This window comes from Chenopodium quinoa, unplaced genomic scaffold, assembly GCF_001683475.1.
Source record: "Chenopodium quinoa cultivar QQ74 unplaced genomic scaffold, ASM168347v1, whole genome shotgun sequence".
Taxonomy (NCBI): Eukaryota; Viridiplantae; Streptophyta; class Magnoliopsida; order Caryophyllales; family Amaranthaceae; genus Chenopodium; species Chenopodium quinoa.
In genome coordinates this window covers 3,463,914-3,536,002 of record NW_018744878.1, presented here as the reverse complement: position 1 = coordinate 3,536,002, position 72,089 = coordinate 3,463,914, and the positions used below count along the sequence as shown (strand labels likewise).

At 33.3% G+C, this 72,089-nt stretch overlaps 7 protein-coding genes across 7 annotated transcripts in view; 3 read left to right on the top strand and 4 right to left on the bottom strand.

Moving 5' to 3' along the window:
* Window positions 1–22,869: 22,869 nt before the first annotated feature.
* Window positions 22,870–29,452, bottom strand: LOC110705575 (indole-3-glycerol phosphate synthase, chloroplastic-like). The gene is made up of 11 exons (XM_021883464.1): window positions 29,303–29,452; window positions 27,682–27,837; window positions 27,244–27,516; window positions 26,949–27,125; window positions 25,081–25,155; window positions 24,945–24,989; window positions 24,680–24,844; window positions 24,040–24,118; window positions 23,827–23,909; window positions 23,610–23,678; window positions 22,870–23,179 (listed from the first exon to the last, which is right to left on the bottom strand). The coding sequence occupies exons 2-11, from the start codon at window positions 27,826–27,828 to the stop codon at window positions 23,096–23,098; spliced, it is 1,197 nt and encodes a 398-aa protein (XP_021739156.1). The 5' UTR covers window positions 27,829–27,837; window positions 29,303–29,452; the 3' UTR covers window positions 22,870–23,095.
* Window positions 29,453–42,274: 12,822 nt separating this feature from the next.
* On the top strand, window positions 42,275–43,032 carry LOC110705315. Its single transcript, XM_021883150.1, has 2 exons — window positions 42,275–42,700; window positions 42,792–43,032. Exons 1-2 carry the CDS (start codon window positions 42,307–42,309, stop codon window positions 42,971–42,973), a joined length of 576 nt encoding a protein of 191 aa, XP_021738842.1. The 5' UTR covers window positions 42,275–42,306; the 3' UTR covers window positions 42,974–43,032.
* A 635-nt stretch (window positions 43,033–43,667) lies between these two features.
* On the bottom strand, window positions 43,668–44,887 carry LOC110705853 (protein MAIN-LIKE 1-like). Its single transcript, XM_021883786.1, has 2 exons — window positions 43,763–44,887; window positions 43,668–43,721 (listed from the first exon to the last, which is right to left on the bottom strand). The coding sequence occupies exons 1-2, from the start codon at window positions 44,885–44,887 to the stop codon at window positions 43,668–43,670; spliced, it is 1,179 nt and encodes a 392-aa protein (XP_021739478.1).
* A 6-nt stretch (window positions 44,888–44,893) lies between these two features.
* Window positions 44,894–46,430, bottom strand: LOC110705852 (zinc finger protein AEBP2-like). Its single transcript, XM_021883785.1, has 2 exons — window positions 46,329–46,430; window positions 44,894–45,238 (listed from the first exon to the last, which is right to left on the bottom strand). Exons 1-2 carry the CDS (start codon window positions 46,428–46,430, stop codon window positions 44,894–44,896), a joined length of 447 nt encoding a protein of 148 aa, XP_021739477.1.
* A 7,443-nt stretch (window positions 46,431–53,873) lies between these two features.
* On the top strand, window positions 53,874–59,499 carry LOC110705573 (carotenoid cleavage dioxygenase 8 homolog B, chloroplastic-like). Its single transcript, XM_021883462.1, has 7 exons — window positions 53,874–54,466; window positions 55,224–55,512; window positions 55,920–56,377; window positions 57,045–57,238; window positions 57,595–57,784; window positions 58,373–58,475; window positions 58,854–59,499. The coding sequence occupies exons 1-7, from the start codon at window positions 54,122–54,124 to the stop codon at window positions 58,997–58,999; spliced, it is 1,725 nt and encodes a 574-aa protein (XP_021739154.1). The 5' UTR covers window positions 53,874–54,121; the 3' UTR covers window positions 59,000–59,499.
* Window positions 59,500–60,009: 510 nt separating this feature from the next.
* LOC110705572 (probable transcriptional regulatory protein At2g25830) lies at window positions 60,010–67,965 on the bottom strand. The gene is made up of 7 exons (XM_021883461.1): window positions 67,434–67,965; window positions 67,168–67,337; window positions 66,447–66,508; window positions 65,436–65,592; window positions 65,049–65,326; window positions 64,710–64,830; window positions 60,010–60,506 (listed from the first exon to the last, which is right to left on the bottom strand). The coding sequence occupies exons 1-7, from the start codon at window positions 67,528–67,530 to the stop codon at window positions 60,414–60,416; spliced, it is 978 nt and encodes a 325-aa protein (XP_021739153.1). The 5' UTR covers window positions 67,531–67,965; the 3' UTR covers window positions 60,010–60,413.
* Window positions 67,966–70,204: 2,239 nt separating this feature from the next.
* Window positions 70,205–72,089, top strand: part of LOC110705851 — a 20,345-nt gene continuing 18,460 nt past the window's right edge. Inside the window, exons 1-2 of the mRNA XM_021883784.1 lie at window positions 70,205–70,728; window positions 70,907–72,089. The exon at window positions 70,907–72,089 is cut by the window's right edge and continues 2,874 nt beyond it. Of these exons, the coding sequence (XP_021739476.1) occupies window positions 71,572–72,089 (518 nt within the window). The 5' untranslated portion in view covers window positions 70,205–70,728; window positions 70,907–71,571. The remainder of the gene's footprint in view (window positions 70,729–70,906) is intronic.

The window sequence follows — 72,089 nt, the reverse complement described above, 5'->3', positions numbered from 1 at the left end:
TCAATATTGGGTTGAGAACTACGAGTAATAAGCAAACCATAATAACAGGAATTTGGGGTTTTGGTTAACTTAACATATTAAAGAGCATTGTGTATGTATCAATGTATGTCATACATATTATTTGTAAATTGTAACACCTGAATCATACATCCAATTGTTAGTTAGGCGGTAATTATAGATAGATCATCGTGTCCATGAGTTTAATTAGTAAGTTTTTCATCGAATTAGTCTAGCTCATGATTGTCTTTATAATATGTTTATTCTATATTTTCAATCTAAGTACGTAGGTGTGTTTCTTCATATTAATTATTAGTTATTTTATCTTGTAATAATGAAAATTCGTACGTGCTATATGTAACATGGAGATTTGAAACGTGGAGGTAAAGTTATATAGTTACATCCCCACGGAATTGATATGGCTAGGATGTATAAAAAGATACATGTTTCTTATTATGATGTATCAATATCACCATTTATTATTGTCAAACGTCAACCAAACATGTAGAGTGAGATCGAATACAAAGCAATTAGAAGAATATATGTACGTGTTAAATTAAAATTAAAACGGATCCTTTAAATATATTTCACATTAAAATACAAGTATATATTTTGCATATTTAATCATAGTAAAAGAAGAAACAACCCTTTTGGGTTTATAGGAGAATAGTTTCATGATATGTGGTGTATATATTATATTCAATTAAACCTAGGGAAAATCATTATAAGAATGGAGATATTTATGAATATAAAAGTAACCAAAAATGTCAAAATTATGGAAACAAATCATGCAACTATGCACCTCGTGACGTATATATGACCTCGATAGGCCAATATCCAACTACTACGGAGTAGTATTTTTTATATAATTTGTTTTTTTCAACATTATATAGGTTTTTACGTGGAAAAATATATACCACTTTTATTTTTAAATAGTATGAATTTTCTATTAAATGAAGCATACAATAATAATTTTGTCTACACCTACGTTACAAAGCAAGTTGATGCTCTAGAAATGTCATATCAAATAACAACAGATATATCAAATCTCGTGGTCCTATCTTCAATATTATCAACTTTTAGCAATACAAACATAAATAATTGAAAAGAGAACTTTATAGAATGTTGTATAATGCTTCATACATTTTCTATGATTTATGTGTATTTTATCAAAATTTCAACATATAGTTCCAAAATTTTGTTTAAAGTTCCCTATCTCTTCAAACTTATTAGTCATGTCAAAAATCTATCAAAGGATTCAATACCCTATTTCTCTTTCTAACCCAAATCTATTCAATCTTGTCATACTTGTTTTATATTTAAATTGTGGGGTTCATGAGTTCATCTTTAACAAAATTAAGGAACTTTTAATCAGATGCCTTACAAAGATTTTTATTTTTTTATTTTTATATGTATAATAAATCGTCCTCCACTCTTTAAAGTAGTTAGCTCTTCAATCTATTATGATTTATTTGATTAAAATATCTACTAGTATATTGATTTGAATTTTTTTTTTGACTAATTTTGTAAGATGACTGTGTGTCTTTTTTTTTTTTTTTTTTTTTTTTTTTGGGTTGTTGGAAACACAGTAGTAAGTAGTTAATCAAATGACTATATATTGATAGTTTAACCTAAAAGAGTCATATATATGAGTTTCATTTTCGTAGGTTGAATTTTTATTTTTTATTTTTTATTGTAACTGAACTGAAGGAATTAATCCCGACTTACTTAAACCCGAACAAGGAGGAAGAGAGTTGGAGTAACTCCTCTACCTTATAAAGTGGAACCACCTCTCCTCTTTCTCCAATGTGCGACACTCACAAGTGGGTTATAATAATGGGTGAAGAGAGTTTGGTCCACAAACAAGGCTTTGGAGCTTCCATACTAAAACCAATTGACAATAGTAGGAGTAACTCCTCTACCTTATAAAGTGGAACCACCTCTCCTTTTTCTCCAATGTGGGACACTCACAAGTGGGTTATAATGGGTTTCAACAATAAGAAAAATCCCATGCATGCACTCTTTTAAAATGATATTAATTAATAATAGTCAAATAATTATACAATGTATGTCAAGTATTTTGTTATACATATAATCATAGAATTTCTACTGAACATTTGTTCTACTATAGGTGTGTTTAGTTCAACTTATTTTCATTTACTTCTGGATAATAAGTTTTGATAAGTTCAATTCAGAAATAAGTTATGATAAGAGTTATACAAGTTCAAATTACAACTAAAATAAAAGTTATAATTAGGTCTAATTTAATAAGTTTAAATAAGTGAAAATCAGGTGAATAGAACAATCCCTAACAATTGATGTGATAACAGTAATTGAATTGAATAATGAAAGTTGTTTTGTTTGTTTTTTTTTATACTTAAAAATAAAAAATAAAAGAGTTTTATATTATTCAAAATTGAAAAAACTTCAGTTACATAAAAAGGGATGGACCAGGTTGTCATTATTGATAGTTGAATAACGACAAATAAGTTCTTCTTGAGGGTGACACTAAAATTATATACTACCTTCAATTTCTTTTGTTGCAAGTTTGGAATATTTTATATCTCATAAATAATATCCTAAAATTGCAACTAAAAAAAATCGAAGGTAGTATTACTTCCTCTGTTTTGTTTTAGTTCATGCTTGCCAACACATATTTTTAGCGCTTAATAACTTCAATTATCAACATTGTAAAATTATAAAAAAAAAAATGAATATTAATCAAATATACATAGATGATTCAAACAAGATCTCACATGTCTATATTTTACTGTTTCTAAAAATCATAAAAGCGAGTCCAATGAATAATGTAAAAGTCAAATGACGTCAATTAAAAAAAACGGAGGAAGTAGTACATAATAAAATGATTCAGGTGTTAGTTTCTTAGATTATTCACTCCAATTGTTAAATAATATTTTTTTTAAATAACTAGTGTTAATGGAGAGAGACCTATAAGTTAATTGTTAATTAAGGCTAACTACATGAAAATAAACAATTTTAGTGATTTTTTATGGTGTAAACCTTTTTATTTTAGTTGCTAATGGTGTGTTAATTATGCTTCACTATGCATAATATAAAAGGATAATTTTCCCAAATTAGTAAACACAAACAATCATCAACCAATCAACCATCTATAGGTGTGACCAGTCAAGCCCAAAAAGGAAGGTGGTGGGAAAAAAAAAAGGGCTAAAAGAAAAAGTAAACGGCCGTGCAATTATTGTGCTAACAATTGGTCATGAAATTTGATTAATTAAATGATTAAGAAAATCTATTAAAAAAAAGGGGGGTTGATTCCAAAGAGGAAACAATGGGCTAGAATCTTAGTTATACAATGATAGAAAAGTCACATTCACATATAATTTGCTTATTAAATTTAGAAAAGGTGATAATTTTATACTTGTTTATTTTGAAGGATTTTATGATGTCACAAGATACAATGCATATTGCTAATTGTCTCCTAACAAAAAGAAAGGAAAATGAGACTTGTAAAGTTGAAAATGAAAGTGTTGGTTCCCCCACATTAAAGTTAATTTAAGAGGAAACTTGGTCAATTAATCAACTGATTATTATGATGTAGGTTGGTTCCTTTATTTTAATCCTCCTTTTCTTTTGTAGATAATGTAGAATATAATCATACTAAAGTTGGAAAGTGGAAACAATGATTCCTATATTTCTAGGAGTTCTATGGTGATGGTAGACATGGTAAAAATTTGACAGGACCTAATAGTTTACTAAAATATATTGACACAAAAATAATGTTGTAATTAATGGTAAGTAGGTATGATTTAGTGCAATCTTGCTTTGCATTATATTGTATTAGTTGAAATGGGTATAGATATGACTTCAGTGGATAGGAAGTGAGGGAGCCATGCATTAAAGGTCTCAATTATGGACTCGACTCTATTGTCAAGATAAATACGGCCCTGGGCCGCATCCATCACTTAAATAAGAGTACTTTATAAGTCTAAGAAAATTACATCCTAAAATTATATGACAAAATAAGAAGTATTCTATTAATTAGTCTATAAAAGTACTTATAAATAACTCTTTTCTTTAATTAATGTGAGATACTTAGGGCTTGTTCTCTTACGTTGAAATTCAGTTTAGTTTAGTTCAGTTCAGTTCACCTCAATTCAGTTTAGTTCAGTTCAGCTCCTAATTTCCTTCTCTTATAAAATATTCAGTTCAGCTCAGTTCATCTCAGCTCAATTCAGTTCAGCTGAGTTCAGTCAATGAAAATAGGCCCTTATATGTAATGTGTTGTTTAAAAAGGCTATACCTCAGATCAACATTGTCGAGTACTCAAAATCTAGCGTGGTATTAGGTTGTAGTTTGAGGGTACAGTATTGAATGTCCACTTGGGTGTAGACTTGGCTTTATACTGGCCTAAGCTACTAGGTAAGTATGGATCGGATGTCGAATTTGTACAACTAATGGGAAGTGAACCATCAAATTCACTTGAATATTTTCCTAGCCTATTAGGTAAAAATCGTAATGAATGCTACTCCGTAACTTAAGACCTTTTTTAAGAAGATACTTCATGCTCCGTAATAATTTAGTTGGTAATTAATTTTGGGAAATAGGAAATTATTCTTTGATAAAATATAATGAATAATTCTCTCTGTATTTCTCATTCAACATAAACGGCCACATACAAGTATATATAGAATAGGAAACTTGGAGGGCAAGACCAAATAACCTAAAAGATATGCACAATATATTCTAAGATATATATCCCAAATATTCACAATATTATCTTTCCTAATACCCCCCTCAAGTTGGAGAGTACGGATCCCGGACGCCCAACTTGCGCAATAAAAACTGGAATTTAGCTTTTCCCAAAGCTTTTGTAAAAATGTCGGCCAAATGAACTGTCGTAGGAACATACGAGGGTATTATCGTCCCATCTGTAATCGCATCACGAACAAAGTGACAATCTGATTCAATATGCTTTGTTCGTTCATGAAACACTGGATTCTGCGCAATATATAACGCAGACTGACTATCACAATAAAGATGCATCCCATTCTCATGTCGAACACCTAAATCACCAAGTAATCGCTTCAACCACTTTAATTCACAAGTCGTTGCATTCATACAACGATATTCGGCTTCCGATGAAGAAAGGGCCACAGTAGGCTGCTTCTTGGTTTTCCATGACACTGGAGACAAACCAAGAAGCACAAACCAACCACTCAAGGACCATCTAGAGAGAGGACAACCTGCCCAATCTAAATCACACCAACCTTCCAACTGTAAACCATTATCAGATCTCAATAAAATGCCCTGTCCCGGACTCTTCTTCAAATATCTAACAACTCGCAGAGCTGCTTCCCAATGGTCAATCCTGGGTTTTTGCATAGACTGTGATAAAATGTGTACATAATATGCTAACGTCTCGTAACAGACAAATAAATCAGACGACCTATGAGGCGACGTACTTCTCAATATCATGAAAATACTCTCCCTGAGATAAAGCTAACTTGTGATTTTGTTCCATAGGGAACTCTGCAGGTTTAGCATCAAGCAAACCAGCTTCAGTAATAATATCCATTGCATACTTCCTCTGACAAATAAAAATTCCCTGTTTATTCCGGGCTATCTCTAGCCCCAGAAAATATTTCAACACTCCAAGATTTTTCATCTTGAAACAATCTCCCAGATACGATTTAAAATTGAGCATAGCATTTTTATCATTGCCTACAACAATTTAATCATCAACATATACTAACACATTAAGCTGCATTCTATATATACACCAAAAATAATTTGCGTATTGTGTTAGGGATGGTGGGAACAATACATTAGTTGAGTCTTGAGTGTAATAACCTCATGTTTTGGATATTAATTTGGAATGTTAGGGTCTCTTCTGATATACAGAACTGAGCTAAACTGAACTGAATATTTTAAGAGGGAAGGAAATTAGAACTGAACTGAACTGAAAATAAGCTGAAGAGAACAAACCCTTAGTCTACAAAAGTACAAAAATCATGTTAAGGCTTTATCCGAAGTAGGATATAACTAATTACACCGATTAATTCTGAATACATGTTTTCTTTGTTATGTAGTACGTCTTTGATAGCTTAGTGGCTCAAATTACTGTATCAATATGTATAGTCAATTGAAACAAAAATAACATACTTCGTATGATATAGTTATATATGGAATAATAAGTTTAAAACGTGAACTATACAAAATAAATCAAATCAAATTCATTATCATTTATACAAGTATAATGTTTATACGATGAGCTTTTTTTCTGAAAAAAGGGGAAGAAAAAAAAAACTAATTTAGTGTTAGGTTTGTATGCATGTTATTTGATATCCAAATATTAATTATAAAAAGTTGGTATTTTTATTGAGATAGATATATAGTTGTATAATAAATTGAAAAAAGACAAATAAATGTATAAATATTAGGGAAATGTATAATATTTTTTTTGTTTTCTTCGAGAGGGAAATGTATAATATTTTTTTTGTTTTTTTTTTTTTTACGAGAGGGAAATGTATAATAAATTAGTGGTCCATCAAATAAAAAAAATTAAAAAAATAAAAAATAAAAAATAATAATAATAAAAAAAAACCTCCCACTTTGTAACATACTCAGACCCTCGTTATTCATGAAAATAAATCCTTCTAAAATTGGTCCCCAAATTAGAGTCCCAAGTAATTCTAAAAAAAAAACATTGTATCTTTAGAAAAAGTTTGAGGAAATATGCATCATGGAACATGTAACAAAATAGTTATGAAAATGATAGAACATGAACTGTATTTAAAACAATGGTCTTAAAAGACAAATTTTGGAGGTGTATACTTTTATGAGGACATAATTTTAGCAATATTGAGATAATTAAATTAACATCTTATAAAAGATGCTTATGATTGCCTCGGAGAAAAGTTTGATCAAATTAGAAGCTCCATAATATAATAAGTTTGATCATACTCTGTATGCTGTATCTCCTCTTATTTATCGCTGTTTCTACTTAATTTCAATTTTGCTCCATCGCCAACTTACAATTGTACCTCTTGTAGCCAATTTTATAAATAAATGCTTAGAACTAGTATAATTAATTACTTTGTAATAATTTAAACTGCTCATAAATAGTTCACATGAGGCTTCAATCTATCAATTAAGGAGGTCCAATCTCTATATTGAAATAAATTTTACATTATTATTCTCTCCCTTTACTAATGTTACGGTACCTTTTTTACTTGTCCCATTATTGTTTTAGTATCCCAATTTACTGACCTTGTTCTTTTAATTTAATGAAAGTTTTTCTCAATCCCCTACTTTCTTTTAATTTTTTGGTAGGGTCTTAGACTTTCACCCTCTGTGATCACTTGCTTAATTAAACCTTAGCACATTGAGTGAATAAGAGCACGAGAAACTTACATACACTTATAAGTCATTACGTTCATAACTCATAAGGGATCCAATAAATTATCTGATCAATGGAAAACCTAGGCCTTCTTTTTTATCAATGGAAAACCTAGGCTTATTAATTAAGCTTTAACATTTCTATCACTTTTCTTTGTACATACTTTGATACAAGTCTCAAAGTGGCACAACTGAAAGTCTGAAAGTTTGTGTCTTTTTTATTCCCTAATGGATGCAAGCAAGTAAAGCAATCACTGGCTTAATTTATTATTAAAGGAAAAATGAAAATAAAAAATTCAACCTTTGCACTTTCTTCTAAAAAATATTCAACCTTCATTCCTCAAAAATTCAACCTTTATACCCCTTCATCTAAAAGTCCATTACCTGTTGATGACTGATTTTTTAAGTTAGAGGTCACATGTCAGCTATTAATAAGTTATTTATTTTTTTAATTATTAAAAATAATAATAATAAAAAAAAACAAAACAAAACAAAAAAATCAGAAAACCCAGCCCACCCCATCCCCACCACTCATCGAAAAACCCACCCTCTTCCTCTAAACTATCCAGCATCCCCAAAAAATTTCGGCATGGCAGCCACCTCTTCCCCTCCCCCATCTGACTAGCCCCACCCCATTATATCTTACTTAAAATTTCCGGCAACCTCCATGTTTTTTTTTTTCAATTTTCTCCATCCTCCATTAAATCCGGCCACCATTCCTCACCATCTCCCTTTGTTTCCGACCATCCTCTCCTTACCCTCCTTTTCCAGCCACCCTGCTTTTTTTACCACAACCCAGCTCGCACCACCGCCCAACTCCGTTTCCACCCTCCATTTCAGCAGCTCAACCCCCAAAATCGCACAATTATCACCACCCCCTCCATAACCACCACCTCAACACCACCACATACACCACCACATAATTAAACTAATTTAACTTGTTTATCAGGTTAAAGTAAAATGGATCGGTTGGAGGAGGTGGGGGTATAAAGGTTGGATTTTTGTGAAATAAAATAAAGGTTAGATTTTTAGGAGAAAAAAATGTAAAGGTTTGATTTTTAATTCCATTTTTCCATTTTTAAAAGCACCAATTTGATGATCATTCAATCTGAAAAGATCTTATTCCTCAAAAAAAAAAAAAAAAAAAAAAAAAAAAAAAAAATAATCTGAAAAGATCTTAGCAATATATATATATTTTTTTTTATAGAATTTTTAATTTTGGTTTAATTCTATATACCATACATGAACATTGCATCCAATTCAACTAGATATTTTTCTCTATACAACAATAATAATAACACTACCTATTAATCATTCATGCATGTCAATTTTCGGTGAATTGAATAACATGACCAAATGATACAAGTTCATTCACTGCTATTGTACTAGAGTAAACTAATCTCCTACAAGGCCACCATTATGGCTCAAATATTGTATGTTATATTAACATTATTAACAACAATTTCAGTGATAAAAAAATTTATGTAAGACCTCAATGAGATCTACTTTTATGTCCAAATAAATCCATCTTTTAAAATTGAAATACAAGTAATAGTACTGAATTAACTCTTATGTGAGATGCACATAAATGAACTGATCTGATGAATATAATTAAAAAAAAAAAAATTACTCCGTATTACGGAGTATCACTTTCATTCCAAAAAAATTTATATATTCATTATTCAAGATTGGTAAACGTGCAGGGTAGGCTTGCTAATGCATAGAATGACCATAAATAAAAAATAATTAAATTTTAGTAAAAAGTACTCGTATTTAAAACGCTCTGATACTTGTATTATAAAATCTATAATATAAGGCAAAAACTAATGACCGAACCCATAAGGGTGATGAATAAGATAACTAAAAGTAGAAATATTCAATTGAGAAGTACATTATTAATTAATTATACTGATTGGTGTATGATTTTACAAGCATTCCCAAATTAATAGATAGTGCAATTTTCATCTGATGTCCCGAGGGCGTTGGCTAACAATGCAAGATCCTTAATATAATATTTTACACAATGAAATTTGTTTTTTTTTTTTTTACTATAATGCAATCCATGTATAATAGTCCATTAGCCTTATATAGTGTTTAACTCTCTGTTCTTTTTATCAATGTGGGATTCTTACATGTGTTTTTGGTGGGATATACTTCAACAAAATTATCTTAGTTCCACTTCAATACGGTTTGTGTTGAGCCCATAAACTAACCCACACGTGAAAGAAGGTATTGTCCCACATTCCCACATTAAGCGAGTGTAAAAGTTAGAGTGAGTATAGCAAAATGTGTATTTCACATTGATAAATCAGAAAATTGTGTCCACTTTATAACTCTAAGAGATTACTCAGCTCCTTCCATTGTCATATAATTTTGAGGTGGAACCACTTTTAAATCTATAAAGTATTAAAGTGGATAACCGTGACGGTGTAGCTCATACTCGTTTATCATTTTGGTTATATTAAAAGATCCATTTAGTTCTTATTAGTCAGGGAGAATTGAGATTTTTTTTTCGTTATTTGCGGCTCGTCATGAATATTGCGAACTGAATTGTGTTACGTTGTCGATTTGGTAATAAATGTGGGGGGTCTATTATGGATATTGCTTGTAATAATATTTATATTTTAATCTAAGGCAATAAATTTGATAAATAACTTGTTAGAAAGGTTACCTAACAAGGTGTTAGTCCAATACTTAACATCTAAATACAGTATATGATTAAATTTATTTCGTGGGCCCAACTTTCTTAAGTAGCCTTTAGAGATACATGTCGACGATCTTCTCTGCCACTTATTCTAATTTATTCTTTCTAATTACTTTACAAAAAAACTAATCATTTTTCATCTTGATTTAGAGTACCAGTTACTATAAGTACCAAATCTATATATGTCCCCATATTTCTAGAAATCTTGGTTCTTCCATATTATATTCAGTCTTTAACTTTAAATTTTTTATTAGAAACAATTATTTGTATAATGAGATATATACCAATTGAGTTTAATTCAAGTTATATTCAAATGATAGAATGTACATTCAAGTTTAGGATCTAATCAAATCTTATTCAAGCCATAATGAATCAGTTTTGACATAATTTGTAGATATAAATAATCATCTCCTTAAAGATTTTAAGTTATTTGAAATTGAATAGTCGAATTTGGGTAAGTTTTGTGAAGTCTAGTAAGTTGAAATATTGTTAATTTGTTACAAGGAGGTCTTAATTAATGTGAATGCGCAGTATTTGTCAATTGTGAGCTAGAAATAATAATGGCTAATAAAGTCAAAACGAAAAAAGAGCAAAATAAGTGGATGGAGCTAATTAAGTTTAGTAAATTCGGAGTAGTGGACTGTGAACCTTTATACTGAAAATGACTGTCGGCGTGTTAACTATGAGCCACGTGTCCACTTGTATCTATTACTCCATAGAACAAATCTTACAAGTTACAAAACTATAATCTATTGCTCAAATGAAATTTCTGTATGAAGGCGATGGTACATCCGGAATTTAAATAAAAAGCGGAATGAATATATAGTTATTTTGTAAACAACGTATAAGTGTTTTATAAAAAATATTCAGTTTTATATTATTTTTGTATATCTATTAACAATCATAACATTAATATATATATATTTTTTTTTGAATAGTCCATAATATTAATATAGAACATGATAAAATTATGTAATCGACATTATCTATATTCACCCACCTTAATCTAAAGACAAAATTTAAAGAACATTTCCCTATAAACAATGAATATTATGTCACAAATAAAAATTTATTACACAATAATACGGAGATAAAGAATATTATTTTATAGTGTGTTCTCTATAAAATAATGTCATGTACATTGTTAATAATAGATTTGTGTTCTTCTTTTTTTATCTCTTATGTTCTTTTATCACGTTCATTACATTTTAACAATATGTTCTTTTCATTTTAGATATATGTTTTTTACGATTCTATATCATGTTCTTTCACTAACTAAATGGTTTTTACATTTCTATACAATGTTATTTCCGTTTTTTTTTTCTTTTTTTGAACGGATGTACCATGCGCATCGTACATCCGCCTCCATGAATCACTAATTGTTGCTCAAAAGTTAGAATCCGTAAAAACAATGGGATATAACTATATAAGAGGCCTAAGTGAATGTAATTAAGAAATTATGTGATTGATCTGAAGCGTTCAAAAGTTCTAAAACGAACATAAACAAATCGCAAATGTGAAGAACTTGTATAAACGAGTGTAGTAAATTACAGTATTATGTCAAGGTTATAGGATTGCGGAAAAAACCAAATCAATAGAAGGTGAATATATGTGGAATTTGTTTGATTGATAAAAATATGAATTTGTTTTGTCAAAAAAAAAAAAAAAAAAAAAAGAATTTGCACTATTAGGAAGTTGTTTTAGTACTTCGTACGGAATATATCTTAAGCTTCTAAGAAGAGCAAGCTTTTTTTTTTTTTTTTTAGAGAATAAGAAAGCTATTTTAACTTTTTAAGTGGAAATGCTGTAGTAATATCTCGCAAAAAAATAAATATTACCTCCGGTCCAAATTACTCGCAACTTTAGGGTATTATTTGTGAGATATAAAATATTTCAAAGTTGCGAGTAATTTGGACCGGAGGTAATATAAGGAATATATTTATATTGAAATGTCAAAAAAGAGTGAAAAAAAAGGGACAGAGAGATAAATGGAAGTTGGAAAACGAATTTAATTTTTACCCAAAACAAACTCAGTTAAAATACAGGTAAAATAATCTAACATAACACTTTACAGATAACCAAATTCAAAAGAGGCCAAGACCCACTCCAACCCTCGGTTCCACTCTTGCTGTCTTGCATGGTGTGGGCCGTGGGGGGATGTAGTCATGTAGGTATGAGTGTATGACATATACGTAGCATCAACTTTCAAGCAACTCTCGCATCTAGGCTAGGGCAACCTAGGATGGCTTTAAATCTTTAATACTATGATTAACCATATAATTTTATACAATTTTTTTTTCTCCTTTGAAACACCTTTTAATAAATATTGTATTAGAAATAGACTTCTAATAAAGAGACGGAGGAAGAACATGTGATTTTTTTTTTTTTTTTTTTTTTTTACTATTCATAGACTAATTTTGACCGTCACTTTTTAGTAACATATTAAAAACAAATTTTATCATAAAACATATTTTTAAATGTTTACTAATATTTAATCATATCAAATATTTAATTGTGTCAAGTTTGATTTTTTAATTATTCATATACTAACTAACACATTGATAAATGTCAAGTTTAATTGTGTCAATTATTTAGAAACCAAGAGAATATATTAACAAGTGTATCAATTAAACTATTGTGTTTGATATGAAATGTAGAGATTGAGCTGAGAAAAAGTAGGTACTACCTCCGTTACAAGTTATGTGTAACGATTTGATATAAAGCAGACAGGAAAAATGTCTCATGGTTGCACATAACCTGTAGCTAAACCTGGGCACGGGCCAGGTTGGCCCGCGTGCCGCCCGGCACGGCCCGCCGTTCGGCGCAGCCCGGCACGGCCCGAATTGCAGCACGGCATGGCACGAAGTTCAACTCCCGTGCCACGGGCCGTGCCACGGACAGGGTTGAGAATTCCCAGGCACGACCCGGCACGAGCACGGGCATGGCCCGTCGTGCCGGCCCGGAGGCACGGCCCGCGGGCCAACGGTAATGTTACCGTTTATTCTAGCTCCTTAATAAGCCAAAAAAACGGCTAAAAAACGGCTAGTTTTTTGCCAATTTGCTCCCCAAAAATTCTATAAATACTCACCTCCATTTCATTCCCAAATCACAAAATCACAATCTCTTCTTCTTATCTCTTATATTCTCTAAATCTCTAATAATCCTTATTTTCTTAAATTCTCTAATTATTCTCTTAAATTCTCTAATTATTTTCCTAATATCGGAAAAAATTAAAAAGTTCGTAATCGTAATTAGTGGAGCGTTGAAGCACGGTTGTAAGATCTAAACTAATCTTAAATTTATTATTGTTTTATTGTTATTATTAGAATAATCTTGTTTAATTATTATTGTTGTTAATTGTTATTGTTGTTGTTACAATTGTTGTTATTAATTATTATTATTGTTACAATTGTTGTTATTATTTATTTTTGTAGTTATTGTTATTGTTATAGTTGTTGTTATTAATTAATATTATTGATATTTTTATTGTTAAAATTGTTGTTATTAATTATTATTATTATAGTTAACCACTTTTTATTAAAAAATTAATTGTTAATTATGGCATCGAACAACCCATCATCTAGGTCTAGGGGAAAGGCCGACTTATCCGTAGTAGTAGTTCTAGGGAACCACCAAATACAATGAGCCCCCAAATTACGAGTCAAACCAATGACCCCATTTACTTCCCCCCGGGCTATCAGCCATATAATACGTCGGGATTTCCAGCACCACCACTAAACCAATTTCCACTACCACCATACCAATTTCCACCTAATTATATCGGTGATCAACAAAACTATTGTTCTAGCCAAGGTAGCCAAGAAAGTACCCGAATTCCCTTCGGTTCTACCCCTTCTACTGCCACTCCCACTAGTCCCACTACTAACCATCACACACATCATGAATGGTTAATCGAAACTGAGATGCTACTTTTGAAAAACCGAAGGAGTGAGGTATGGCGTTATTTTGTCCTAAGTAAAGATGGTGAACAATGGGCAAAATGTAAAACATGTAATAGTGTATTCACGGCAGTTACCAAAAACGGGACGGGACACTTATCTAGACACATGAAAGCTTGTGCAAAACCAGCTAGTGATCCAACCCAGCCCAAAATTTCCCAATTCCATCCATACGGCTTTACATACAACTATGAGAGGGATAGGGATGAAGTAGGAAAAATGATAGTACACGCCGAACAACCTTTTCTTTTCTCGGAAAGTGACGCATTCAACACCTACATTAACAAAGCACTACAACCCCAACATAAAAGAATCTCTAGGAAAACCGTTCGTTCCGCCACAATGAAAAATTTCCTAGAGTACAAAGTCCGGTTACAAGCCGAATTGAGTAACCTTAACTGTAGAATATCTTTAACAGCCGATTCTTGGGATAGTGGTTATAAATATCACTATTTATGTGTGACTTGCCATTGGGTAGATGATCAATGGATGTTACAAAAAAGAATAATACATTTCAAAATGCTGGAATACCCACACACCGGCATTAACATTGCTCACCATTTAATGCAAGCAATAGACGAATACAACCTTCGAGATAAAATGATGTCTATGACTTTTGATAATGTAACCTCTATGACATACACAGCTAATCTTATCAAACAAAACTTAACCGATGTACTATTAGACAGTGAAGCTCTTCATACTAGATGTGTTTGCCATGTACTTAACTTATGTGTACAGGATGGAGTTCGGGCAATTGGCCCATACTACAGCAAAATAAGAGATGCTATTATGTCTATTAATAGCTCTAACATGAGATACCAAGAATGGAAGAGTTTTCTAAAACAACAAAATATAAGGGTAATAAAAATTAGAACCGATTGCCCAACTAGGTGGAATTCCACCTATGACATGTTAACAAAGGCAATTGAGTACAAGGGCCCGTTAACATTATTTTGCAACCAAAAATTTCCACAAAATGCTTTGTATGATGATGATTGGAATAACTGTGAAAGATATATGCAATTTTTACAGTTATTATATAACATGACGTATTGTTTTTCTACTGTTTACAATCCTTGTGCTCAAAACTTTCTTTCTAATGCATGCTTACTCGCCCAACTTTTCGCTGATCATCGCCATCAAAGTGATTATGATCAGTATCTTCCAGCAATGGAAAAAAAGTGGCGTAAATATTATAGTGAGATTCCTTTGATTTATATTTTTGCTTCCATATTAGATCCTAGGCAAAAGTATGAAAACACATTTATGTTAGTTGATATTTACTTTCAATGCATGTTTCTTGACGATGATGTAGAAAACTATAAGACTAATGTGAAGGATCAGTTTTTTGCTTTATATAGAGTCTATGAAGCCAAATATGGCACCGTTCCTCGCTCAGGGCCATCCCAACCATCCAAAAACGTAAGTAAGAAGGCCAAACATTTATTTTCACAAGCTACTAACTTGATTTCAAGGTTTTCAGGTGATTCATCAATCAGGAGAACGCAAAGCGACGTCTCGGAGTTGCAGATGTACCTGAGTTACGACTTCACCAAAGGCATGGACGACGATGAGATAAACAGCCTCGACCTCCTTGCATGGTGGAAACAACAAAGCTCGAAGCATCCAACTTTGGCGGCAATGGCACGAGACATTCTTGCTATCCAAGTTTCCTCCGTCGCCTCCGAACGAGCTTTCAGCGCATCCGGAAGGGTTTTAGACGATAGAAGAACAAGTCTAAAACCCGAAACACTAGAAATGTGTGTGTGTTTCAAAGATTGGTTGGATGCGGAAAATCGCTCACAAGACCGTTCTTACGACCACAACGACAACGAAGAAGGAACCTCCGCTTCCGGTTCGGGTTCGGCTAGTTCCCAATCTATGCAACTAGCCGATGACCTTGAAGGCGAAGGCGAAGACGAAGACGAAGACGAAGACGAGCAAGAAGAAGGAGAAGAAGAATAGACAATTATTGTATATTGTACGATTTTAAAAATATCAATTTTATCATTTTCCAATTTTTGTTTAATACCATCATTGTATGATTTTTATCATTGTTATCATTGTACAATTTTCTCAACTCAAGTAATAATAATATAAAGTACGCATTATTCACATCCAAAGTCCAATTTGCCTTTTTTCCCCGTTTTGTTACAATTTGTAAATTCATATTAAAAAAAAATAAAATTATACCAATTACTAATAAATCATAAACATTAAATTTTAAAGTAATAGTATAAAGTAAATATATAAATATAAATATTGAATATACAAATTATAAAACATAAATATTCAACTTATAATTATAAAATTCATAACTTAATAACTTATAACTTATAAGTTATAACCTTATAAAACTTATAATTATAATTTTATAACTTATATACATTATAAACTTATTAATTTATAATGTTGTCATATAAAAAAACAAAAAAAAAAAAAAAAAAAAATGAAAACTGCACTAGCCCGCTGCCAGCCCGTAGGCCGGCACGTGGCCGGCACGGCACGAGCCCGCCAGGCACGAGGGTCGTGCCGTGCCGTGGGCTGGCCTGTGAAAATGGTCGGCACGGCACGGCACGAAATCCTGGGCCCGCCGGCACGACGGGCACGGCACCAACCAGCCCGTGGCCCGCCAGGCCCGGCCCGGCACGGTGCCCAGGTTTACCTGTAGCGGAGGTAGTATATAGTGCAAGGTGTCACTCTCAAGACAGATACAAAACCAGCTGGCGCAGGTCCTGAATCTAAATTCTAAAGTGAAAACAATGTTGGATGTCGTTGAATCATTAATTCATAAATGACCCATACTATACTATAGTATTAATTACTACTTAATAATTATGATTAAAAATCTTAAGTCACATCAACGTAATATCCGTCACCCGTACCTTTAATTTTGATATTGACCCGAGTCTTACGACCGTACAGTATGGGCCAACCAACAATAACAGCCACACATTTGCGGCGTCAGTAGTCTTCCAAGAGACCACTACCTTGTCGATTTTAGGTGCGAGTATTTGAAGTATGATGATGCGACTCTATATATTGTCCGAAAACTTTAAACAACTAACATGTTTGATATATATTAAGCGTGTTTAGTGAACCTATTAAGATTGTGTTTGGAATGATTAGGCTACGAAATAGGTGTTATGTACGATTAGATATGAGTGAAAATAATCATGTCTGGATCGATGCGGATAAAACGTGTTAGATATTTAGCGAACTTTATTTATTAATATTGTATTGTCGTATTTAACTTGGATTTTGTTCATATGATCATTTCACATAAAATTTAACCTATTTGGAGCTAATCAAAATTTAATAGCCATGAATTGAAATTTATCGACGTTATAATTAAATACACTCAATATTATACTTCGTATATAGTAATTTCTCAGTTTTTCATGTAGACCTTATTTTAGCTTTAGGGCTACATTTTTCGCATAACTTACTATGACTTATTTTGTGATTTATTTTTATTATGAAATATTAAGAGTTAGTATGAGTGTGTGCCCATAAGAAAGTCACTATGCATTTCAAAACTTTTTTTTAAGGATACAAGAACAAAGAAAGAGTTATGTATCAATAAATGAATAAGGAAAAAGCTATCATATAGCTAAATGTTAGAAACTGTAATAATTTATGGTAAGATATACTTCGTATATATTTGTAATTATACAAAACTTCCTCCTCCAATTCAATGTAATGCTTCCATTTTATATCCGTTAAAGTTTATTGCTAAGGTAACAAGAAAAGTACTCATATAAGCTAAGGGCATATTCTCTTCAGCTTAATTTCGATCAGTTCAATTTAGTTCAGTTCAGCTCAGCTTCAATCAGTTCAGTTCATTCAGTTTAGTTCCTAATTTCCTATTCTCTTAAAATATTCATTTCAACTTAATTCAATTCAGTTCAACTCAATTCAGTAAATTAGAACAGACCCGGAGTATATAAAAGTATATAAACTTTATTATCGTTTCTTGAAATAAATCAATAATGGAAAAAAAAAGCCAAGTAAACACACACAAAAAAAAAAAAAAATCAAAATACTAAATGATTGATATGACTCCAAAAGGATTGGTAAAGAATTGGTCAGTCATAATCTATCCAAAAGGATATCTCTTTTGTAGAAAATAACTAGGGTGTAGAAAAAATGGGAGAGAAGAGCATAGACTAGACGGCATGTAATTCATGCACATACATTTTCTAGTTGGTAGTTGGACGACAATGACACACGTAACGTTCATTCTTAATGGTATGGTTTTGGACCTTATAATTTTATATCATGTAACTTCGGATTCCCTAAAAGAGAATTGTAATCTACAAAGTCGGTTTTAAATAAAATCTGTGATCTTGATATCTATCACAAGTTAAACCTTCTGTCAAATTAATCACAACACTAAAACATACTTACCATCGACAATATAGTACAACGCGAGAAGGACACGTCTACCACGAGTCAATTTTGCATCAAAAAGGTCCCGTCAAAAAAAAAAAATTTGCATCAAAAAGGTGACATTATTATTGAAAGAAACACTCTTAGATATTTACCTCCAAAGTGAACTCAAAAATTAATGAGTAAATGAATGACATGAAATGGTTCAAAACTTGTGCAAATAACTGTCAAGTACAAAATACAGAGGGGCTTAAAATAGACCCCTTTAATCTTGCTACCCCCTCATAAAACACAAGTTACGACAACCTGTCTTGTATGCGGTCAGCAACATCGTGTGACCACTTAAAGTAACCCGTATAACATTGATTAAGTAACCCTTATAATACTGACCGAATAACCCCTATAACACTAAACGAGTAACTGTATAACAATGAGTCAATGACGAAGTAACCCTTTAACACTGACCAAGTAACCCCTATTATACTAACAAAGTAACCTTTATAGTGGCTGACCACACGGTGTGGCCAGATACATATAAGACTTTGTGTTTTTCAAATACTCTCATATTCTGTATTCATATTGTGGTCGACGCATGCAGTATACAAAGAAACTTAGAGATTATTATGTATTTCCTTAATTTATAATCCAATTACGGCAGGTAAGCTTCATTATCCCTAACTAGTATAGTCATACTATTTTTTGGAGAATGTTTACACTACGTATAATTATTCTAGGACAAGCTAAGCAAAGTCTTAGGGCTTATTCTCATACGATTACTTTCAGTTCAGTTCAATTCAGTTCACTTCAGCTCTAATAAGTCCAATTCAGTTCAGCTGAGTTCAGTCAATGAGAATAGACCCTTAGATTAGATGACTTTGCAAAGTCTAGGTCATTTCGACATCACAACCTTGTAATTACTTATTGGATGACCACCTCATACAAAATTTTAGTAGCACAACTATATTATATGATCAAAATATCCAATTACATTAAACATTGCCAAAGGAATCACAATCATATCACCTTTTGACTTAAGAATAGGAAAATTCTTCTGATTCTAACAATTACTCTTAAACTCTATGATTTAACAACTTGAACAAAGAATTTTTTTTTCCCCTAGCTAGTAAGGTCTTAATCTACTTTTGCAAGTTCCGAGTATGCAATTATATAATTCTTCGGCATTATAATTGTTATCACGACTTTATTATATATAAATTGTGTACATATAAATATGAAATAAATCAATCTAATAATTTTCATTTGATTTTAATGGACCGTGTGGAATAACTGTATATTGATATAAAATTTTGATGGGTGCCAGTTTGCATGAAAAGCCAGTAATAATAATAAGAGAATAAAAACAAAAACAATCTTTGAAATTTGAAACCATGCATTGTGTAGTACGAACTAAGGAAAATAAATAAGGTGAGATCAATAATTGGTGAGATAGCTAGATATATAGGATTCAAAAATTAATTTTGGATAGAATTACTGTATATCTTATTATGAATAGTCAAAATATATATATATATACTACACACTATTAATTGTAAAGAAGAAAAATCACTTATTTGAGAATTATCAATAAGAGCCAAAGAAAATAATTAAGGAATGAAACATAAAAAAGCCAAGTACATTCTTGTCTACATATTTACTACGTATAACTTATAGTTTTGACAAAAATAAAATAAAGAAAAATGTAGTCACAATGGTTTTGTATAATTGAACTATTTTGCGTTTTAAAAATTATTTAAATTAGATATGTTCTTTTCACCTAATTTTATTTTACTGTGCAATTAAAAAAAACTTTTTCTCCAACATCCGAACTTTGCACATGTGACTATTAATCTATTACAGAGTACTTTAAAACACTACCGAAAATAGCATATTGTTTAGGTAAGAAAAATTTCTGAAATAGTACCAAGTACTTCTACTTCGAATTTCTAGTACCTTACAAATATGGAAATATATGTGTTACATTATTTATATACTCATCTTTCATTCTCTCCCCATGAAACTTCCTACCAATTTGTACAATTTCCAGAGAATTCAGTTTCTGAATTTCACCAAATTCCCACATGTTTATCAAGATTTCCAGAATCATATACTATAAATTTTATTTGTCAGTTATAGCTTATAGCTTTGTTACATTTTGCTCAATTTACTTTTACCCAAAAAAAAAAAAAAAAAACAGTATAAAATGGTAAATTTTGTGACAGTTTGATGGTAAGTAAGTGGTGATCTGATCAGAGTTATAAAGGTACAATACAAAAACATTTGTCATACTACGTATGACATTATTTATGGTCAGGTGTTAAGGACAAATGTATACGGATTCACCCTGCTCTTTTCTTTTTTCTATCCATTCTTTTTAAACAATGGACCCAGTAAAAAACACTTGCCAAGTCCCATGATTGAGGGTAAGAATAATTTTTTGTGTTTAGAGAGCCGTAAAGACGAATGATGAAAATCGATTTCAAAATTCCTAGGAATGCTCTAATTACCCGAGGGCCTGAATTATCCCTATATACATCAAACAGCTATTTTCACACCTCCCAAAGATCAAACCATTAGCCAGTAGAATACCGGAAGCTAATAACCATAGCTAGTTTTGTGGAATAGAAGTCGTACTCTCAAAATCACAATAATTTCGTACTATCTTCTCAATAATGTTTTTTTCCAACATAATGCAGGGCAAATGACCCTTACTACTTCATCCTAGGCCACACTAAATAATAAACTCTATAATTCAAAATATTTACTATATGGTCAGATATACAAAATGTGGTTCTTACTTCTTAACCTTCATTCATATTCATATGTAAGACCAAAGACAACCCAATTGAACCATATGACAATGACTCGATATGTCCCTCCAACATAAGGCTTGAATTCGGGTGTACCTATGATTTTTTTGTCTTAGTCAGTCGAGCAAAGAGCTGTTTGATAAGGAGAGTTGTTGGTTGTACCTTTTTTTTTTTTTTTTTTTTTTTGTGTGTGTGTGTGTTACATAAGTTATTGGGGATGATTTTTCAAAATTGGGGAGTATAAGCTTGCTATTGATACGGAGTAGCACCGGCGCAATATTGTCGTTATGGTAATAAATTTGTATTTGATTCTATAATATATTGGTCGGTAAAGCAATTATAATTTCAGTTATGTACTTTTTTATAAAAATCTATTACCACGTATTACCAATTTAGATGGTATTGTGAGAACATTTTTTTTCAAAGAAAATTTTGTTGACAATAGATGTTTACATACATGAGACAACCCTTACAAAGTTACACATAAATTAAAATGAGTTGATAAAATACATAGTTTGTAGGTTTCAACCAAAAAAATTGGACTCTCAAAAGTAGTTCTTTGCTTAGCAACTTTAATTCCTAAGATTTCCAGGGTTGCAAAATTTATATCTATATCTATCTATCTATACTTAGTATTTAAAAACACAAACCACAACTTTTTCAAATAACACGTGACATCATAAGTCACTCATTACCCCATATGCCACATGTCACCTCCCTTAATATTTATATTTAACTCTTTATGCATTCTACAACTTGCAAATTCAATTAAGAAAGTGAGGTGTTTCATTTCCACCATAATAAAATAAAGTTCAATTAATTAGTACACAACTACACATTACATCTACTAAAAAAAAATATATAAAAAAATAAAAAAAAACTACGCATTACATGAATTATAATAAAAATTGTCTTTTCATCTCATAGACTTTAAATACGTAGTATATTCTTTATGTATATATATATCTAACTAAATTCCTTCATCTTCTTTCACAGTTTTATCCCCACTCTTTTTTTGTTTTCCTTTTAAGTTACAGAAATAAAGCATACCTACATATGAAAATAATTAACCCAAGTAACAACCAATGCATTGAACGGGCTAAAAAGCTAGTTGAATATAAACCGACTTAATCTAATTACTAACATTATATCATTGCTTAACTAAGCTTTTATCCCTATATGTTCGAGGGTGTCCATCCTACACCCGATGTTATCGTGTGGAAGGGGAAAATACGAGTGTAAAATATTACACTCGGGTGTACAACTGATTATACATACTTGCTTTACTAAATTAGATTCAGCACCCTAATTAATGGGCTTGCCTTTTTACACTCTAGTCTCACAAAGCATCTCCAGACTCCAGTCCTATATATTATGGCAAAGTATTTGGATCCGCGCCATTTGCCCAAGAGTTATTCTGTCCCATTTTAAACCCACACACTCAACTATTGCAAACGACGCTTTAATCTAAGATGCCAGTTTGGTAGCACTTTTATCATGCGCGGATGCACCTAGTGAAGCTTCTTATATTGCTCTGCTTATACCCTCGGCTCCAATCTGGTTTTGTTTGCCTTGACACAATCTGAGAAGAAAAGGCATGACAAAAAAATATGATGCAGACCGAAGACAGTTTTGGCAATGCATCAGTCTGTTCCTTTTAAACATGTGAAACTGATATAGAACTGCACACATACAAATTGTTATGTTTGTGATGTCCAAGTTACAACAAGAGTGCCTGGCACCTATTCGCGACAAAAGACAGCACCAGCTTAGTAACAAAAAGTTTGCATTACTATGAATTTACAGAACCTACACCTTTGCTTTATGTCCAAAATTGGTGCTCCATAATTTGTGGCTCATACAGATATATCTTTACCAAAAAGATTAGCGATCCCCAGTGCAGGATCTGGTTGTTTCACAAGGGATTCGCCAACCAAAACCTGCATATAAATTAATTTCATCAATTTTGAGTATATAAATACACAATCATGCATCACATATGCAAGTAGTTCTAGAAATGTGAGGTGTAGTGACAAGTTTCTACTTAGTAGCCAAGGATTTCCATTTTGTGCTCCAAATTTTACTAGAATCTGCTAATTGTCCAAGTATTATGGTCACCTGGAGCCACTTACAAATTATGATGAATTAGGCATTTAGACACTTCATTTAGTTCAAAATTATGTAAAATTTTCAAAAAATAACAGAGTTGGCCACTAGGACATGTACCCGTGGCGGACATGCATGGGTACCCGATGAGTAACATAACTCATCCATGTATAAGAATTTGCGTTCATGCAAACCAATAACAGCTAACAGAATGATGCTCGCGTTAATAGAACTCCAAAGTTAATGATAATTTGTGAAACTCACCGCTTCAACTCCAGCCTCTTGTACATAAGCAATATCAGCAGGAGTGAAAAGTCCAGACTCACCAACCACCTGATAATCAAGAAAATGCTTAGAATGATGGAAGAAAAAGGCTTTGATTTGATAAAATGATTGCCCTTGTAACAAATGAAAACTTTACATTTCACACCCCAAAGGAAAGGGAATTCAAGTCCATAGAATAGATAGAAAATAAACTCACAATAATGCCCTTTTCACGAATAATTTCTGTACGTCTTGCATCGAGAAGATTCCTTGTATTACTAATATCAACAGTAAATGTCTCTGTAGATGAGCAATGTAATGTTAACCTCTTGATAACTCGTGTCAAATCCAAACAAAGAATTGATTAAACAAAAAAAACTGTTCATGCAGCCATATAGGTCTGTATTCTGAGAGGTCTAAAAAATCTTACCAAGATTCCTATTGTTGATTCCCAGCAATTTAATCCCATCTATTCCCAGCACACGATCCATTTCCCTTTCATTATGCACCTGATACGAAAAACATATTTAATCCCGAGTGATACCTAATAGTCCAAATACTAGCAATTAAGAACATCCTATTCCTATCACAATATAATCAAATAAATAAGTTATTTCCTTTTCCTTCAGATTTAACTCCTACATAGCATAAATCAATCTGCATTGTGCTACTTGAACAGCTTAACCTGACTTGTCATCTAGGGTTCTATTGTAGGCAATTTGTAGCTCAATAACAAAAAAAAAAAACAAAAAACAAAAAAAAAAAATCTCCATACTCCAGAAGAAAATTAGTACCAATGACCTAAGAAAATACTAATCCTGATGAAAACAGTACTTCAATCTGATTGATTCATTCTTGGACTAGTAAACAAATTAAAGAATCTATAGAGGTACCACATGTATGAATCAAGTTGCATAAGTTTTTACGGAGTTGCAAAAATTATCATGATCAGTATTTTAATATTCAGCCAACTATATAGGATAGCTTAAACTATCATTTAACACATGAATAGTGTAATGCGCAATTAATTCAACCACCAAAAAAAAGGTATAAAAAAAACGTAAATTTACCTCAACTAGTGCTGCTAGTCCCAATATCTTGCATATCTTGATCATGTACTTAATATCTAGATCTGTCAGAACAGCAGCAATCAAGAGAACTGCATCTGCTCCTTTAGTCCTGGCATAGAATAATTGCCAAGCTTCCACTATGAATTCTTTGCACAACAAAGGACACTGCATTACAGAAATTCCATTACACCAATTTATTGCAGACTTTTTAAATAAAAGATAACTTCATATCAAGAAAGAAACAGACAATCCCAAAAGCTCAGACCTTGATTCCAGCATTGCGTATAGCCGCCAGATTCTCATAGCTTCCCTATATTCATGAGTTCATGAAAAAAGGTGTTGGCATCATTATGGTGCATAACAAGGTAAATATTGGAAAAATAATTGAGTCGTGATATTACCTGAAAAAACTTCTCATCTGTCAGAACACTCAGACATGCAGCTCCACCTTTCTCATAAGCTTTTGCTATTTCAACCTATATAAAAGAAAGTAACGCTTTGAACCTAACAATCTGTATTTGTATATATAAGCGATTATGTCACTCACAAGCTACTTGGAAAATCATTTAGGGCTTTAGGCAATGCAATGAATTATCATAGCTTGAGCATCATAAATGTCAGAAAGGAAGGTGATGATGGTTTTTGATTAATAAACTGAATTACAGCACTTTTGTATAATAGTTCCATTATCGAGAGGTACATTCTCTCCCAATCTAGAATTCTAAAGCTAACCCAACACATTCAACAATATTCAACATTTATCTCTGTCTAATTAGCTCTTTTTATTGAGCATTTCTCTAACAAACTAACTTCTCCTTCAAGCTACTCCTAAACTCAACATTAGAAGTTGGAATTAATCATTAACCAAAGTATGTGCTTAAACTAATAAAAACATTGATATAAAGACCTCTAAAAAAATAACAGGTACCTATATTAGAGGTAACCATTCTCTAAAAAACAGCATTCAACACTTTAACATGCAACAGAGACAATATTAACCTTTTCATTTTGTATAAAAATTCAATTGTCTCTATTAATCAAAGCCTTAATCCCATAAGTGGGGTCAGCTACATGAACCAAAAGTGATTATTCCGTGCATTTATCGACAAAAATCTTCCTCCTCCATCTCTTACGATCCAATGCCTCATCCTCATGCAAATCCATATACTTCATATCCTTCCTAACTCCTTCCAACCAAGTCATTTTTGGTCTCCCTCTCCCTCATTTAACCCCTCCATGGTCCCACTCTTCCACTCTTTGTACCGGTGTACCCTCGGGTCTCCATCTTACATGCCCAAACCAACGCAAGTGATTTTCTCTTAGTTGTCTCTATGGCACATTATATAAGGTTTCACTACAATGATGATAATATTGCATTATATACATGCTTTTTATATTCATTTAATCCAACTCAATTTAAGATAATATCATGCCTACACAATAAAAACTTTTATGAAATAAATTCCAAGGTAATAATTTGTAGTTGTTATAGTGGTGTATGGCATTATGGCCTCCTTTATTTTCAGATTAAGGCCTTGTTTGGAAAATGGCTGTTGGCGGTTGACTGTTGGCTGGTTCACTTGGCTTGTTTGACTAGCTGGAATGTTTGACTGTTTACAATGACTTTTGAAATTGGTTGTTTAAGCTGAGTGTTTATAAAAGTGTTTGGTAAATTAATTGTTGGTTGTTGGCTGTTTATTAGATAATTTGTGGGCCAACAAGCCAAAAGCCAACAAAAAAGCTACTCAAAGCAGCTTTTTCATTTTGGCTTAAAAGCCAGCTTTTTCGCTGACTAAAAAGCCAATTATCAAACACATTTTTTGGCTGTTTGACCACCTAAAAAAGCCAAAAGCTAACCAAAAAGCCATTAAAAAGCCAATTACCAAACATTGCCTAAATCTTCTGTTACTATTTAGTAGGGCCCTAGGCATATACCTTAACTTCGTAAGGATTTAAATGACCTTATGCAGGTCCTCCCGATTGACTTTTACAGTCTACTTGCTATCGCCAAAACAAATAAACAAGAAAAGCAGAATCCAACCTTCTAAAATCTAAACTAATATTGCACATCACTGCTCACTAGCTGCTCTAGCTGAATCAGAAATCACCCAGCAGATAGGCAGAATAAAAAACATTTATACAAATTGTGAAGACAACAATCATCATGTAAAATAATAATCCTCACAAAAAGACATTACGACAGCAAAAGTGGATGACTAAAAACGAATTCAGGATTCAATACTATATTAGGGAAACTAGGAAAAAGTACCGGATCAAAGTCTTCTCTCAGAACACCTCTACTTGGTGAAGCTTTTTTTACTTCGGCGATCAAACCAGGCAATCCCGTTCTCTGTTGAGCTGCTCTCAGAGCACCAATGAAATCCCTCGTTGGAGGAGCAGCACCAAGAGCCTTCTTCAAAGAAACAAGGGGCTTTTTCTCTTTCCACTATGGAGAATTGAAAAAAAAAAAAAAAAAAAAAGCTAGTAAAGAGTAAAGGTAAGATAGCAGCAGAAAAGGGGGAACTGGGGAAGGGTGTCAATAATTTAGGACTATCCTAGTTTACCTGTGCGAGTTCAACGTCCTTGTGCCATACAATTTCTTCCAAAATATTTCGTGGCGTATTGCCTTCACTTTGTATCCGAAACTCAAAAGGGCCTACATAGTGCATAGGGGGCCCTGTTGGCGGTCGTCTCCTGATTGTTATTCCTTGGGTAGCAGCTACTTCCTCTTTTAACCTTCCCACCTCCCATTCTTTCAATTTAAGGGCATTGTCTTGGGAATCACTCACAGGTGGCGGAGGTGGCGGAACTGTAGCAGATGCTTCCCTGGAGTCAAGCTACAAAAACAAACTCATTACAACTTTGGTTGCTTGTAGCATAAAAACTTGTAGCACGGTAAACACGTGAGATACTCTAAGCTCAAACTTATGCAAAGAATTCTAAAATCAACCATGAAGGCCACAATATAATTAGGTCCATTTCTAAGATATGCAAAAGGGTACCTGTTGAGCTCGAATCAAACAAACATCACGTTTACTAAAATTTGTTGATATATATGGAGAAGATCTTCTGGCAGAGATTCGAGGTAATACAACTCCAGGCTTGGTTGATACAGGCACTGACCGCATCAGTGCTATAACACCCTCCATTAGTTAGCACTGCGATGTTTTCATAGTCAGTTAATCTTTATAACATTGAGTAAACCAATGTATAGATAAATAAAACACTGGATTTACATGCCTAAGGTGCACAAAAAGGAACACTACTGCTTTAATGTTTGTAGCCTGTTTTTACCAAAAAAAAAAAAAAAAAAAAAAAAAAAAAAAAAAAAAAAAAAAAAAAAAACACTACATTTAAAAATTGCACCTCATGGCTATGCAAAGCCTAGGAATACACAAGTCAAGTGGGTGTGGGGTTCCATCCTACAACCATATGTCAATTGGAAGAGTAGCCCACACCTCACGTCCACGCAAGACCCATGAATACACAAGTCAAGTGGGGTTCCCTCCTAAATCCATATGTCAATAAGAAGAATAGCCTACAAACTTTGTATCTTAGTCACTTCCCTACCAAGCTTCTAATGTGGGACAACATACACACATGGGCAACAACCTCCGCTTCACAATTCACAATTCACATGTTTGTTCCATGCTCGGCACAACTCCTCCTTAATTAGACACCTTTACTCTCAAGTCACAAAGTCAGTAGCACCACTCCACATGAACTCTAACTTCGAGTCACATTAATCAACCATGATGCCCCACGATTGCATTTGTTCTTATAGCCTAGCTCTGATACAATTTGATGAGGAGAGGCCACCAATACGGCAATACCCAACATGGTTCCGTCCTAAAACCATATGCCCATACGAGGAGTAACCCACAAACCATACATGCCAGTACCTTCTACCTATCTTCAGATGTGGGAAATTTTTCTCCACACAAATGGGATATATGTCATATATCCTAACATCCACAAGCTCTCGCCTCTAGGAACCCAGTTGTCTTAATACATCTTCAGTCTTTTTACCTAATGCCTACTAATCTGGAAAATAGCAAGCACTTATAATATCCACTCTGAAATTTTCCCAACACAAAACCAAGAAGCAAGAGAAATCCAACCCATGTATTATAAACCTTAGAAACCGCAACACCCGAACTAAATTTCACTTATTCAACCCATTTTATGACCTTAATTATAGTATACAAAACAACATGAGAATTTAATTATTTTCACATTTTAAAATTATTAAAATAATAATAATAACTGCATAAGCATATTTCTAAGACATCAACATACACTAAACCAAGCATGATCAACCATAACATTCTCGAGAAATTTAAGTACAAGTAAACAAAAATCAAAATTTGGGAAAAGGAAAAACTTGCATGTTCTTAAATTGCCAATGATTTTCAATTAAAATTGTCAAAATCACTGCTTAATTCTGAATTACCATAATTAAAATCTTTCAATTTTTCAAGATAAGATATTAGATTACCCATTGAAATAGCGAAGGTAAATCATAAGCATAATTTGTCGACAGTTACAGAAAATAATAATAATAACAATAACAATAACCTAATGTAATTGAAAATGAAGAATCTAAAAATTATGAGGACCAACCTGAGTGGAAGTGGCCGTTTGGTTGGAGGTTGAGATTCTGAAAATAAAAAGCTCCTCCAGAAATTGATTTTGCGATTCTATTTTGTAAATATGATATGATATGAAATGCTTGTATGCTCTAGCTTCCTTTCACCCTTACAAAAAAAAAAAAAAAAAAAAAAAAAAAAAAAAAAAAATTAAAAAAAAAAAATAATAATATGCTTCCTCCTCCGTTCTTTATTGCTTGACCCGTTTTTACTTTTACACTATTCATCACCCTTTCTTTGACCGTTTTTTGTGAATAATATGTTAGGAAAAATATATTCATGTATGATCTTTTTGGATTCGTCAGGAGAATTTAAGTTATTGATCGTTAAAGTTTTGCATTGGCAAACGTGATAAAAGAAACAGGTCAAGTAAAAAAGAACAAAGGAAGTATTATTTTAGTAAAAAAAATTTTTTTTTAATGCTCTAAATTTATAATCAAGCAAAAATAATATCAATCAACCAATCAATATCAATCATCAATACTATATACTAAAAGACACACCAGCAATAACACGTGTCATCTCCTGGTTTGTCCTTAGTTATTTTTTTATTTTGTTAAAAAAATATTTTAATTAAGGAAACAAATCATTTACAAAAATCACATAATTTTTTTTTGTACATATTCCCTACTGACATGTAATAATTAATATATTTAAAATAAAAGATTTATTCACAAATCTTTCTAAAAAATATTGGGCAATATATACCAAAAATAAATATTTTTAAATAATTAGTGACCTATTTTACAATTAAAAAAAAAATTGCTCGGATTTTTTTGCCTATTTTGTTTTAATTGTGTATTGGAAGCTACAATTAAAATTGCAAATATCAAAATTAACCTATCACATACTTTTATTGTTTCTTGACTAATTTATAATTATAATATTTCTCAATCAATAATATATAACTATATATAAAGATCACCGTGCATGGCATGGGATCTAACCTAGTTTGGAAGTAAAATGCTGAATATTTGAAATTTGTTATATACACCTAGTTGCGCTGTAAATCCAACTAGCTCGAGGTTAGTATTTGTTCTTTATTTGATGATTAGATCAAAAAACAATTATATTCTTTATTTGATAGTTAAATGAAAAAACAACTATCTTCTTCTTCAAAAAAAAAAAAAAAAAAAAAAAAAAAAAACCATCAAAATGAAAATAAAACAATCTCTCATGAATATCCCCCTCTCTAAAATTAAAAAATTAAAAAAAAAAAAACAATAAAAACAACATTTTTCTATAAGTGATAGAAAAAAAGGGATAACTTTCCTTTTTTTTGGAAAAATTGCTAAAAATAATACAACCTTTGGCCATTCTTTTTTAATAATACAACCTTTAGGGGGTGTTCATTTTAAACAAGACAAGATAAAATCAAATTTTCGGTAGGCTTTGAGGTTAGGAAAGGGGAGAGATGAGTTTTTGGTGGTGGGGTTGAGGAAGGGTGTAATATCCCCTACCCTTCTCCTACCTCAAAACTCGAATTTCGATTTAATCTTGTTTAAAACGAACACCCCCTAAAGGTTGTATTATTATAAAATAACTAAAATGTTGTATTATTAAAAAAGAATGAGACAAAGGTTGTATTATTATTAGCAATTTTTAAGTGCTCGGTTTGAATTTGTCGATAATTGTACGGGTATTAAAATTTTGTTTACCAATCAAAAGGAAAGAAAAATCTAATTTTTAATCTCAATCACTAGATTTGAATACTTGTGTGCGATGCTTCAATTCCAATACTTTATCCTAAAATCACCATAAACGGAATATAATACGTCAATATTTTTTTTAGGGTCTGTTCACATTTACTGAACTAAGCTGAACTGAACTGATTGGAGCTGAACTGAACTAAACTAAACTGAACTGATTGGAACTGAACTGAACTGAAATGAGCTGAAATGAATATTTTATGAGAGAGGGAAATTAAGAACTGAGCTGAACTGAACTGAACTCATTAGAGCTGAACTGAACTGAACTGATTGGAGCTAAACTGAACTGAACTGAACTGAAATTAAGTAGATGTGAACATGCCCTTAGAGCTTGAATTTCTTATACAAAGTAGATTTTTAAACATACCAAAGGAAGAGTAAAATATCTGATAAGGGTTTATATATGTTTTTCAAAATCACTAAGATTATACAGAAATGTTATCAAAACATCAAGTGAGTCAAGCCTTAATTGATTATTTGTTTGAGTGCACAAATAGATAGTTTTATAGGTGAAAATGATATAAAAAACAAAATTTGAGCTATACTTTCATTCAATACTTAAGCTAAGGGATTTAACTCAAGTAAGATCAAATTATATAACTTCAAACATAATTATGAGTGTTTTTTAAGTGTAAAATTTACGGTAAAATAATGTTATAGTGTTATACTACGTAAAGATAACTGTAAATACTTATAAGTAATTGTTACATGTTTTACAACAAAATTTGTGTTTTTCAAAATCTTCCAAAACATTGCAAATTTGCAACCATTATATATGCTAATCATTAATGTAGAGTTAGACATATATAGTGATTACTTAAACTTCTTCGAACTCCACTCTAATTAGCTAGGGCCTAAGAGATTTTTGCCACTACAATGTATAGGAACTAAGTCCAAAAATTAAGTTGGGCTTGAGAAGGTATTGGCCCAGCATGAATTACTGCAACATGAAATTAAATACGAAGTAGGACATTGAATTGAGCTCTCGTTTGGTTTGATAAAAATTAATTTCAATAAGAAAATAATTTAAAACTAATTTTAATTTATTAAAATATTTTTCTTATGAGATACATAATAAATGAACATTAGACATAAAGTTTCAAGCTCCAAGCACTATTCATAAAAATTGACTAGACAATATCGGTACTAATTACGGAGTAGATTTTATTATTTGGTTCCTTACAAGAAATGTTGGGAAGGAAAAGGAATATGAATGTGAAAGGGAGAGGGAGAGGATACACGAGAGGAAGTGTTAGAGACTAAAGAGGGAAATATGGCTCACTATCTTTACAAAATGAGTAATTTTTGCACCCAACCCCTATGAATATGATTTTATTAATCTTTGGAAGTTGTTTTAATCTTTCATAAATTAAACGGAAAAAAATTGGAAAAATTATTTTCATGAAATATATTTTATACCTAGTAGAGGGATTGTTATGTACACCTAGGTGTATGAATGTATAGTAGTACATACGGTACATCTATGGATATTTTGTTCTCATTTTGATGATTATTGCTTTTCATTTAATCATCAAATAAAGAGCAAAAACTAACTTTGAGTTAATTAGGTGTATGGTATACCTTCTAATCACTCTAAGGCAAACCCAAATAAGTGAATGTTTGTCATAGTTAATTGACCCATAAAATCATGCATTAGTCTTAGGTTAGTTTCACACTAATCAATATTGCAACAACTTCAAGAAAACATACATAAAAAAAAAAAAACATATTAAGGGTCTGTTCTCATTGACTGAACTGAACTGAACTGAACTGAATTGAGCTGAACTGAAATGAGCTGAACAGAACTGAACTGAAATGAATATTTTATAAGAAAAGGAAATTAGGAGCTGAACTGAACTGAACTGAAATGAACTGAACTGAACTGAGCTGAACTGAACTGAACTGAACTGAACTGAACTGAATTTCAACGTAAGAGAACAAGCCCTAAGAGTATTATGAAAATGATTTATTGATTACAAGATTTTATACTTTTTTCCTTTTCTTTTCTTTTTTTTTAAAATCATTTTTTTCTTTTTGAAACAAACAAGATTTAGTACTTTTTTTTTTTTGAGGGAAAGCGGTTAGTGCATTAATTCAAAGAAAGTGTATCCAAAAGTACATACGGGGAAATCTCATCTGGAACGAGAAATTCCCATAATTGTTCACGACCATAAGGCACTAACTTAGCTAAGTGATGAGCAACGAAGTTACCCTCACGCTTCACATGAGACCAAAAAATGGAAGAAAAGTTCGAACTAACAGCAATTATATCTTCCAACACGCAATCCACCGATGCCAAGGAGAAGGTGTTCTTCTTTATTTTGGAAATTAGCTGCAAACAATCTACCTCAAGAATTACATCATTGTAGCCCTGGTCCCTTGCCTTCCGTAGCCCAAAAAGAGAAGCCTTGCTCTCAGCAATCAAGGGCTCCCATTGCGCTCTCACCCTGCTAACTGCCGAGAACAGAATCCGGCTCCTGCTGTCACGAGCTATAGCACCAAGCCCCACCCATCCTTCATCAGAAATTGATGCATCCACATTGATCTTCACTACACCAGAGGGAGGAGGCATCCATGTTGTTCTTCCAGCAGGTTCATTCGGAGGAGAGGTGCCCCCATAAATCTTCTCTATATACTCACCATAGTCAACTACCAGTCTACTATGACGGAGGAGGAGAGCCTCATCAGCATCCCAGGCATTTTCGAAGACCCATTTGTTGCGTCGAAACCATATAAACCAAGAAAGGAATAAGCTTCTCTGATAAACCTCTTTTGAGAGATGTTCTGCCCATTTCAATAAGATCTCTCCAAAAGAACCAAAATTCGCCAAGTTGAGAGCTTCCCTACATCCACTATTCAGCCATAACTGATGCGCACTCGGGCACAAAATAATCGCATGGACAACCGTTTCATCAGCCAAATTGCAGCAGGGACAGAGAGGGTCTTCAATGAGATGGCGATGCTTAAGAAGACTACGGGTAGGCAGGGAATTGGAGCAGCAACGCCATAGAAAATGACGTACCTTCGGGGTAGTCTTAACATTCCAAATCTCAACCCAATATTTATTAAAATCATCCAAATTTAGGGAAGTACCTAGCAAGTATGCAGATTTTACCTCATAGTGTCCATCCTTAGACCATGCCCATGTGATGGAGTCATTTGGCAGACGCTCACTAATTGGGATTGCTAAGATAGCTTGCTTGTCTTGGTCATTAAAAATCTCCAATCTCTCCAAATTCCAGCAGCACCCCTCTACATCAATCAACTCTGCTACTTTATCACATAAATCGGACCTGCTAGCAGTAGTAGTAAAACGTCTGTCAACATTAACAAGCCATGGGTCGTTCCATATATTAATATTACGGCCATTTCCAACCCTCCACTGTAAACCTTCCTTCACAAGAGCCTTAGAACTCCATATACTCTGCCAAGAGTAGCTCGAAACTGGACCAAGAGCAGCCTCAAAAATGGACGTCTTCGGATAATATTTAGCCTTCAAAACCCGGCTAACAAGAGAGTGCTCATTTGTAGCAAGACGCCATATATGTTTACCAAGAAGGGCTACATTAAAAATCCCCAAGTCCCTAAAACCCATTCCCCCAAGGAACTTCGGTTGACATAATGCATCCCAACTCTTCCAATGAATCTTTCTACCCTTCTCATTCGACCCCCACCAAAACCGAGCCATCATACCATGAATCTCATTAATCAAATTGCTTGGGAATCTATACACACCCATAAGATATGTTGGAATTGTTTGGATAACGGACTTCAAAAGCACTTCCTTCCCGGCTCTCGACAACAACTTTTCTTTCCAACCTTGAACCTTCTTCCATATCCGATCTTTTACAAATGCAAAAACCGCTTTCTTTGATCTCCCTATCTCAGTTGGCAAACCAAGATATTTCACATGGCTCTCCACCATTTCCATACCAAGTATGGAGCTAAGAGTGATCCTAGAAGGCAATGGAACCCCTTTACTAAAAGATACTTCCGACTTCTCTAAATTAATCTTTTGCCTGGAAGTTGCTTCGTATTTGTTGAGAATATCAACAATGACTGAACATTCCTGTCGAGTAGCTCTAGTAAAAAGGAGACTATCATCTGCAAAAAACAAGTGAGTAATCTCGGGGCCATTCCTACTTGCCCGAACTCCATGGATCAATATCCTCTCCGAAGCCAATTGTAACATTCTAGAGAGGACATCATAAACTAGAATGAATAGATAAGGGGAAATAGGATCACCTTGACAAGATTTAGTACTTAATTGCTTAATGCTTATGACTCCCTTCTGTCCCTTGAAAGAATGACCCTTTTGGCCAAATTTTAATCCTAAAATGCTCTTCCCATTTACACTAATAAAAGACCCTTCAATTTACAATAATATTTATTCAAAATTAGCTTCCCCATGTAAATTTTTGTTTTTTCTATGTACTTTTACTATTATCTCTCTATTTTTTTGCAAATCCCAAATATATTTACCTTTTTAATGTACTTTTATTAGCTTTCTATACACTTGAATTTCCCATTTAAATTTCTTAATACCGGTGAAAATTTCCCAAAAATATCGTTCTTTTAGGGGCGGGGGGAGTACTTGTTAGTTGTTACAGCTTAGAACACAGGTTTTTCTTCCAACTTAAACTAAACATTAAAAAAAAAAACTAGTTTTAATCAACAAAAATCAATTTTGATAGGTTAATATTTAATATTAGTTTTTTTATACGAGTAATAAGTTTAAAATAGTACTGGTAGTTTTTACTACATGCCTATATATTATTAGTAAAGAAAAATATTGCATATGTTGCAATATGGTAAGTCAAATTAAATAAGCTGCTAATTAGTTACTCCCTCCGTCCCAAAAAGAACGACCCATTTGGGTTGATTACGCGGGTATTAAGGAAGTTAAGTAAAAAGAAGTAAAAGTATATTGGAAAGATAAATTTACATGGGGTTTGTAAAAAAAATAGAGAGAGAAGGTAATATAATAACATGAAAAATCAAATTTTTATATGGGGAAGCTAATTTTGCACCAATATTGTTGCAAATTGGTGGTGTTTTAATGCAAATGGATCATTCTTTTTGGGACAAAATTTTAGCCAAATGGGTCATTCTTTTTTGGACGGAGGGAGTATAAATTAAACTTCCTCAAATCAAAATTCAAATATTATTATACGGAGTAAAGCCAGGCTTACGTAATTGTATTTTTGAAGTGCTTTCACTCAATTACCAATCTAATTACACCTTGAATAAATTTCAAACACGTCATTAAAAAATGCTAGTTTGCCCTAGTTAATTAATCACGAATTAATTAAGTTTAAGGAATAAAATTGACACAACTAAATTTTGATTGCCGTTCAAAAAAAAAAAACTAAATTTTGATTCAAGTTCCTATTTTGACACGTTAGTGCGCATTAATACCACCCTACAACATTAATTGAGTAAAATGTACATGGTTATTGGCCCCCTCCACTAATTAGATTTTTATAAAAACTATAGAATATTGATATTACCAAATTGTATCATAAGGTTCTTTTATATGTATTATTATGTAATGTAGCATTACCAATATAATGTTGCAATTTTGTTGGAAAACTTTGATTTTGTCTGCCACTTTAAGGTAATTTTATCAACCAACGATTGTCATTTGTGGGAATCAACAAGGGCATGAAGGGACATAAGCAATAACCAAAGTGTCCTTGTTTTAGCTCAGTATATTTTGCAACTAGTAGTCTCCCAATTTATACGTGACTTTTTAATGCATGCACTTTAGTTAGGTGTGATATATGAAATATATAAAAATTTCATCATTATTTTAGTATTTCTTTTAGTCATGTCTAGTTCTTTTTCAAATGCAAATTGTTGTATAATAAGTTTAATAATAAATTAAGTGCGTCTTAGTGGGGCTGTATACAAATCAATATTGAAAGAGACTCAGATCACATACAAAGTCAACATAAAATCATAAAAATAATTGGTGTATAGAATTATTTCTTAGAGGATTTGTTTGATATTTTTATATGTTTTTCATCTTCCTCTTCTTATTCTTCATTGCAAGACAAAACTTGTTATTACTCACTTATGGATTCTAGCTCAACAATGAATTTTTTTGTTAAAACACTGTTAACTGAATATTTATTACATTGATATATTATATAAAGAAACTTGCATCTTGTCCCGGGTTGTATATTAAAATTTTCAAATACATTAAACTGATGTTGTATATGTTCCCTCCATCTTGCCCCCGGAGTATATCTTTCATTTTTTTTATTTTATTTTATTTTTTAAAAAAATTTACAATGATTTTAAATTTTTCTTGGGGAAATACAATGGTTTTAATTTATTGGTAATTTACATAGATTTTTGTGGTCCCTATGTCATTTTACGCACTTTCTTAAATTCTCTGTGTTTTTCTCCATATTGTAAAACATATGTAGAACAGAGAAAGTATGTTTCTATTGTTGACTATATCATATCGGTCATCAATACAACTAACAAGCATCATTTCATTGGTAATGCTTAAATAAACATGCAATATTTTATATGACATATCTATCATTTGACCCATATAATTTGAGCCATTAATATTTGGGTTTTATGACGAAGAAGCTCACAAATGAAAATTCCACTGGTATGATATATAAGTAGTGGATGCTCAAATAAGCATATAGGAAGGGAAGAAAAAAAAAATAGTGCATGATGAGTTGAGATTTTCTTTGTTACAATCATAGAAATGATCGTGTTATTCGTGTACAATGATAACGGTTTGTATGCCCCATATTATGTCCCATTGCATTATTATTAGAGCATACCCACCGGTGATCATTTTTTTGTGCGTAAGCCGTGAGGGCAAATAATGCAATAAAAATTTTGTTAAAAGAAAAAAAAAATAAGGGTAATAATAAAAGGGTAATGTTATACATAGCCCTTAGGGCTATATATAAGCATTGAATTTACTCTTGGAAAATGTATAAACTTAGGAATTCATGACAAAAACACGCGCAAATCGGTGTAATTAGTGTGTTTTTGTCATGATTTTCTAAATTTAAACAATTTTCAAGAGTAAATTAAATGCTTATATGTAGCCCTTAGGGCTATGTATAGCATTTTATAAAAATATAGAGAAGACTTGAAGACTTTACTTGTGTGTGGCAAGCCTCAAATCGTAGAAGTTGTTTTTTACATGCGACAAAATAATACTTTCTCTGTTTCTTTATTCTTGCAACATATACTTTTTTACGGTATTCAAGAAAAGTGGAGCTAATATGATTTAATACACTTTAAATGAGGGTGAGAGATGGTTAGGAGTATATAGTGCGTCATGAGATTAAAATAAAGAAAATAATACAACTTTTACCAAAAAAAAAAAATCTAATAATAGTGTATTGCAAATATTATGACATTTTCATTTTAGAGAAGTGTTACAAGTATAAAGAAATAGAGGAAGTATTACTGTTATTGAGAGTGAAATAAAGTTGTAGATTGGTTACTAAATTAGGGCGTTAGGGAAATGGCAAAAATAATGGAAATGATTCCATTCCCATCCAATTCTAGTGCAAGAAAATTGGAAATGATCAACGTATATTGCCACTTTTTTTTGGGGGGGTGTTAGAGAGCCACAACGGCGAGTGATGAGAATCGATCACAAGATTTTCTGGAATCGAGAGAGAAACTCTAACCACTTGAGCTATATCTCGCTATCATAGTCAGCTATTTGTGTGATTAAAGATTGAGTTGAACATGGGTCAAATTGACACAAACAAAATAATTATTAGTTGGTGCAAACGAGTAACAAATGAGAGTGGGGATTTAAACATGTGAACTAATCTACCATACACAATCATAGTAAACACTAGGCAATTGACACAAACTATGGATTAAAAAAAATAAGTTAAAAGGCAAAATACTTAATTTTTACTAATAGTACGCTCAAATAATTCCAAATTTTTGGAGTACGATTGAGTAAATTTAATAATTATTAAAACTTTTTAAAAACCTGAAAAAAAGTTACTGTAATATTTAATTAATAAAGTTTCCTAAAAGAAATCATTAAAGTGCTCCATTTGGTAATTCCAATGTGGGTTTTTCTTAGGAGGTGTTATAATAAGCCAACAACGCCATCACTAAAATGGGTGCTTACCTTCAACATGTCACAATGAATAACCCGTACGATATATAATTATATATTATATATATAAATTATAGAGTAATTAACTTCATTAGTCGATCTTTCTCCTATATCTCTAGCTTTTAATCATGAAAATTTCCGAATGCATTTAATAGGTAGTTTACAGAGGAATCAAATGGGTTTACAGCTCATGTTTGCGCAATGTTAATGATTCATTTTGTCACCAATTTTGAAAATTATATTTGAAAGTCATAAATCAATAATTTATGCATTATTTAGCATAATACTTAATAATTATATACAAGTATATTATGAAAATTCTATTAAATAAACATACAATGCATTTTCTGTGCAGCTGACCACATTGCATTGTGCGGCCGCTTGTAAAAGAAAGGTGTATGTAACCCCTAATATAGAGATGAAACAACTCTTTAATTCTTTATTATACTTATTGATAAATCCTTAAATAACAAAGTAACCCCTACAATAATTGAGTAAACCCTATATTACTAAGTAATCATTATAATTCTCAACTGCTATTTGTCGCTCCCAAATTACCAGGTAACGCTCCCTTTTTGACTTGAATGGACCACTATGCCCTTTATGCAATTTGGGTTATAAAAAGGACCTTGTTCCCCATTTGGACACAATACATGAAACAGTCCCCTCACTTCACGACATTGCTGTCCCGAGCTTCCCAAAATCGGTCCCCACGACCTTGCAACCAAATCGGTCCCCACGACCACCTAAATTTTCTATTTTAAAAAATCGTTAAATTTTCTGACGGGTCTTGGGTCATGGACGGCGAGTGGAACATACGTACGCCGGAGAATGCGTCGGATCATTCTGTAAGTTTTTTTTTTCGGTAATTAGGACATCCGCCTAAAATTTCCGGATGTCCTAGGTACATCCGCCTAAAATTTCCGAATGTACCATGGAACATCCGGAAATTTCAAGCGGAAGATGGGATCTGCCTAAAAAATCCGGATGTTCCATGGTACATCCGGAAATTTCAGGCGGATGTACCTAGGGACATCCGAAAATTTTAGGCGGATGTCCCTATTAATTTTTTTTTTTAAATGTTAAGTACATTTATTTAATTTTTTTTACGTTTATTAAGTTTTTTTTTATGTATTTTTTTTCGTGGTCTTGTGATTATTGTTGTGATTTAGTATTTGATAATTAATGTAATTTTGTTGTATTAATATGATTATTAGTAATATGTTTATTTTTTGTTTCATTATTATTATTATTATTATTATTTATATTATTATTATTATTATTGTTATTATTAGTAATATGTTGATATTATTGTTGTTGTTGTAGTTGATATTATTATTGTTGTTGTTGTTGTTATTTTTATTGTTGTTGTTGTTGTTGTTGATATTGTTATTATTAATTAGTAGAAATATAATTTTAATATTATTATTATTATTATTATTGTTATTATTATTATTTATTTATTAATTAATGTTATGGTCTTATAAATTGTTTTGTAGTTGTTGTTATAATTTTTTATTATCATTAATATTGTTATTGTTTTGTATTTGTTGTTATTATTATTAGTATTGTTATTAGTATTGTTATTATTATTATTATTATTATTATTATTATTATTATTATTAGTATTAGTATTGTTTTTATTATTTTTATTATTTTAATTATTATTATTATTATTATTATTGTTTTTATTATTATTATTTTGACATAAAGCATGTTTTGTTTAATTTGTATAGGATATGGAATCTGAGGAAGGCGGTGACGGTGTGAATTATAGTGGGAATTTAGTCACCGATACGTTTTTTCCTACATTTGACGATGCTGTTACATGGGCTGATGGTGTTTCCATAAAATTGGGATTTATATTGGTGAAATCGTCTTATAACAAAACCAGAGATGGTCGGCCGTATCGGTATTTGCGATGTGATCGGTCACGAAGGAGCAAGCCGAGAGATTTGGAGAACGCGATACGGAAGGACACCAAAACCAAAGCTAATGGTTGTCCATCCTACATCAATATATATTATGATGTCAGCACCGAAAGTTGGAAGATATTGCGAAAAATGATCACACCGGGACACATAACCACCCAATGATTGTGTACCCAGAGGGTCACCGTAAAGTGAGCGGATTGAGTCCGGGTGCAAAACAGGTTGTGCGGGACATGACAAAGTCCAAGGTTGCTCCCCGTAACATCATGTCCACTATTGCCGAGCAATTTCCTGATGATCATCCAAACATCCGACACATTTACAATTGCCGAAATGACTTCAGGATGGAGATGTCCGAAGGAAGAGGAGTTGTTCAGCAATTTCTTCATCTGGCGAGAGAGAGTAAATACATTTACTGGTTCACGAACGATGATCACAACGTTTTGCAACATGCATTTATGGTGCACCCGATCATGGTCAACATACTCCGCACATACCCACATGTCATAGGTATGGATTCTACTTACAAGACCAATCGATATAACATGCCTTTCTTTGAGATAGTAGGCGTGACACCGACAAACCAGAATTTTCTAGTTGGATATGTTTTCATGCGCGACGAGTGCACGACTAGCTATCGGTGGGTGTTGCAGAGATTAAGGGAGTTGATTGGGTTTGATAAAGAGCCATCTGTATTTATTTCAGACCGTGATCTTGGGCTATGTGCGGCTTTGAGAGAAGTCTTTCCAGGGACGTCCCATTTACTCTGTCTATGGCACATCAACAGAGATGTGGAGGCTAAGGTGACGAAGATGTTTGGAAACAAGACGGTTGGTGTCAGTTTTAGAGCTGGGAGATGGTTCAAAATCGTGAATGCAACAACACAGGCGGAGTATGATCGTGCTCTAACTGCCATGCAAGTGAGGTGGGGAAAATATCCGGAAGTGATTCAGTATGTTCAGAGAACTTGGCTTTGTCATAAGGAGAAATTTGTGAAATTTTGCACGAACCAGGTTCTTCATTTTGGTAACACCACCAACTGCAGAGTTGAGAGCCAACATTCAGCAGTGAAAACTTGGTTAGAATCATCCACAGGTTAGTTGTATTATTTTATTAGTTGTTCTCGTTTTTACGTAATTGTAATTGTATTAATTGTAATTGTATTTGAATGCGAGATTTGAGTTACCAGGTCCATGAACGGTGTGGATGTGCTATGCGTCTGACCCATGGTCTTCCATGTGCTTGCCAGATACATGATTCGATAGTTGCACAGACAGGATTGTATAGCAGCCAAATTCATTCTTTCTGGAAGATACTGGTTATTGGTGATGGTGTTAACATTCCTGAAGTGGTAAATGATTCGACCGAGGAGGCTGCACATTTTCGGTCCCTAATCGACGAAGTCATGGAAAGTGACCCGGCCGTACGTCGAAATGTAACGCGAATCATTGAAGAGGAGCTACATCCAGATCATTCACACCTTGAAGAACCACATATCAACCTTAACACTCGTGGTCGACCGAAAAGAAATAACACCAGGCGTGATCGTAGCTATTTCGAGCATGTGAACCGTCAACACACTCAATGTGGTGGTGACCCAGAACCAGGTAATACTAAAATTCCATATTTAATATAAAAATATGTAAACTTAATACTTGTAGCTTTACTAATAATTTATCTTTTAATTTTGTGTTGTAGATCCAAGTGACATTAGTCAATGCAGGTATTTGAACTTGCTTCCAGCCCCAATGTTGCCGTACATTTCGTCTTGGAAGGATGTCATTGGTGATGGGAACTGTGGCTTTCGTTGTGTTGCCGACTTCTTCTTTGGCGATCAAAATAAGTGGTTTGAACCCATGCATCACAGTCTTACCGCTTAGGGCACGCAACGGGGTTCGGTCACCGACTCGAGAGTTTGTGATTGCTACAGTTGGTGGATCACATTTTATCCGTTTTGACCTTGTACTTGATTCACCACTCCCGCCGATCGCCGGTTGGTGGACGGAACACCACGAGGATAGTGTCAATGGATGGGATCAAGCATATCAATTGAGAAGGGACATGTGGGATGCATTAGTTAGGTAGTTTGTAATGTACATTCACTAACTTTGAACATTTGTAAGAAAATTAGAATTATGAAATTAATTTTAAATGTATTTGCTTTTAATCTAACATGATATGCAACAAAACATCAAATATAAATAAAATAAGTGTCCAGTTTATACTAACAGAACATCTAATCAAAATAATCTAAAGTCCCATTTTGACTTCCAATCAAATACAAGCTGCTCAGTCATTGTTCGAGTCTCACTCGACATTTCAGGATACTCAGCTAGTGCTCTTTGGTGAATCTCCATGGACCGACCCATCCACTGCAAATCAAACAATAACATATTATAACACAAAAATCAATAGAAGTCATAGTTAATATAATAATAAGCATTAATACTTACGTAATCAGTGTTAGTCCGCTCAGGCAGGTTGCTTGTAACTCCTGGACTCGGAGATACCCGCGGGTGAGAAAACCTGTACAGCCACTGCATGTAATCGGGCGCAACCGAAGGAGCTGCAGCACTAAGCCTGGGTAGGGCACCTAAAACAACACTTTGAGATACCCCAGGGACAAACCTGTTCCACATCACAGCTGTCATCTCAGTCGGGAAGTCTACCTGATACATCTTCAAGTTAGTCGGCCTCTTGGCCTTTTCTGGCCTGATGATCTCGCGGGGAATGCCTTGCACGAAACCAAGCTGGCGCACCATTCTATCAGGCATGTACGGCTCAATGATGTTACGGTACTGGATGCAGCCAATGAATAAAGTGGGTGGCACTCGTAATGCAGGATCAGCTCCGTACGGTAGCCAGTTCACCTCACGGTCAGTAAGCGCATCAATCCTAGTACGAAAAGCTAACAGGCGCTCCAGGTTCTTGCTAGGACATCCCGCTCCTACATCCCAAGCAGACGCACGAGGCATTTGAAGGTCCCGGGTCAAGGTACCCTGCTGTGGCCGAAAGCACGGAAAGTACTCGTAAATCCACGCTTGCAGAAGCGTGAGACAACCAGCAATCGAATCAGCACCTTTCCGTGATGCCGTTCCCAGTTGCCGATACAAGTAGGCCAGTGCAGCTGTTCCCCAAGCATACTCGTTAATAGGGAAATCCGTGTGACATAGCTCGTGGAGGAAGGAAGGATGCGTACGGTTACCACTCTTGTTTACAAACAGTGTACCTCCAAGCACTAACCACAAGTATGCATCAAGCTGCTCACTAAAATCCCGGTCAACCGCCAATGTCGACTCAAAAATCTTATCAGTCAACACCCCACTACCCTGCCAAATGGTCTTTGTGCCGCAAACCTCAGACAGATCATCTGGAGTCATATCCATGGTGACCGAGCACGCGTCCCGTAACACGTCCGTGCTAGGAGTAGTGGACACCATATTGCCTGCAACCCGTAACCCAAGTATGTTGTACACGTCGTGCAGCAAGATCGTAATCTCCCCAAATGGCATGTGAAAGGTGTTTGTATCTGGCTGCCACCTCTCAACAAAAGCAGAAATCAACGGCCAATCAAGTCTCTTAAACATCAGGCCGGGCAAGTGAGACAACCAACTAGCATCAATCGCCGCAATGTCCTCCACAGATTGACGACCTCGCCAAGTGAACAAGTCAGAACATAACTTTGTCCTACTCAAACAGCGCAAAACACTACGCTCCTTCTCCATCCAGATATACCGTGCCACGTGACCGCCAAAACTAGGGATAACTGACCCATCCTCAGGCCCACCCGGCATCGGTTCCTACACTAACCATGCCTCTGCAGAGCTGGAAGTAGGCTGACTCGACCCACTACCAACAAATCTCCCAAACTGACCCCTATATACCATATGGAAATCCTGAGGGTCTTGTTCTTCATCCCGGTCACCAGCATGACTAGCCGAACATTCGTCTTCCTCGTCAGATATGGGTGCTCCACTTGCAGAGTACAAGGGCCGACTACTACCAGACTGTTGGTCTCTCGACCAACCACTAGTAGACCCGTATTGCTGCTGCTCGGGCTGAACCGGTGAAGATCGAGATGTCTGTCTCCTAACAGACGCATTCAGACGTCGTGATATTGCATGTCGAGCACCATAACCCTCGATCTACATAAAATAAAATAAAAAATCCGATTTTAGTAATAACAATAACAATAAACATAATAACCATAATAACAATAACAACAATAATAACAACAACAACAACAACAAATACAAATTAACAACAACAAATAAACTTAACAACAACAATAACTAACAACAATAACTAACAACAACAACAACAACAACAACAACAACAAATACAAATTAACAACAACAACAATAGCCATAATAACAATAATAATAACACTAATATCAACAACTATAATACTAATCATAATTAAAAATATTAATAATAGTACTACTAATAACACTAATAATAATATTATTATAACAACAACAAAAAAAAAAAAATTAAACAACAACATGCAATAACCATAAAAACCCTAATATCAAATTAGTTTAATAATAATACTAATCATATTTTTAAAAATAATAACACTAATAATAATAATAATAATAATAACAACAATAACAATAATAACAATAATAATAATAATAATAATAATAACAATAATAACAATAATAATAATAATAATAATAATAATAATATCAACAATAATAATAACAATAATAATAATACTAACCATAACACTTCAAAATAACAACAAAAATAAAAAAATCCAAAAAAAAAAAAAAAACAAATTAACAACAACAACAATAACCTTAACATTAATAATAAAAACCTAATATCAACAAAATAATAAAAATTATCATATTTTTAAAAATAATTACATTACAAAATATAATAAGCACAAAAACAACAACAATAATAATAATATCAACAATAATCACCATAACACTTCAAAATAACAAAAAAAAACAAAATCCGAAAAAAAAAATTAACAATTTTATTAACGCGCCAAAAAAAAAAAATATTGGAACTTCCGCCCAAAATTTCCGGAAGTTCCATGGAGGATCCGCCTGGAATTTCCGGATCCTCCATGGAACATCCGGAATTTCTGAGCGGATGTTACTTCCGCCCAAAATTTCCGGATGTTCCATGGAGGATCCGGAAATTCCAGGCAGATCTTCCATGGAACTTCCGGAAATTTTGGGCGGAAGTTCCTGGGGTCCGAAATTAAAAAAAAAATACCTCGTCTCCGCCATCGCCGCCGCCGCCGCCTCCACCGCTGCCACCAGCGCCGCCGAAGGTCCTCCCTCCGAAACTCAGCCTAATCCGCCTCGAATCACCCATTTTCTTTTGTGTTTATGATGATTGTTGTTTTTTTAAAAAATGAAGAACAATTTTTGAATTTTTTTGTTTTAAAAAAAAAATTGTTTTAGAGAGTTAGAGAGTAAGAGAGTTTGAGAGTAAGAGAGTTAGAGAGAGAAGTAAAGAAGTGAGAAATGTTGGTCGGGAAGGAAAAAACCGTATTTATATATTAGGGGTAAAATTGGAATTTCAAGAAAAAAAGGGAGCGTTACCCGGTAAAATGGGAGCGACAAATAACAACACCCTTATAATTTTAACAAAATACTTCTACAACACTAACAAATAACCCCGTATAGCCAATCACATATAAAAGTCATAAAAATATGGATACATTTTTTATTAGACATGGAAAAACAAATTTTTCCCAATTGACCCAAATCTAAATTTTAGCTTGAAAGTCAAACTTTTGGAAAAATAAATTCTCTCAAATTACTTGACCCAAATCTAATATTTACCTCAAAAGTCAAAATATTATGACCTGAATTTGATATGATTATATGAAGATTTTTATACTCTCTCAGCCCATAAGATTATAGTTTATTTTGTTTGTAATTTACAATTACAACTACATACAATTTGATAATAATAATAATAATAATAATAATAATAATAATAATAATAATAATAATAATAATAATAATAATAATAATAATAATAATAATAATAATTATCACTAGGGTAGGCTTTGCTATAGCTAGAGGAGTGGGGGTCCAGATTGTATCTCGGCTTCCCACTAATTTATTGTAGGTTGTATGACTTTTGTTTTTGAGATATAATAATAATAATAATTGTCACTAGGGTAGGCTTTGCTATAGCTAGAGGAGTGGGGGCCCAAATTGTATCTCGGCTTCCCACTAATTTATTGTAGGTTCTAAACTCTACTTTGTTTTACGTACTTGTCCTCCTAGTACTTTTGAGGTGGCTCAGCGCACTTTTGACGAGGCTCTCCGATCTTCATTAGAGCGTATCGTTACTGCTTCGGGGCCTGGGTTTGGCGATTGGCAATGGAGACTTGCCACCTTACCATCTGCATTTGGTGGACTTGGAGTTTATTCCGCGGGTGATGTTTGTCATTATGCCTTTCTTGCTTCTCGGTTGCAGACTGCTGGGTTGCAGACGAAGCTTCTGCGTCATACTGGTATTGTCGGTCTTGGTCACGCTTTTGAGGATGCGTTGAGTCTGTTTAATGGAACGGTGGAGTATGATATTTTAGGTAATCCTTGTGAGGTCGTTGCCCCTAAACTCATGAAGAAATTGGCATATATATATTTCACAAAGGTTACCGCTTCTGCAGAATCCACCTTTTCTTTGTCTCCTCGCCAGTCGGCATTGTGGAAGTCGCAGCAGGGAGACCACACCTCTGCTTGGCTTCGTACAGTACCTATTTCTGGGTTGGGTCAGACGATGAACGCAAAGTCATACCGATGTGTGATGTGTTACCGGCTGGGTATTCCATTGTTCTCTGTCTCGACGTCGTGCTCTGCTTGCTCTCGGGTTTTTACTGGGGATATTTTCGGTGGCCACGCGGTGTCGTGTGCTGGTATTGTAGGTATTAAACATCGGCATAATGTTGTTCGAGATACACTTGTTGATATTTGCTACAGATCTGGGATTTCAGCGAGAAAGGAGGTTGACTACATAGGGTTGTGTGGAGGGAATGACGGGGCTCTCAGACCTGCCGATGTGTTACTTTATTCATGGACTCGTGGTCGTGATGTATGTATCGACTTCACTGGGTCTTCTTCTTTGACACAGACAGAGCTATCTGACTTTTTTCCTGGACGGATTGTGGCTGATGCGGCTCATCAGAAGCGGGTTAAATATGAAACTCGTTGTCGGGTGATTGGCTATGGATTCATTCCCTTCTCCTTGCTTGAGGAATTAGAGAAGGAAGCTGTTGCGTTGCTGAAGCGGATTCAGAGGTTCTCGACGACGCAAGACATTGTGGCTCGTGCTGCAGCTCATATTTTCACTAAGCCGGGTAGGCTTTGCTATAGCTAGAGGATTGGGGGCCCATATTGTATCTCGACTTCCCACTAATTAATTGTAGGTTGTATGACTTTTGTTTTTGAGATAAAATAATAATAATAATAATAATAATAATAATAATAATGTAGGGTGTTGTTTAGAATCTTTGGATTATTTGTCTTAATAAATGCTTTAAGATTATTATAACACAATAATTAAAGTTATTAATGATAAAAAATTTACATTGCTGAACTTGTACCATCAAAGATTCAAAGCATGAAATTTTATTGAGACGAAGGAAATATCATAAATTCATAAAGACATTTTAGGCCCAAATAGGTAAAGGAAAGACTTAATATATTTGTATATTTAAAATAAATAAATAAAAAAAAAGAAAGGAAAGACTTTACTCAGTTTTTTTTCTAAATCTAAATAAAAAGGCTATATTTTATATATATCCCTTACATTATTGATCAATCTCTATTTTATTGTTTTCTAAAATTTTCTTTTTAAGTTCTATATAGATGATGAGCTGTTGTTGTGAAAATCTCCTGGCATTGTTTATTCGATTATCTCTAAGCTTTCATTCACTCACTAATTCACTATATGATCTATATCAGATCATCTCATTTAGACAGTTGTCAACCTCATTTTCTAAGTCATTTGACTATCTGGAAAGCAATTTAATTTCTTTCTAAATCAAACCTTGGCTTCTAGAAGGTGAGGCTTTGTTACCTCTTTAACATTTGGTAATTTTTGAAACTATAATATTAATTAATGAATATTTTATAATAGTCATTTGAAATATGAGTATCATAATGTTTTTATGATTATATAATTAATAATAATTGACATATTTTCTCCAAATATTTTATGTAATTTTATTCTTGGTATAAAATAGTATTATTAACAATTTTTTATTATTAAATTTATAGTTTCATTTATGTAATTTTTATTAGTATTCTATAGTTTCTCGAAAATAATTCTTTTGTGTTGGATTCAATTTTAAAAAATTATAATGTTTGCATTGTAGATATTAGGAGAGTAATTATGTCCATCTCATAATGTAAAAAAAAAATAAACCGATTATATTGTTTATCATTGAAATAATATGGTAGTTAGGCTATAAATAGTGATTTTGCCCCATGTTTAGAAAATTATTTTAGGAACCTAAGCTTATTAGGAGGTAAAATTTTATGAGGCACCTTAAGGCCTGCTCACATTTACTGAACTGAGGCTAAGCTGAACTGAACTGAATGAGTTGGAATGAATATTTTATGAGAGAAGAAAATTATGAGCTGAAATGAACTGAACTGATTATTGGAGCTGAATGAACTGAACTGAAATTAAGTTGAAGTGAACAGACCCTTATATACAAATAGAAGTACAATTTTAGCTTTACTTATAAAATTATTGAAATTGAGACGTAATTTTGAGTACTGTCTCAAGTTATATAAGGCGTGAAGTTATTTTATTTACTTGTATATGTCTCGTTGGAGTCTTTACCTTTTTTTTTTTCTTTTTTTTTTTATTTTTTAGTTGAAGATTTTTGTGTTAAAACCTTTTTATTTTATTTTAACAACTAATAGTACTACACTACTACTGAATAGCTCATACTCTGAATACATGATACAATAATTTAGATATTCTATTTAATTTGACCCTAAATTGAACTTAACAAATTGTATGAACTACTAGTACTAGCAAAATTAAGTTTTTTACAACTACCTTCTTACATACTTTGTATGAAGCAAGTGAAAATAAGGACTAATAGTAAATAGGGTTGAGCACATATCAAAAATCCAGTTTTATGAACTTTTAGATTGGATACACGGAATATCCAAATTAAAACTTATTAATTTGAAGCTTTTTTTTTTTTTTTTGTTTTGTTTTTTTTTTTCAATGACTAAAATATCCAAAAGTTTGGATATTTGTACTAGATATCCAATATTTAATTATTTTCGAATATTGAATATCTGAAAATTTTGAATCAGATATCAATTCTAATTTTAATATCGGATTGATTAGTTTTGATAAGTTGAAACTCAAGTCCTTTTTTTTTTTTTTTTGAGAAATTAGAGTCGGATTTAGAAATATACCAAGTACTCCGTATAACAAATATATAGTAAGAAGAGTGATGAAGGAAGAATTATTAGGAAACCATTGAAAATACTTGGCTCCCCAGCCCATTGGATTGGATTCTCATTCCAATAATATTCTGATTTCAAGAATGATGATGTTATAAACGGAACTGCGGGAACAAAAACAGTAAGAACAAAGTTACCGAAAATTAGACCTAGTCGCGGACTATGTCGCTTTCTTTAGAACATTAACGGCACTGCCCTGAAAATGTGCAAGCAGTTCGTACTAAACCGGATGTTCCCCAGGATAAAACAGCCTTTCTCTATTGTAATTATACCGGTGGAACTGCACAAAACCACCGGGCAACTAAACACCGAAAAGAAAAGAAACTGCTCGAGGGTTTTGTTTTTGTGAGGAAAAATAGAGAGGAGAAGAAGATTGCTTTCTGTATTTTTTGTGTATCAAAAACAGGAAATCAACACGCCTTTTATAGGCAAAATTGCAACGTAACTGCTGTTGTTTAATTAGGCACTAATCACGCAATTAAAACGGTCATAAGTTGAACGTTCAAAACGGTTACAGAAGATTAATGCGTGGAAAAACGTTTAGCACAAAATCAGTGAAAACGTTTGCATGATTAACGCTCCATTAATCAGTTTTGAAAAAACGGTCAAATGTAATCAGTCAAAAACGTTTAGCAAAAATCAAGGAACTAATCACGCAATTAGCCTTGTCCAAAAAATAAGTTTATTTAATAAACCCGACCCGACCCGACCCGGTTCGGCGCGCGCGTGTGTGTGATAGATGGTTTACCATATAGGTCCTCCCTCTCCACAAAATGTGGGTAGCCCAAGGGCCACACCCCTTTAGCCCACTCTCTATATTATAAAGAGAGTAAAACTCTCATTTCCCACCAATGTGGGACTTTGAGTTTTTTCACAAAATTCACACACTACACACTTGTTGTTCCAACATATGAGAAAATTGACATGAGTCAAAATAATAGTAGGTTTGATGAAAAACATTTTGACATCTTCACATGAAAATTGAACTAGGTGGCAAACATGTGGCCCAAGTTAAAACATTTTTAATCAATGTGTATTTAATTAGTAGTTATTAATCATACTATAGCTTATTATTATAGCAAATATAGGAAATTTTAAGGGGAACCCACTTTCCCAAAGGGGTATAAACTACAAATAAACTAAGAGGGAAATAAATTTAAAGAAATTAAAAGGGGGCCAATCAATAAAATAATTGAATAGTATATAGTATAATTAAAGGGTGTAATTATTTGGGGAACCACCATCTATCACAAATTTCACAATATTTCTCAATGTTGTGATGACCCAATGTTTTTATATATACAATATGGTTTTTATGTTATTTTTCATATTATTTGTGCTCTAACACCACTATGAACGGCTCCCAAGCTAAAAGTACATGACCACCGCCCTAATCAACGTCTCTAATTGCAAGAACTAACCCAACTACTCTTCAATTCTTACACATGTTTCCCTAATGTTTCCACATTATAGCTAAGCTAACCTTAGTGATTTAGGAGTTAGTTGATTATAGGTAACAAGTTTTGCTCATAATCATAAACAGGATGCGTGTGACAATTTAACATTTGACTTCTTGATATTCTCTACATTCACTTATAACAGGTCATACTTAACTTTGATTTTGTTTCTTTAGAAAGTTTAATTCTCGAATATAATTTAATATATTTGTATGGTTTAAAATATAGATACATGTATGTTTTGTTTTTATCTTTCATTCCTCATTAATTAATTTAGTGTACATGATGGGTTCATGTCTTTAGCTAGCTTCAAACTATTTCAATAGCCAGCTAGTTAAGTAATATAACTTGATTTTTAATAGTTTAGGTGTCCCTATTTATTTTATTTTTTTTAATTCACTTAGGTGTCCTTATTTTATAAAAATGGGTTGTCTTTGTAACAAGACAAGTACATATTGACATATTTAAATTTCAATTGCGGAGTATAATAATTATTAAAATAAATGCAACATACCCCAAATATAGTTATATGATCGATATGGGCCATATGTCAAAGCATATAATCGTGTATGAAATATCTTCTTTGACATTATTATCTTTAATTTCAATTATTTTTAAAAATTTAAATTATTAGTCTAATACATTACTTATAAATTAAAATAATCAAGAGCAAGTGCATGTGTAGAACTATGCTGAAATATGTTACTCTTTGTTTACTCACAAGTCAAAAGTTTTGTCAAACCTCTTACCTCTAACCTCTTACTTCTATTTACATGCTATAAACACTAGCTATAGATTACAATTTCCTCCAAAACCAAATACTGTTTTCCCCCCCTTTCTTATTATAATTTGATTTTTAATTCATACTAAATAATGTTCAATGTAAAATAACTAATGTTTTCTCTTATGTGTTTATAAATTTTCTTGTATAATACTTCGTATAGAATTAACTCGCGTATAGAATGGGTCAATAATAAATGTTAAAAATACGGTGTAAGTCCTAATTGTCGAAATTATATATAAAGGAACTAGGCATTTGTTATTATTAGTGTTAGTAGGTGTATTTTACACCTAAAATGGTATTAATTATATAATGCATGTCAAAATCACGCATCGATCAATGTTATTGATATTTATATCTATTTAATATTTCTAATTCTAGCTTCATATCCGACGCCTCCAAGGCATTCATTTGCTTTTTCCCTCAAAATATTAGCTAAATTATGAGCACTAAAATTATGAACATTGAGCCATTCTCAATTTTTGAAAACCAACCAATAAATATGAAAAAATGTATATTTAGAAGACATTAAAATTTTTATTTGACTATATTTTAATGTCTTATAATTAAATACACCAAATAAGCAATACTCTCTCGGTCCCTATATTAGATGCCTGTTTCTAGTATTTATTACTCACATAATAAAGAGAAGTAGGCATCTAATTAAGGGACGGAGGGAGTAAATTTCAATGTAAATCACATATATATTTGGTGTAGCTTAATGTCATAATGTGTTTAGGAGGTAAATCCGTTTAGTTCTTTGTATCATAAAATTGACACTTGTATACAATTTCAACCTCGAAGTTAGTTTTACTAAGTTATACTTGAAATTTCGAGCTCTAAAATTGAATTGAACTCAATTGTAAGTGATACAATTTGAAAAGTGCATCAGTAAACTCATACTCAACTCAGCTCATCTTTAAACCATTTAAAATAATATAGAGTAATAATAAAAAGAAAAAAAAAACAAAAACAATAACAACAACAACAACAAAAAGAAGAAAAAAAAAAATCAAACAATAATAAAATTAAACCTTGGCTTCTAGTTCTAGTGCAAAGCGCCGAAGAGAATTTCCCACTCGTCAAAGATGTCAACATAACATGATTCCCTAGTATGATTATTCCCCTCATTTCCCACCATCATAAGATCTCCCTTCTAAGATGCATATATATTGAAATAGTAACATTACACCTCTATAAATACTCCTAATATCAACCTCCTAATTACATAACTAATAACATCTCTTAATTACACACAACTTGCTTAGTCTCAAAAATCTCAAATACTATTATCTTTCTTTGATCACTTTATTAAAGATCATGTCTTCATCCCTTTCATTTCATGCACCAACTAATAATCATGGTTTTCCTAGCTCATCAATTGCATCAAAATCTTCTATAAAATGTGATTCAAATAATCGAAACTCATTGTCCTTTGGTACTAGCCAAAGTTTAAGCACTAGCAAAGGCGATAATAACATCAACTTGGTGGCCACTCATGTGGCCACTAGATTGCCTCCTGTTGTTGCTCCTGCTCCTCCTCCTCCACCTACGCCGAAAAAAGAAGAAACAAAGAGTGGTGGCAAACTAACTGCTTGGACAAGCATTAGACAAGAAAGATGGGAAGGAGAGCTTCTTGTTGAAGGTGAAATACCCTCATGGCTGGTATGTACATACTATTAATATAAGCTTAATTAAAACTTCTACATCATTTCTTATTTGAATTTATTAAGTGTTCATTTATATCATCATGATCATATGGACGACTATATTTAACACTATTGCATTGCAAAGTATAACTTGTATATGTACAAATGGCCAAATATTTATTATCATCATTTCAATATGCTAGGTTAACTTAAATCATTTTGACTTTTAAGCAATTTGCTTAACTTGTAGCTTAAGAGAAAATGATTGATAACCACATAGAAATTTAAGATTCCGTCTCAAAATCAATTGAATAGAATTGAAATCACTCATTTTAACTCATACTCTGTACTTTTTATATATACACCTTTCAATTGTTCTTTTATCGCTAAATATAACACTTTTTTTACACATACAACTATAAAAGTAGGGAAGGAAATTCCCACCACTTTAGGTTTACGAATGAAATGTCACTTTTTAAATATAGCCGTCAACCTAATCATTATGCCTGCTATTTAGATGAAAGTTGTTTATTAAATCCCATTGAAACAACCATAATTAAAGTTACATATACACTACATCTGTTTCATATTATTTACAACTTTGAGATATTATTTGTGAGATATAAAATATTTTAAAGTTGCAAATAATATGAAACGGAGGTAGTATATTTTAATTATACTCTTAATACATATTCAATTGCACCTTAATGAAAAATCATATATATGTACATATATCAAAAACCAATAATAATAATAATGCATGTTGAATGCAGCGTGGAACATATCTAAGGAATGGTCCTGGCTTATGGCATATGGGAGACCACCAATTCCGGCACCTCTTCGACGGCTATGCCACCCTTGTTAAGCTTCACTTTGAGAACGGAAGGCTGGTTGCTGGTCACCGGCAACTCGAATCAGAGGCATACAAGGCGGCAAGGAAGAACAATAAAATTTGTTATAGGGAATTTTCTGAAACTCCTAAACCTAATAATTTTCTTGCTTACATCGGTGAATTAGCCAATCTATTCACTGGTGCTTCACTTACTGATAATGCTAATACAGGTAAATTTTTTTATTAAATATAACCCCTCATAATTACATGTCCTCTTAATGGAAAACACTACATATTATACTTAAGTAAAGTCTACTTAATATTAATAACTAGTCATGTTCTTACTATATTAATATATGTATGCATCAATATGATTTACGTATTATATATATGGTGGTATGTTACTGATGATGACCTAAAATCAATTCTCATAAAATATTAATAGACTAATTTTTTTGATGCATTTAGTTATGTGATTTAGTAAAATTAATAAGAAATAAAGACGTAATAATGAATCGAAGCACATATAATTTACATCAGGTAAATATCACAAATAATTGACATACATAATGTGAGAATTACGAAATATATAATCATGTCGTAAAGTTTTCTTATATACATACATGTGTATTTGTAGGAGTGGTAAGACTCGGAGATGGACGAGTAGTTTGCCTAACAGAGACACAAAAAGGGTCAATAATAATTGACCCTAACACATTGGAAACGTTGGGGAAATTAGAGTTTAATGACCCCTTTCAAAGGCTACTTTTACATTCAGCTCATCCTATTGTAACAAAAGATGAGATGTTGACTTTGCTCCCAGATTTGGTCAACCCTGGTTATCTAGCGGTCAGGATGAAAGCAGGATCAAATGGACGGCGAGTGATTGGGAGAATCAATTGTCGCGGCGGGCCCACCCCGGGGTGGGTCCACTCTTTCCCGGTCACTGAAAATTACATAATTGTGCCGGAGATGCCCTTAAGATACTGTGTAAAGAACTTGTTAAGGGCTGAGCCTACCCCACTTTACAAGTTTGAGTGGCACCCTCAATCTAAAGCATTTGTGCATGTTATGTGTAGATTCAGCGGAAGCTTGGTATGTACTAACATAAACTACTCTCTTCTTATACTATTTCACGACCAATTTTGTATTTTTTTTAATTGCTAAGGAGGATCCTGATCAGACCTCAACTCTCATAGTTTTTTGGTTCAGTATTTACGGGCCAGATACTTGGGAGTAAGGGGGGTTAGGGATCATTTCTACCCCACATACCCTCACTTGATAGGATTTGAACCTCATACTTCTAAGATATGAAATAAAAGCCTTATCAGATCAAGTGAGCCAACATTTTGTTAGTATTTCACGACCAAATTGGCTTGTATAAGTTTATGTTTTCAAGCTAAAATATCTTATACGGCCATAAATAATACTCCATAGTAACATAAATCGTATAATACATTTTTAGAAAAAATTACAGCGGATGAAGTTTAACCTTCAAATTCACAATTGCATGGAGATCGATATATCAATATAACTAATTTTCACTTGTCTAAACCCTACAACTACACATAAAGCTACTATGTCTTTATAGCTCTCTATATTGTAAAATAACAATAATAAAATTAAAAAAACTTATTTTGTCTTTGCCTTTGCCTTTTTAGTTAATACTTCATTATATAGTTAATATATAATTAAACACTGAATGTCTAATGATCATAATTAGGAATAAACTCATTTTTAGTATTTTACATGATATTTGTAGGTGGCTACTGTCGAAGTGCCCTTGTTCTTGACATTTCATTTCATAAACGCATATGAAGAAACAGACGAAGAAGGCAATGTAACCGCAATCGTTGCAGACTGTTGTGAACACAATGCAGATACTTCTATCCTTGACAAGCTAAGGCTCAAGAATTTACGCTCATTCCTAGGTGAAGACGTACTTCCAAGTGCAAGGTATGTATATTACAACTATAAACGCACACAAATATTACATTGCATTGTAGTAATTGTAATATGAAGACTACAAATTACATTATATATAGTTTCATGTTTAAACACTTAACGACCTTATATATTCTTACCAACTTTAAGCGTTTGTAATAAATTTACTAATTAGCTTAGACTTCAAATTTGTTAGATTCATAAAAAATTTGTTAGATTCACAAAAAAAATCTAATATCAAATTTTTATACAAGTTGAATTTTTATTGTTTCTTAGATATTAAATATTAAACATGAGATGACTTATAATATGATATATAGAATATCGATCTTGTCATATAAATAAAATGATGATAATTACGGGTGCAGGGTTGGTCGTTTCACAATTCCAATGAATGGGATGCCATATGGGAAGCTAGAGGCAGCATTGGACCCAGAGGAGCATGGTCGAGGCATGGATATGTGTAGTATTAACCCTTCTTACTTGGGCAAAAAATATCGTTATGCTTATGCTTGTGGAGCTCGTCGCCCTTGTAACTTCCCCAACACTCTAACTAAGGTACCAAATCTACATATACTACATGCATTAATTATATGCAAGTATCAATTCGTGCACTACATGTACAATATGTGAGTTATATGGTGGCAAGAGCATACACTATCAAATATACGAAATGAAGTGTAATTATATTTAGCTAGATGAAGCCTAGTCACCAATTTATTATTTGACTATAGTGATTTAAATAATTGTTGGACCATGTATGACAAATTGTCAATCATGTCACTATTGATTTTCATCAATAATAAAACAAATTAATAAACCTAATTCAATAAAACACAATCAAATCTTATTAAGAAAAAGTGCTAATTTAATAAAACTTTTTGTTACTTTTATAATAAAATTAATAAATGACATGATATGACTTGCATATCACCATTTAATATTTGCAAGTGTAGTAAACGTAAGCCTAAAAATAATTTGTGTAGATATGGGTCGGCCGATCACAATTTATTTAATGGTTTTAATTAATTTGTTTATAAGTCAACGGATGAATTGTTTTTAGCTATTGTATTATGCTTCTAACTTTATTTCCATGTGTTAGTCACATTTTATATAGCCTAACGAATTCGATCTATAATGGTGCAGATTGATTTGGTTGAGAAGAAGGCAAAAAATTGGTATGAAGAGGGTGCTGTGCCTTCTGAACCTTACTTCGTGCCTCGCCCTGGGGCAACCAAAGAAGATGATGGTAATTTCTTTCATCCTTTCTATACAAAAAGACGAGTAAATATCAACTACGAAGTATTTTACATTTTAATTAGCTAGTAAAATTTTATTATTGGAACTCTAGAAGATAAGATTAAATTGTGTCACGTTACTATTTTTACGAGTTTGGGATCCTTATGAACCTAAAATGATGCATGATAACTGAAATTTCATAGTATCAGCCGAATCATTGTTTATATTTTCTGATAAATAAAACTTATATTTGAAACGTATAGCTTTATATATATACCCATCCAAATGACTTTACGAGTGATTTTGTATAATAATGTAGTAAGCCTTTAAAGTTTATTAATTAAACTTGAAATTCAGCATAAATTGATAATATGGGTGAATTTTTTAGGAGTGGTGATATCAGTGGTTAGTGGAAAAAATGGAGAAGGATATGCATTGGTTCTAGATGGCTCGACCTTTGAAGAGATTGCACGAGCCAAATTTCCTTATGGTCTTCCTTATGGTTTGCATGGATGTTGGATTCCTATGGATTAGTTTTCCTTTTGAACATATTCTAGATGGCTAGCTACAAGCCACGTACTCGCCTCGAAGCTTAGGAACAACAACAACAACAAAGACTGTATGTTATGGTAAGAGCTTGAACCTATCACCACAACAAATATCCCTCCAATATAATTCTATCATTTGCCTCGCGCTAGGAGGCCAATCAACGATATGGAGTTCGTTGCACCTTATAATTATCTCTAATGTCACTTTGTGGAATTGAAGTTAGCCTTCAACTATATACATGTTTGTACAATAACGTACATATGTTTACATGTAAATAAGTTATATAGTGTATGGTATAGTGTAATACCAGCAAAAAAAAAATTATGTACGAAGTATAAGGTAGTAGCTTTATGCATATAGTTTATCCTTCTGTATGTTACTTTGGTACTTAATCTATAATTTTGTGCTTACACTTCATAGGTTTTTGGGGTATGTTTTAATCTAAATACCTGTTAAGTATATATAGACTGCCTCCTGTATTTGTATCTGTTGAGTTTTCATATGAACTTATGTTGTTTATTATCAAATATAAAAGAGCCAATTAGAGTGATATCTATTTGATTTTGAGCCCCAAAATCATGATTGAATATTTAAATCCCTTCTTCCTCCACGGTGGTGTGCTATATGTAAAGCCGTGTGATGAATCAGGTCAACATAGTTCTACCCATCCTCAAGGAGTCAAGGAGCGTCTTCATTTTAAGCACATGAGCAAAGATACAACCTTGGTTATACCATGTACAAAATACTAGTAGTACATACAAAATTACCGTCCTCAGGATGAACTTATCAGTGAGTGATGATCAATATCAAGAGACGAGTGTTATTACAGACTGCCAGCCCTTAAAAATGGCGTTTTCCCATTCAGTGCTTTGAATATCAGTGACAGAACTGGTTTATACTTGTATTGTATATACATTCTCAGACCTAAGTTCTAGGTAATAATACCCTTTATAAAGTTGTGAAATGCTAAACACCACCCATCACCATACATTTGATAAAGGAAACAAATCTTTTTGATTATCATCAAAAAATGTACGAGGAGTATTCAATATATCAACGAATGTATTCAAAATGTTTCCTGTCTATCTTTCAAAAAAAAAAAATTGTTTCCTGACTACTATACAAAATTGAGTAGTTCAAAATTGTGGGATTAATACATTGGCATTTTGCCAAAAACAAAGAGGGGTTAATTCCTCAAATCCTATCTTTCTTGAATCAGGAATGTAAAAGCCATAGATGGCAAAGTTTGGCAACCAATATATGTCAACTCCGCAGACGAAACGAGTGTATCAAGGAGGCTACTTCTCCAGCCAATAGTTTATTTGCGAGAAATGATTATTTTCTCTGGTAACTCGATGATGGATCGTCTAATTAATGACTTCAGAGAGAATCTTGATCCTTATTTCTGGTCGGTATATACAGCATCAACGTCATCAAGTTCGAGCAATTTAGACATCAGCTCCTTGTTCAATTCCATAGCTTCATCATCTGCCTGCTCACAGAAACATACATATGAGATAAGGGGTTACCGAAAATTGCTTCCTGAATATGACAAGATATCATGATTGAAAATCTCACTACATTCACTCATTTTCTACTTCGGGCCATCACAAGAAGAGTAAAAGAATGAGAGAAACAATCATGCTTACAGAGCAGAATGAGGAAGTGCCTTTCTGATCATACTGTGATAAAGTTGACTTCACCCATATGAAAGCATCTAATTTACTGAGGAATTCTTACTTCTTAGGTATGTGCTATCATCGGCTTAATGATGATAATAGTAAAAAGCAATGAAGATGTTGGTGAGAGAGAACTTTGTTAGCACAGAGTCTTAGACTCAAGTTCACATGAAACTTCAGAAAGATTGAGCTCCCTGAACCAGCTTTCAGCCTTTCAATACTCTAGAAATAGCTATAAGAGATTGTATACTTTGTATATATCCTAATGATTCAACCCCAGAATAATTAGAAAATTATCTAAATGATCCTTATCGTTTTCTGTGGCAGACATCAGTGCTTGCAGCTGAAATCTTCCATTGAAAAGTACAACTCGTCAATAAATTTCAATACTATAGTAAATTACTCTGTATTAATTGCCAAAATTGTACAGAGAAACTATAGGTGAAAAGAGACACCTAGGATAAACTATGCTCCTCCAAATTAGTTTACTTTCCAATTCCAGCACCATATGAATTGGAGACATACATCACTAGCTCCCTTTCAAATTCTTCTTACCAATTATCCATAGACTAATAGGCATAAACTTAGGCATTACTTGGATACATTGTACGTAACCATCTTCACAATGGGTGATTCCACTGAAAGCATCACTTCAGTTGGCCTCCAGCATATGCAGTCTGTTACGCAACAAGTTTCTTATAACAAAAATATCTACCTTCAATTACAGACATCTTAAGTGTTACAGTCTTTTCAGCGTGAACAGCCTTATTTGTCCAAGATACACTACATTATTAACATAAGAGAACAGAGCCAACTGGCCAAATATTCTTAGTGAATTAGTGAAGACAGTTCTGGACAAGTGAGAAAGAATAGTGTGAAGCAATGTATAAAAAAGCTAAGGCGCACTAAAGCGAGAGGGTTCTGCTGCGCGAGGCGCTTCTCTTTGAAGTGAGGCGCACTATATGGGCAGTTACAAAATTTTGGCTGAAGTGCGCCTTGGGTGCGCCTAACCAAAAACGCCTTGCCAGACCAAAATAAGTGCTCACCCTGATCGCCTTGAGCCTTAGGCGCGCTTTTTCAAACACTGGTACTGTGAAGATTAATATTCCAGTACACAACTAAAAATAACTAAACATAGAGTTTTTCTGGTCACATCCCAATTTGTAGAGTGATAATATCAAAAAGGAGCCTGTCTTCCTAAAGGTCCTCGTTAGGTTCATTTTCTTCCAATTCTATAAGCCTTGATTGCAAAACTAGGATAGCATTTCCAAGGTCGAAACAGTTGCTCCGACAGGCTTGACTACTTAGACTTATAGTCCTTATACTCCTATTGACCTCGCCAGACCCTCATTATTCTTAAATGGGATTATGTCATAAGTAATTAATAAATGATTAGATAAATAAGAAAGGTTGGAGATGAAAGATTAACAAAGAAGGCAGGTGCCCACACTGAATTGAAAAGGTTTCCCTTCAGGATAATGGGGGGAACAACAGATGCCTCCTCTGCTTCACAGACAACCACAAAAGGAGAATTCTTAGATCACAGTGTCATGGATTGGGTCGAGCCTACACAACAGCCCATAACACAACAGCCCATAAGGGTATATGAGAGAAGGCGCAGAATCAAGGCACAAGATCAGCAGCAACAGCAGGGTACTCCAGAACAGGACAAAACAAATTAATACTCCACTATAGAATGTGGCGAAAGGACTGCTGCAGTGAAGGCCTCCCTTGTGGCAGAACAGGACAAAGTTTTTTAATGCTAGGGTTGGATTGCTGGCATTAGGAGCTTGGTATATATAGTGAAGTAATGAAACAGTAGAGGCATGTTGAGAGAAGTATTGTAGTGAGTAGAATTTCAGTAGTAGTAGAGTAGTGCCTTTTTGTAGCCGTTAACATCCAAGTAAATCAAGTTCCAAGCTTTCCTCTTAACAAGACTCTATTTTTATTACTATTACATTACTGTTACAACATTTGAGAGTAGCCAGTACATTGCACACAGCTTCCAATTAGTTAAATTAGGGAAGGTATAAATAGCAGGGTCCTACTCATATGTAGCACATTCATCCCAACCCCTAGCCAAACAATACAATATAAAGGCCTCCTTCCCTGCTTGCAAATGTTAGAACCACAGCAAACAAAGAAATGGGTTATTCTGCTTCTTACCAACCAATTCTAACCAACTTGAAGGCCACCTTTCCTTTCCTGCCATTTACAAGGTTGTCCAGGCCACTTCCTTATCAATAGAACAGACCTTTAACACACACATAGCCATTGGACTACATTAATTTACCATTGGCATGCATATACCTGATGCAGTCTAGTGGGGGGCAGAAAATAATCTGTCTTTGGCTAGCAGCCAATATGGAGTTCTTGAATTATGCCATATCTAAAAGCATGAGAGTTAATGTCCCTTTCATTTCTAATCATCACAAAGGAGCTGCCTGAATCTTATATATTAATAGGTCCAAATACACAAGTCACGGCTGATAAGAGAGGTTCTTTAATCACCTACATTCATTGGCTTATCAAAGCTCCTAAAAGTGCTTCAAACAGTAAGATTTAGTGAGCAGAAGTCAACACACAAGAAGAAAGGAGTCCCTAAAAATTACACACTTTTGCAATGACACTTTCTTTTGATACATCTATGTGAAGCATTCTAATCCCACACTCTAGTTAACAATGCATATCATATAGATACAGATCTAGAGTACTGAGGCTACACCCTCAAATGATTCAGGATTATATCATGGCTAAGTCAATTTTTCCAGGGGCTGATGAGTAAAAAATTGCATTTTCCACACCAATATTTCTATTTACAGCAAAACAGCATTAAGATTTGGAAAACTGGCATCCTTACAAATATTCCTAATCAGAAATCAGAGCAGAGTAACGAACAGTGTAAGAAGCACCTCAATCCAACACCATATCTAAGCAGATGGGTGGATCATGGTAATTATTTATACGCGTAGATACAGATCCATAGTCTTGTGTAATAGACTGAATACTGTTAAATTACTCAAACAAAATAACAGGAAAATATAGAGAAAAAGATTGATTCTTTGATTAAAAAAAAAAAGATTGACTTTTACAAACTACAATAGCAACTTTAGGTTGCAAATCTCCAAGGTAGCTTGAGGTTACTACTCTCCTAATAATGACTTGAGCTCACAACTCTCAAAAGTCAAAATGATTCATTCCAAATTCTGCCTGTCTTTTCCTTTCCCCTCTCTTTGTATTTATACTAGGCTAAAGACTATTAATCTAACAATACTAGACTACCCATATTGCTCCTCCTTAGGCTAGTTTATTGAAGCAACACCCTCAAACAATTCTGTGTGGACAGTCTTCAATGCAAGTTGTGCATGATTGGCTAATCGATTTTGTACAAGGGATGTGTGAAGAAATAAACCAAGTGTTTACCATAATCTTGGGCCTTAACCATAAGTGAGTGATAGAGTATATAACAGAAACCAAGTGTTTACCATAATCTTGGGCCTCAACACAATTTCTAATTTCAACAAAACAAATTTGAGATAAGTGATAGAGTATAGAACATAATCTTGAGCCTCAACCATTAGCTTACTGGTGGTCCTAAATGGATCGCAAGAATGGTTATTGGTGGTCACTGGACAGCAAATTTATTGCATTTACAGAAGTTGATTCTTCTGAGATTCCGCCATTTAGAATTATGCACCAAGGTAAGTAAAAGTTTATTTGGTCTATTAACATAGTATCAAGAGCCAGCGTGAGTGCGTGACACAAAGGTCACGGGTTTGAATCTCATCCACCCCTCCTTTCAAAGTGGAATATTTTGTACAAGGTATGCGGAGGGTTCACATGTGAGGGGGCGTGATCAAGTATATAACATAATCCTGGGCCTCAACCTTCAGCTTAACCTTTTGGTTGATTTGGCCCTTTACCAATAAGAATCACAATCATAAGATCACGGAGACTTAATTTAACAAAAAAATGCTATTAAAATGGCATTAACTTACTATAAACTAATATCGTACCTCAATAGGGGAAACTGGAAGTAGCTCGTATCCATTATCGGGCTCGAAACTTATTCCTTCATCACGGAGCTTTAAGAGTATAGAAGAGTAATTTCCCGCTGAACATACAATTTTATAGTACCTGCTCTTGGGAAGAAAATTAAAGAACAGGAACTCAGAAGAGCGGAAATAGCAAACTGTGAGGAGGCATAAGGAAATAGCACAAATTGCACATCCAAAATGCACCAAACTAGTTCCCTGCTTAGAATGAATCGAAAACATTATAATACAAGGAATTTCACAAGACAAATTTAACTTTCTAATAACAAACAATCCATAGAGAAATAATTTTTACACTACCTCTCTGCCTGATCTTCTTCTGAGTCGTCTTCATTGTCTGGAGGTTCAATCACATCCTCAGCACCAGCATCCAAGGCAATTCCGAGAAGCTGGTCTTTGTCAGCATCACTAATTTTCACATTTACAACACGAGCACGTTTGAACCTAAATACGACAGAACCAGAATCAGCCATCTTGCCACCACAGTCCCTCACCACCTCCCTAACAGCAGCCACTGATCTGTTTACCTTGTCAGTTGAAACCTCGACAACAAAGCCAACCCCACCATATCCGTACACCTGATATAAGTGGATCAATTAAAGTTCAGCAACAAGTTCAATGATAACCAAAATGTAAAAGGAGAATTTGAACAAACGCATTTTCAGATATAAGCATATGAACCAAAACCTCATAGACTTTCTCAATAAAGGCCTCCTGTCCCTTCTCAGAAGCTTTCTTAATGTTGCGCTCAACAATCTCCTTTGGGACATCAAGCTCCTTGGCCTTTTCAAACACAGCAGCCAAAGCTGTATTGGATGCAGGATTTGGAACTCCTTTCTTCACACTACAAAATTTGTCAACTTATTACAATTACTCTTTCACAATATGCTATATGCCGCTAACAGAAAACATTAAAGACAGAATGGAAATAAAAGACTTCATAATCAAGACATGGAAAAAGGTGACATTACAAAAGCATGCATCATTTTAGAGCAAATAGTTTATCGTCCCAAAATAAGCTAGCTTCACACTCACTAAGGCTATGTTTAGTTCACCTGATTTCATTACCTTATACTTATTTCATATAACATCATAGGGGAAAAAAAAAGTTCAGATCCAACCTTAAAATTTTATTTGCGGTTTTTATCGTTGAATATCTTTAGTTTCGTACAAGAACAATTATGAAATTCCATATTTGGAAAATACACATTAATACAAATCTAATAAGACCTCATTTGATGTACTTTTTCCTAATGGTTTAGTGTACATACCAAGTCAAAGTTTAGTCAAATCATATTAACGTCAAACTTTTAAATAAATCGGATGTACAATAAAATATTGTACATCCGTTATAAAGTTATCCTAAAATGAGCATAAGTTACCCTAATATGAATAAAAGTTACCCTAACATAAATAAAAGTTACAAAATATTTATGCTTTATTGATAAAAGTTACCCAAAAAATTGTAAAAGTGACCCTAAATTTAATAAACATGACCCTGATGTACAGTAAATTACTGTACACCAGATGTATACAAAAACTATTCATTAAACAAATTCATTTAGATCAAATCAGACGAGCAATTATAAGGTGAACTAGACATAGGCTAAGTGATACCTATTCACTTGACAAAAGTGATCAAGATACCTTCTTATTACAGCTACCAATAAACATGGGTGAGGATTGTGGATCACTTACGCAGATACAACTTCTTTGCCGATCTTTGCATACAGCTTTGCCTTCTTTAGATCTTGAGCACCCTGCAAAACATCCACTACTACACTTAAGAAGAATAGAAGATAACAGAATAATACTTTTCAAGCTCCAGCCACACTAAGGATGTTAACAAAGTAGAATTTTCTTTACAAACCAACAATTAAAGATCCCGTGGGGTTAATTTAGTCAGTGAATTTGAATCAACGCTCTAATTCAGTGAAAATGAATGCATAATCCAAAGCTAATAAACCAAAATGGTTCCAAATTTGATCTAGTTAAACCTAACAATCTAACATTTAAGTGAAAAAACCATGATGTTTCCACCTCATACCCATCTTATTTTACTTATCTATTTCTTCTTAAATCCATAAGAGTACCATAGCCCAAATCAATTCATAAACTAATTCAAATATTAGAAGCCTATTAAACTCCATGGCTTTGGAATGTAATGGAATCTCAGACCCAGATCTCTGCCAAGCATTTCATCGAACAACTGGTGTGCAACCACATCAAAGTCTAAACGCAACACCATATGTCAATCAAATAAGCACATTGATAAGAAATTCACATAACCATGTACTAAAATGCAAAACCCAAGTAAGATTTTGATCATATTTCAACAAAAAACACAAACTCACAATAATCAACCATAAAAAATCAAAATTGAGTAATTGCAACTACTAAAGATTAGCAAAGTAAATACCTTTCTAGTAGCAATTTTGGACGAGCGTCTACCCATGCAAAGAGGAGAAGATGTCCAAATCGTTCTGACAGAAGCACTAGGATAATCACATTGACGAGATAAATCGTGGGGTAGTAATTGTGAACCCCGTAAACTTGATGATGAAAAAGTTCTCCATATCTTGCAATTCCCTGAAATTTTTGAAGAGAGAGAAAACAAGATTAATCAATCGAGTTTTAGAAGGGTTAAATCATAGCAATTAGAGAGACGCAAGATGAGAGACATACAGTGGAGAGAAGAGGAGGAGAGAGAATGGGATTTTAATGGAGAAATTCTTTGAAGAACAGCGCCAAATGCTCGAATTGAAGAAGATGAAGTGCTCATTTGAACGGGTTGAGTTGCTTGCTGGTTTCCGACGCTTTGTTTCTGCAAATTTGTCTCTATTTCTACTGCTGCACTCTGCCGGAAGAAGATGAAGTGCTCGTTTAAATTGTCACTCTGTAGTTTTACACGAAGGTACTCCTAAAATCCTAATCCAGTTTGTTTGTTTAGAGGGATAGAGTCCTAGTCTCCTACTCCTACTCCTACTCTGTGAGTCTGTGACAAATAAAAGTATAAAACCGCTACTGCCGGTCCGGCCCACAGGCAGCATGGGGCATGGGCATGGCACAAGCCCGCTAGCGGCACGACACGAGGGGTGGGCCGTGAGCGGTAGGGTGTGCCGTGAACAAAAAATGAAAAATCAGCATGAACCCCAAATTCCCCGATGGCCAATCTAGAAATATAATTAAGTGGGGTCAAAATATATTTGTTGGAATTCTTTAGGATCAAATCATCAATTTTTTATAGAAAATATGACAAATTCCAAAATTTTACACACACTAGAAAATTTCTATTTAGCAAATTCAAGTGTGGTCAAAGGACCACTTAACACAATGTGGCTCCGCCACTGACAACCCGCGGGCGGCACGAACTTTTAGCACGCCAGCACGACCTATAATAACAAAAAGAAATATAATAAATTAATTATTAAATAAAAAATATAATAATAAAAAGAACCACATAATATAAAGAATTATAAATAATAAAAATATTAAAATTATTTAATTAATAATAAAAAATAATGTGTTGGCATGTGGCCCCCGGCGTGACCCGTACCGTGGGCTGGGGTGTGATATTTGGTGGCCCGACACGGCACGCCAACACCTAGGCTTGGCACGGCACGGCACGACCTACCTCTTGGCATGGCGAGGCACGGCTCGTAGCGGCCCGACACGACATGAGTAAATGACACGATTCTAAGCTTTACTACGGTGTAAGGAAGTTCTACTTAAGATGAGCAATAAATGAGTGTAATACTGTGCCCTCCTGATTAGAAATCGAACCCTGTTACAATTGGGTCCAATTCAGATTAACATATTCTCAATTTTTTAGATTCGCAACCTATAAGGTAGTCTAAAACTAGATAAATTTATCATTTAATCCCATATTATACTTCAATTCGAGTCTAATTTTTAATAAATTAAAATAATATAGTTATACATAAATATATGTATTCAATTTGCTAAACAATTATTTTTTATTTGTTGTATTTGCAAGTTGTAAAAGTTATAAATTTTCGACCCTTCAATTTTTATTGAAATAACTTTACAAAAAAAAGTACAAAATATATAAATGTGGAATTGGAATCCGCAGGTTCTGATTAAAAATCCCATTTCTAATCATTTTGAGGAGCCAGATTTTTGGATTAGAAACCATAATCTTTGGTAGACAAAATAATGTTTTAACTATTAGGTTGCTGGTAAGCTTTAACACTATATTACACTTTGTATTCTATTTAAATGGATATTTAGTTATTTACTATTATATTCAAAATCTGGTAGGGCATTGAGCCTGCCGAAACACGAAGTGGCTCTGCCATTGCCTATGCATACGGGTACGATATGGGTCTAGGTAGGGGTGAGCATGGGACGGGTATCCGTACCGTTAGTACTAACGGTTCGGATACCCGATAACTAAAATCACTAAAAGTAATACCTATAACTGGATCCGATAAGTTCGGGTACCCGGATTTTCGGATCGGTTATCGGGTGCCCAATAAGATATCCAATAATGATAATTAAACTTAATTATGCAGTTATTATGATATAATTTATAACTAATTAAAAAAATACCATATGATCTTGACCAAATTATCAATAAAAATACTAATCATTGATATTATAATGTGATTATGAAGTAAAAAAAAGTTTAGATTTATATTAATAGATTTAAGTAGGGACAAAAAGCAAAAAAAATGCTTATCGGATCGGATCGGGTAACCATTAATTTTAAAATGATACCCATAATTATACCCGATAACAAATTATCGGAACGGGTACCCGAACTGTTATGGACTTATGGTTATCGACTTATCAAAACTGGTACCCTAATTTTCGGAACGGTTACGGATCGGTTTTTCGGGTTTTCGGTTTTTTTGGTAGTTATGCTCAGCCCTAGGTCTAGGTATCATTAGGTAAGGTAAGGTTTAGATATAATGTTTCAGACCCCAAGCTCTACCCACAAACCCTTAAGACCCATATTCTACTTAATCCATACATAGACACACACAATATATTAACTTTAAAAAAAGTTTTCTTCATGTTCTGGAGCATCCCACAATAAATTATCCTTGGTTGTGTTGGTAAATAGCTTATTTGAGCAAAATTACCTTATTTAATTGACTACGAAGTACTGTATTAAATAAGCTAATATAAGGTGTTTAGTGAAAAGCTTATTTAAAGAGCTTTTTCCACTAAATAACTCTTTTTCAAAAAGCTCCTTATAAAAGCCTTTTCAATTAGGTTATTGAATTATTATGGTAAAATTACAGTTATACCCCCATTTAATTTAAAATACTATATAGGTCCTGTTTGGCAAAAGTAGCGATAGCGGGTAGCTGTTAAAGTAGCGAGTAACGGTCAATTAGTAGTGAGTAGAGGTTAGCTGTCAAAGTAACGGTTGATAGCATGAATGTTTGGCAAAAGTAGCGGTTGCAATATTGAAATATATCAAAATTCATATAAACATTGTTTAAAAAGTAATAAAAAATTGTCAAACGCTACTCGCTACTCTAAATGCTAATATTTTTAACGTTTGAAAAAAGCTACCTAAATGCTACATGTATTGCTAACCGCTACTAGAACCGTTACATTGCCAAACCCTCTCAATTGTTTTCTTGTAATGTTTTGACTGGTCAAAACGCTAACTGCTACCTCAAACGCTACCACCAAACAGTATAATAAACTATCTACCCCCATAATTAACTTATTGGTCATTTCACATAATGAATAAGCCTTAACAATTACGAGTAGCTATTTACCAAACCGTTTTATACAATCAACTAGCATACCCAAAAAAGAGTAAAAAAACCCATCTCTTCGTTTACCTTTCACCAAAATATAAGTGGTCACAAACAGCGTCCCACATTAATCTCACTTTTAAGTAGAGGATGATTAAATTATTTTTATCTGGAGTCGCCATTTTACTTGTTCATTTGGGCAAACTACTTGATTCGGCAACTAATCTACTATCAATCCTCTGGTAATTTCTGCTGTCTTTATTTATTACCATTCACCCTTTTCCCATACATAGTATGTATTCAATTCTCATCTGCTCAAATATAATAAATTAAAATTGTGAATTCGATTCAATCAAAGTTTTCTATATAATCCAGAAAACTTTAGTAAAAAGAGATCATTCATCATTCACTATTTTGCAGCACTATGCATACTACGGAGTACATTATGTTCAATTGTACTAAGGTTTACAAAAGGAAAATTGAATAGCAGCAAGTGTATGTTCATATCTAGAGAATGCAGGCAAGGTGTTTGATGAAATGCCAACAAGAAATCTACTTCACTTTATAAAGGTCAGCATATCTGTGATTAACTCCTTTAGAAGATAGGACTATATTCGTATCTAGATATTCATTCCTTAAGTATTACTCCCCCTGTCCCTATTTGTTTACTCGTATTCGATAGACAAAATGTCAAACAAAAAAATTGTAAGTAGATGGTTTACTACTTTTATGAGTATACAAGTGGTATTAAAAAAAATGGGAAATGCTTCTGTATAAATAAAAAATTGATTAATTCCTTTGAAAAAAATAAATATTTCTTCCTATGGTGTTGTATAATATATTTCCTTATATATTCATCAAATATATTTACTTTTAGTTACTCAAAATGTAAAAAAGAGAGAAATGTTAATTATTAGTCAATTATGGAGAAAAAAATTATTGGTTTCACACTACTTTTACATAAAAGCTTATCCATTAATGAAAGTCCATGTAGTTCATCCTTCGTCATCATTGACAAGAATTGCAAGGCAGAGAGAAACGGGGTGAAACACTAACAAATAATTCTACAAAAAAAAAACAAGAAAATGGCAGAGGGAGTTCTTTTTGAGTTGGCTGGAACAGTGTTGGAAGGCTTGGGTAAAGCAGCCATAAAAGAGGCTGCATCCTGGTGGGGTGCACGAGACGATTTGAAAAAGCTTGAGAAAACCATCAACTTGATTCAAGCTCGAGTTCGCGATGCTGAGAGGCACCGGGAAGAGGATGGCAGTGATGCCATCAAAGAGTGGCTTCGGAGGCTGAGGATGGTGCTTTACCAAGTTGATGACTTGTTTGATCTTGTCCTTACCGTTGACCTCCAGAAACAACAAATGGAGGTTAACAAGCAGGTTTGTGTTTCTTTCTCGAGATCTGGCACTCTTTGTTTTAACTGGAAAATATCTCGAGAAATCAAGTCTATTCGACAACAACTTGATGAAATCAATTCAGATATTGCTGGCTTGAACTTGAATGCCTATACTGATCATAAAGATGAACCACAACCACAAAGAGCTCGTTTCATGAGGAATAGGGAAACATGCTCTTTTGTGAAAACAGAAGATGTCAT

Bases quoted from the DNA above. Each gene is read 5' to 3' on its own strand.
- LOC110705575 (XM_021883464.1), bottom strand. From the start codon at position 27,828: ATGGAGGGTGTTATAGCACTGATGCGGTCAGTGCCTGTATCAACCAAG. The intron at 27,126-27,243 runs GTAAACTAGGAT...AATTCTCCATAG, and splicing joins AGGACGTTGAACTCGCACAG to TGGAAAGAGAAAAAGCCCCT. The intron at 24,990-25,080 runs GTAATATCACGA...TCATGAATATAG, and splicing joins CAGATGAGAAGTTTTTTCAG to GGAAGCTATGAGAATCTGGC.
- LOC110705315 (XM_021883150.1), top strand. From the start codon at position 42,307: ATGCGTCTGACCCATGGTCTTCCATGTGCTTGCCAGATACATGATTCG. The intron at 42,701-42,791 runs GTAATACTAAAA...TTTGTGTTGTAG, and splicing joins TGGTGGTGACCCAGAACCAG to ATCCAAGTGACATTAGTCAA.
- LOC110705853 (XM_021883786.1), bottom strand. From the start codon at position 44,887: ATGCCGGGTGGGCCTGAGGATGGGTCAGTTATCCCTAGTTTTGGCGGT. The intron at 43,722-43,762 runs GTAGACTTCCCG...GATGTGGAACAG, and splicing joins CTAACTTGAAGATGTATCAG to GTTTGTCCCTGGGGTATCTC.
- LOC110705852 (XM_021883785.1), bottom strand. From the start codon at position 46,430: ATGGGTGATTCGAGGCGGATTAGGCTGAGTTTCGGAGGGAGGACCTTC. The intron at 45,239-46,328 runs GTATTTTTTTTT...TATTTTATGTAG, and splicing joins GCGGCGATGGCGGAGACGAG to ATCGAGGGTTATGGTGCTCG.
- LOC110705573 (XM_021883462.1), top strand. From the start codon at position 54,122: ATGTCTTCATCCCTTTCATTTCATGCACCAACTAATAATCATGGTTTT. The intron at 55,513-55,919 runs GTAAATTTTTTT...GTGTATTTGTAG, and splicing joins TACTGATAATGCTAATACAG to GAGTGGTAAGACTCGGAGAT. The intron at 58,476-58,853 runs GTAATTTCTTTC...TGAATTTTTTAG, and splicing joins GGCAACCAAAGAAGATGATG to GAGTGGTGATATCAGTGGTT.
- LOC110705572 (XM_021883461.1), bottom strand. From the start codon at position 67,530: ATGAGCACTTCATCTTCTTCAATTCGAGCATTTGGCGCTGTTCTTCAA. The intron at 66,509-67,167 runs GTATTTACTTTG...GATGTTTTGCAG, and splicing joins CCAAAATTGCTACTAGAAAG to GGTGCTCAAGATCTAAAGAA. The intron at 65,327-65,435 runs GTTTTGGTTCAT...CACTTATATCAG, and splicing joins TTATTGAGAAAGTCTATGAG to GTGTACGGATATGGTGGGGT.